The 72,089-nt window shown below is 36.7% G+C and overlaps 1 protein-coding gene and 1 pseudogene across 1 annotated transcript; one reads left to right on the forward strand and one right to left on the reverse strand.

Annotated features, from left to right (window-relative positions):
* The first annotated feature begins 31,057 nt into the window (after nucleotides 1-31,057).
* Nucleotides 31,058-41,770, forward strand: LOC130956681 (GDSL esterase/lipase At2g42990-like; annotated as a pseudogene).
* Nucleotides 41,771-42,604: 834 nt separating this feature from the next.
* Nucleotides 42,605-44,099, reverse strand: LOC130955100 (glutathione S-transferase F9-like). Its single transcript, XM_057881882.1, has 3 exons — nucleotides 43,762-44,099; nucleotides 43,568-43,616; nucleotides 42,605-43,220 (listed from the first exon to the last, which is right to left on the reverse strand). Exons 1-3 carry the CDS (start codon nucleotides 43,903-43,905, stop codon nucleotides 42,766-42,768), a joined length of 648 nt encoding a protein of 215 aa, XP_057737865.1. The 5' UTR covers nucleotides 43,906-44,099; the 3' UTR covers nucleotides 42,605-42,765.
* Between the last annotated feature and the right edge of the window lie 27,990 nt (nucleotides 44,100-72,089).

Genomic DNA, 72,089 nt, shown 5'->3' on the forward strand with positions numbered 1-72,089 from the left:
CGAGTACTCGAGCGTAGTCTGCCGTTATATCCAACGCATAACAGTTCCAAGGTCCTTTCACTCTGCGCGCTTCCGTTGCCGCGCTCTGATTTCTCTATCTCTGAGGATCTCGGTCATTCGTTCCTTACTTTTATCGTCTCATCAATTCACACCCTATTAAATCTCAAATCATGACATCAATAATATTGCCATCATCGTTGAACATAGCCATCATTCCATATCACTATAATCAATCAAAGATCATTCTCGAAACTATAACCAACACATCCTCGAATTATTGAAAAAAAAACTCGACAGTACCTCTCCTAAAAACTGGAGTCTACCACCCGTCACGGATTTCCTCAAACCAATCTAAGTACCACATCAGCATTTCAATTTAGTGGTTTTCACATTCATCTTTCGAAACCGATCATTATAAACCTCAATCTAATCCAAGGTCACCATGACCAAACATCATAGCACTCATCTCTCGAACACGACAACTTGCACTCAATCATCATCTAAATCCGACTATGCATCAATGGTAATTTCCTCATCCATTTCGGAACCATTAAGGCTCACCGTCGCAATTAACTCCAATTATCGAGAATCAGTATCTGTATAAGCTCACTAAACTTTTAAGTACTCAAAGCATGAAGCATTTTTATCATACCCCACTTTTCCTTATTATTACCATACTATGCTAACGCTTTAGCAAGCTTCCGCTATGCCACTTTGATTTCTCGTCAAGTATTAACTCCATCACTTATTTCCCTCAAGTATCCAACCACAACTTAGCATGACTGGCATTTCAAATCAACGTTTCCAAATCCATTATTAGGACCATTGCTTATCTATTTAAATCAAAGGAACTAAAAGTCATAGGTTCAATCCGTTTTACCAAAAATCTAGAAACCAACCAACTACATACATAACAAACACAACACATCATTCTCAACAGAAAATCATTTACATCACAAGCATTTATCCATTTGTATTAAGGCAAATCCTTACTCGGACCATCCGGTTTGCTTCTCAGTCTAATATTAAGCTCGACATTCCCAGTTTTACTGTACATGCGGTATTATAAAATCACACACTGCCATTTAAGCTTGATTATTGCAATTACCTCAATATTACTGTCGCAATCGGCCCGCATCCTGACTCTCTCATTGTTGGCAATTTCTTGATACATGCCCTGGTAATCCGCACTTGTAACATACGCCTAACCCCAATCGGCAAGGCCTATTCGGGTGATGACTTCCACACCTCTGACAGCTCAGAACATTAGAAGCAGCCGCTGCTCGTTTTCCCTTACCATCCCTTTGGGACTCCTCACTCGTCGCAAGGTCATTTCGCCTTTGAGGAAAACGTTGTGGGCATCCTCTTCTCTTAAACTCTTGACCCCTTGTTGGGTATTCTTGATTGTGCTCCCTGCAGTGGGACTCCCGACGGTCATTCTTCGCCTCAACAGCCTTCCTCACACATTCTTCAGCAATACGGCTCTTGTTCACAAGTTCAGAGAAGACCCTAATCTCCATCGGTCCAACGGAGCTCAGGATTTCACTTCGAAGTCCTCCTTCATACTTAATACACTTCCATTCCTCAGAGTCTCCCGGAGTTCCTTGACACATACGGGAAAACCTAAATAGCTCCTCAAATTTGTCTGTATACTCAGATACGGACATAGCACCTTGCTTCAGCTGTAGTAACTCCAATTCCTTGGCCGTCCTGGCGGAATTTGGAAAGTACTTCTTATAGAATTCCACCTGGAAGGCACCCCAGGTGATAGGATCATTCCCCTGCTGCAGGAGACGTCGAGTCCCTTGCCACCAATGCGATGCTTCCCCCGTGAGCAGATAGGTAGCAAATTCAACACGCTGCTCTTCAGGCACCAACTGCACTTGCAGTGCTCGCTCCATGGCCTGAAACCAAGTATCAGCTTCAGTCGGATTGGTGGTTCCCTTGAACTTAGGTGGATTAACCTTTAAGAAAGTTGCCAGTGTCATCGGGCCCTGAGCTTCCCTTCTGCCATTGCCATTATTGTTTATCTGTTGCCCAAGAGCCTCCGCAGTGGCTTGCATAGCAGCAGCCATATTCTCCAACGCCGCCATAAGGTTTACCGGGTTATTCGAGTTGATTTCCGGTTCCTGTGTGCTAGTACGATCTCTCTCACGTCCCCGACCGGGTCCACGAGGCGCCATCTGGTTCCTATACACACCAAACAATCGATATCAAGTTGATCAGTCTCAATATCGGAAGTATAGTGCTTCAAAGTACCAAAGGTACACTCATGGACTTCATGCTAGATGTATCAGTTAGATACCCTAACTAGCACAGGCACAGACTCAGAGTATGCATCGAAGCATAAGCAGTTCCATCCCTCAGGCTCACGAGGACGAACTGCTCTGATACCATAATGTAACACCCTAATATTCAAATCCTTATGCTCGAGTCATAAGTCAGTGATATTACGGTGGTACGACTCTCAGGTGGATTTTTAATATATAAATATAGGTAATTTTGAAAGGAGTATTAATCGAGAAGCCTGAAAAGAGTAGAAATAAAATCGCGAAGACGTATCACTCACGTTTCGACAACGAAAAGTTAAACCGCGGAGTTGAAAGCGATATACGGGCAAGGCATAAAAGAGATTAAGAGATAGATAACAGATAGATATATATATAACATAAGTAAATAGCCACTAGTCGCGACCCGCGAAGTTTAGGTCGGCTAGGGTACAGTATGAAAGTAGCTGACAACAATATATCCTAATCTCTCCCAAGGAAAACATAAAAGCCTCTATAGGCAAGTTCCAAAAGAGTTCAACACATAATATAATCTCTTCAAAACAAAGGTGGAGAGATTCTAAGCGAAACACAAAGTAGAGAAAATAAGGATCTTCGCCGGCTCTCAGACGAACCACAGCTCACTTCTGAGTACCTGGACCTGTATCTGAAAAACAAGAGATATATACGGAATGAGAACCCCGGGCCCATGGGTTCCCAGTACGGTAAAAGTGCCAAATAAATACAATGCACTGCAATAAAAACTCACTAAGCATCCTAAACTCCTTTTCTCCAAGTATCCAGCCTAGATTCTCACTAATCCATGAATAGGCATCTGTCGTAAGGGGATACTAAATCTAGTTCATATTACTCATGTTTTTCCCAATCCGCTGATTCTTTCACGAATCAGACTCAGAATCATAAGCAAAATCATTACCAGTTGCTCTGCCTCAGCAGTTCTATATCAATACCCCATACCCTCGCCTGGAGCTAGTGAAATCACATCACTGCGTCTACCCAGGGAGCCCAAATGGTCTCATTCAAAAATCATCATCATTATGCAATCGCATTATCAATTCGTCTCATCAAGAACAGCCCCAACATCCACCAACACCATCATGAGGGATCTCTCAATTGTACAAACACAAGCAATACAGTCAAGTAATACACAAATAAGGTACAAGTAGAACAAGTAGCATGTAATCAGGTAACATAGCATATATGATATAGAAATCCAAAACAAATAGGCAAACCCAAACAATTCAAACATATGCAAATGATGTATGCCTGCCCTATGGCTGATGATATCATCTGTCGGTTATATAGCCAACCCGACACGTCCTGGTAGCTAACCATGGACAGAAACACCCCTTGCGGAGCAAGTAGGTTTGAGCTACAACCCCCTTGCTACTACCCGCTCAGCCCAGAGCCAGTGGAACAACCACTACTGCGGCTACTACCCAGGCGGGTGTTTAACAGCTCAGCCTGGAGCGAGTGGATTCACCACTACTACCGCTACTACCCAGGCGTCACAATCTCTGACCTGGAGCAAGTGGGACGAACCACAACCCTTGCTACTGCCCAGGTATCTTAAGCATTAACCCGGAGCAAGCGGGACGAACCACAACCCTTGCTACTACCCAGGTATCTCAAGCATTGACCCGGAGCAAGCGGGACGAACCACAACCCTTGCTACTACCCAGGTATCTCAGACATATATTCATTCAAATCTCAATTCATATTATCAATCCTCATTGTTATCAAATCTCGAACATTAACCTGGAGCAAGTGGGACGAACTCCAACCCTTACTACTACCCAGGTATCAGAGTTACATTCATTCAAAACTCCATAATTAACTCATTTATCATAAACATCATTTTTCGTCTCATACCCGGAGCAAGTGGACTAGCCACTGCTACTACCCAGGAAAACTCGTATCTCAGATAGTGGAAGTGCAAATCACAATTATCAATAATTCAGCATAAACATGCATGAATTCTCATCCATGGATCAACATCCATATCAGCCATCCGGCTCACGGTTAAATCCATAACCAGCCAATACTCATAGCATACACAGCTATTCCGGCTCACGGTTCAATTCAGAACCAGCCAATTCATAAACAATTACGGCCCTTCGGCCAATGGCATAACAAGCACTTCCACCACCATCCTCCACATCTCACAAAATCATCAATGATCCTCATTGATTATTCATTTTCCCCTTGCTTCACTCGCAAGTTACCTCATTCACTAGCCCTTTTCTAATAGCTAGACATATCATAATGATTTAAGATATAAGTGGTGAGATCGGAGGCCTAGAAGTATGAGATTTGGCTTTCAAAACTCAAAAATCAACTTTGGGATGAAAACAGGGCCGCGCGTACGCGCACTCCACGCGCACGCGTGGATGGCCTTAAAAACTCATCGACGCGTAAGCGTCATGCACGCTAACGCGTGGATACCAAACTTGTCCATCGGCGCGCACGCGTCAACCACGCGTACGCGCGGGTGTTCTCGTGCCCCAGGCACAACACCGGCACAGTTCTGGCATAACTCTCGGGAAAATGGCTGGGCATTGGGTGCAGCACGATCGGCGCGCCCGCGCACATCACGCGCACGCGTGGATGGCGTTTTCTGGAAGATCGGCGCGTACGCGCCAAGTGCGCCCACGCGCAAGGGGTTATTCTGCTAAAAATTTTCTAAGTTAAAAGCTGCAGAATTTTCACAGATTTTTACCCCAATCTTCCAACGGACATAACTTCCTCATTTTAAATCATTTTTCAACCGTTCTTCGAACGGCATGGACATCCCGGATCCAATTTCATTTCTAAACAGATTTGGCACAAAACAAAGATCCGTAGTCCAAGTTATGTCCCGTCAAAGTATGCCCAAAAACCATGTTTTTCATATAAAACCACAAAGTGCCATTTTCAAAACAAGCCATTTTCAACTCTTTTCAAAATCAATCAAAACATGCCATTTTCATCCCTTTTCTTTGAAATCAATCAAAATACATCAATTTCAACATCAAGCCTCCTCAACTCACACATTGACACTTTACCACAATTTACAAAATCACTATCCCATCATTTTAACCCACTTCACCCAAGTGGCTCAAACTCAAACATATTGACATATCATATACTCTTCCACATGCCAATTCTCAACAATACTATTTCCAATCAACCATCATTATACATAACCAATATCATACTCACTATCACGTGGGTTCACCCCCAAATCAACCTTAATCATTTCTCAAGCATATATCACAACATACATATCTCTCACGCATTATCATACCATCAAGGCATCAATAATCATACTCACATATATGACCACATAATATATCTCAACCAAAATCAAACATACCCCATCTATACTATTTCACCCAAAGTTTACCAATTTCCACACTTCAACTCCTCAAACCTCATTATTCAATAACCAACCCAATCATTCATATATTCATTATATGAAATTCATCCAATCACTTGTGTCATCATACAATGCACACATCAACTTACCTTTCTTACCTTTTTCCGGCCTCCGGCCCAAAATATACGGCCTCCGGCCCAATTTCACAATTTAAATGCATAAATCACAATTCAGTACTCATTACCCAAAACATCAAATTTTTAATACACCAAGCATACAAGGCCACACACAATTCTCAACCCAATCATCAATACACATTACATACCAACTATGCATATTAGCATCAACCATTTACACAATCCAAACTTAATCCTAGGGGCATCTAGCCTAGGAATTCTCATCACACCACACGGTACTTAAATGAAACTTAAACCGTACCTCTTGTAGCCAAATCAATTGAGCCTCTTCTTTGGAAGTCTCCACTAACCTTAGCCCTAAGCCTCACCAAAGCTCCTCAAGCAACACCAATCTCCCAATTGTGCACCAAAACCATCATATGCACTAACATAACCAATATCACATACATACATCAACCTAGGGCTCATAAAAATGATAAATCACAAGGGTTTGAGCACTTCTTACCTCAGCCCATATGAAGTAGGGATAGAACCCACTTAGAATCCATGTTGGAGTATCCCTAAACACCCAAAATCACAAGATTTCAACGCTAACTTCCCAAAAACGTGTAACAGTGGGGAATTTCGAAAACTGGGCAGAGATGAATGGAATACTCACCACAAAACTTAGATAGAAATGTAGAGAATGAGAAGAGCGATGCGTGGCCGCAAATGGCTCGTCAATCGGAGCTCCGTAGCTCAAGTTATGGTGGTTTGAAGATCAAAGAGAGTTAGGTTTTCCCTCTTCTCTTCCCTCTTCTCAATTTCAGCGCCCCAACCCTCTTTTAGGGTAAAAATGAGCTGAAATGCTCATAACTAATGTTTATATATGTTGGGTCTTGGGCCCACTTAGGCCCAGTTCACTTATTTTTGTCCGTTGGTCCAATTTTGGACCAAAACCTTTAAGATTAGCGCTCTAAATCGCACTTCAAATATTTCTACCTCCCCTAATCATAATTCCTCCTTTCTTAATTCTATTTACTCATAATCAATTTTCTCAGCTGCAGTACCAGACAGGTCTCAGCTGATACTGCCGGTCAAAAATTCAACTGCGCACTTTTACGCAGAAAACTATGTCTTCCGACTCGGAAAAATTCACTGAATCCAAATATCATATTGAAATCATCAAATTCCAATTGCCAAATCTTCCAACCATATTCGCTCCTACTTACTCATTATTTAATTAATTTCGGTTAGACCGGGTATTACAAATAGTAACAAACAAAGCATATTTGGGAGATGAAATGAATGCATATGGTTTGAGCATGGAAAAGAGAGTACTTGTTGTGAAGAGAGAATGAATATATTAAAAAAAATATGTACTTTTTATTTATTTATTTATTTTTTAATTTGATGAATCCTGAATTGTTTCTTTAAAATTTAGTCATTGTTTAGTTACCATCCTACCTTGCCAGGTCCAATCTAGTCAGTCCATCAAGCCAAACCAGCCAATTGACCACAAGTGACGCTACTGGCCCAGGGACAACTGTTAATTAAAATGGGTTATTTGTATATCAATCAGTTAGAATCAATTTTTTATAAGGGTGGTAAAATGGCCTAAATTTATCGGTTGGTTCGTGTAATTTGTAAAAAAAAATGTGGATCTGATTGAAAAATTGAGACCGTCACACATTAAAAGTCCACTTAATCCGTACCGCTTAAACTGTGGATTTTGGCGGGACGAGGCGGATTTTCTCGTGGGGTTTAAGATTTTTTTATGTTCTAATTTAGTGTTTTGGATTATGTTTTACATTTGATTGATTATGTTTTAAACTTGTAAATGTTTAATTATATATTTTAGACAATATATATTTTACTTTGGATAATGTTAGTTTTATTTTTTTGTTTCAAAATACTTAGTTCTGTTCACATCTGACCCAAAAACATAAGTCAGGCCCAAGAGCATGCGAAAAGCCCAAAATATATTTACTGTATAACTGACCTCCTTAGAAGTCGGACGAGAACGCTACAAGAAGACAACTCCCCGCTAGAGGAGTTATAACTTTCTCTAATATCTCTCAGCTACTTCTAGAAGAGAGATCACAACAACCTTAAGATAAAGGGACGGTTATCCACCACCAAAAGTGGAACTATTCCAACGGTGGTTACTGGCTCATCTTCTATAAATACACTGACACTCTCAGATATAACTAAAGTTCAATATACTTAAACCTTCTAATAAGACTCTTGCTGCCTTAAGTATCGGAGTATTTTGTAAATACCATGTTCCACTTTCTCACTAACAGCTCGAACAACGGCTATCAAATGTGGACTAAGTCGAAATCCAGTTTCAAGTAATCTTCATAACAGTTTATAATTATGTTTATTACATATTTATAATTATAAAGATTTTAATGTTTATGAATTTAAAAATGATAATTTTTTTATATTTTTAAAAATTATAAATTCATTAAAATAGTTGTGAAAAATATATATTATTTAATACTTAAATAAACGAATAACAAGTTAACAACAAATTTCAAATGAAAACTTTATTTTCAAATAATACAATCTATAAAATAAATATAAGAATACGAAAGAAAAAGAAATCACAAGACCTGGCCCACAAAAAGCTACCTAAACCGATTCTTAGACTAGAAAAACTCAACAATAGGCTATTGATAAGGATATTATTACAATATTTAACTTGTGACTTCTAAAACTATAAACAGTAATAATAATAATACATAAATATGAGCATGTGGACCATTTTCTTTTATATATATATATATATATATATATATATATATATATATACTAAAATAGAAAAGAAACGACATGAGTAAATCAATAATAAAAAATTTTAAATGAAAAGCTTACTTTAAAATAATATTATTTATAAAATTTAAAATATAAGAAAGAAAAAAAATCTCAAGGTCTAACCTGCAGAAAGACCACCTAAATTAGTTCTCAAACTAGAAAAATTCAATAAAATAAAATAAATAAAAAATTTGTTTCTCAAGATAAGACACACGCAACAAGGTACAAGAACAAAGTTAAAAAAAAAAAAGACTACTAAAATAGGATTAACTCACCAAATATAAATTGTCATCGCTAAGATACGCTGAGATCTGAAAAAAATATAAATAACCACAAATTTTAGCAGAATTTTAAAATTGAATACAATTATGTAATGAGATACGAGTCCTAACCCTAAAATTGATTCTTTTTCCTTTTTATCACAATTCAAATTAGAACCTAAACGGCTCACTGAACTCCAACACCTCCTCACATTCGACACACAAAAACCAAAAACAAAAAACATTCAAAATCAATCATATCAAGACATAAATAACTCAAATAGTACAAATACTATATACGTGAACAAGTAGGTAAAGTCAAACAATTTTGTACATCCACAAAATTTAAATAGTTATTTTACTGACTGTAAATTTATTTGTTAGTTATAATGTCAGAATTTGATACATCTAATAGTTATTACTTATTCCAGACACATTCTCTCTATCGTGCATCCACAAAAAGAACATAATACAAAACTTTTCAAAAGTCTATCATAGCAGGAAGAGTGTTCTATCACCTTCTCATCGGAGGCTAACTGATTCAGGAGTAAGTGTTTGGCCACACTATAATAATCGGCCTAAAGGAAGTTTATTGTTTAGCCAAATAATAAACATTGAACTTTATGATTATTTTCTATTTAATTTTGCAACCACTAATCAATCCAAAGAAAGTTGGTATTTGACCAATTGATACAAAAAAATATGCAATAATAAATAGGTATAATTCTTAAATTTTCATGTGAATAATGAGTCGATTCAAAGATAGACTTGTTTGATAGAATTTTGTTGAGAATATTTGACATGTTACACTATGTGATTTCATGTGTATGTAGTTTATGCGAATATGGATCGATCCAAAAGAAATTCTATACTTGACCGAATTACATGTGTATTTGTGGTAATAAATGTGATCATTATTTAGTTTCATGTAAAAAATAAATTTGTTCAAAGATAAACTTATTGTTTACAGAATTTATTATCAATGATTAATTACTGTATTAAAAATACTATTTACAAATTAATATTTTTGTTTAAAGACAAAATATTATTGTTATGCTAGGTATTTGTGATGGGCTTTTTATAATATGAATTTTATTCATATGATATATGTAACATAGATGAACATATTGTTTTGTTTTAAGGTTAAGTTTGCTAATGTATGTATTTAAATTTTGCAATAAGGATCGAGTAAGTCTTCCTCTCTATAGATAAAGTCTCAAATGGCAAAACTAAACATTGAGAAGTGGAATTATTCAAATCGTATAAGTCTTATGATCATAAAATATGAGATTTCAAAAGACTTACAGGTGCTGTATTCGGAATAAAGGTTATTGCTGCAAAGGAATTTTCTTAAGAAATACAAAAGTACTTTGTTAAATGCCATAAGGTTAAAACAAGTATGACATTTTTGTCAAACTTATTTTAACGAGACATACTTAAAAATATAAATGAATACATTCTCTAAATATTTTGATTTATTTTGAAATTAAATGCACTAAAGCTACATCTGTCTAAGGGCATGTTCATGCATGCACATTTAGTTTTTATTTTTCTTTTAGTACAACTAAATCAATTTAACATCAGTTATTGTAAAACCCGGTTAACTAACGGCTAATTAACCCATAAATGAGAATTTATTCTAGAAAGCCTAAAATGTGATTTTTATGGCTATATGTGATAGAGGAGATTGAGACGAGAATTTTGGTACCAATTTTGTAGAATTCGGACCAAGATTGGACCGAACGGGCCAAACCGGGCCAACCGGACCCAAAGTGGGCCCTTGGCCCAACATAACTTAACCAAAACCCTAGTTTTCAGCACTCTCTCTCCTCATTTGTTACACACACAAGCTGAAATGGTGGAGAGGAAGGGAAGAACATTCTCTCAACTCCTCTCTCTCACTTGATCTTCAAATCACCATAACTTTTGATCTAGAGCTCCGATTGCCGCCCCGTTTGCGGCCACGCGTTCACCGCGGAGAGCTCTACAAAACCCATATAATCAATCTTGAGGTAAGCCACACCTTGCTGTTCGAAATCTCAGCCCCTATTTTCGAGTTTCATGGGTTAAATGTTGAGATTCTGGGTTCTTTGATGTTATAGGACCCAACTCTCTTGAAGGAGAAGGTTAATCTTGTCTCCTTGGACCTTGGAGGTGGTAAGATTCTCAACCCTAGTGTATTTTGTTGTTTTATGATGTTTGGGTTTTGAGATGTTGTGTATGGGTGTGATGGTTGTGGCTTAGGTTGTGTGTGTGTGGATATTGGAGCTTGATTGGTGATTTGAACAAGCTTGGAAAGGGCTTGGTGGTGAAAAATCTGCTCTTGGAGGTGTTGAGGCCTTGTGAGCTTGAGGATAAGTGGTTTAGAAGTGCTCCGGTGGAGCTTGGGAAAATCGGCTAAGGTATGGTTTCGGTTTCCCGTATCTAATATGTAATGTGGTAGGAAATACTTAGGCTAGAGGCCCTAAGATAGGCATTGAATGATTGATGTTGTTGAATGATTGAGATATATGATGTGGTCATATATGTGATGATGAGTATTGATGCCTTGATAGTATGATGTATGAGAAATATGCATGTTGAGATATATGCTTAATGATTGGTTATGGTTGAATTATGGGTGAACCATGTTGATGGTGAGTATGATGTTGATTGTGTACATTAAGGGTTTATTGGAATTGGTGTTGTTGAAACTTGGCATGAGGAATAGTATATGATATGTCAATATGTTTGGGTTTGAGCCACTTGGGTGAAGTGGGCTAAAATGATGAGATAGTGATTGTGTATTTTGTGGTAATGTGTCAATGTGTGAGTTGAGGAGGCTTGATGTTGAATTTGATACATTTTGAATTGATTGATTTCAAAGAAAGGGGATGAAATTGGCATGTTTTGATTGACTTTGAAAGGAGTTGAAAATGGTTTGTTTTGAGAATGGCATATTGTGGTTTTGTATGAAAATATGGTTTTTTGGGCATACTTTGACGGGACATAACTTGGACTACGGATCCTCGTTTTGTATCAAACCTGTTTAGAAATGAAATTGGATCCGGGATGTCCATACCGTTCGAAGAACGGGTGAAAAACGATTTAAAATGAGGAAGTTATGTCCGTTGGAAGATTGGGGTTCAAATCTGTAAATTCTGCAGCTTTTAACTTAGAAAATTTTTAGCAGAATGAACCCTTGCGCGTGGGCGCACCTGGCGCGTGCGCGCCGATCTTCCGAGAAGTGCCATCCACGCGTATGCGTGATGTGCGCGGGCGCGCCGATTGTGCTGCACCCAATGCCCGGTCATTTTCCCGAGAGTTATGCCAGAACCGTGCCTGTGTTGTGCCTGGGGCACGAGAACACCCGCGCGTACACGTGGTTGACGCGTGCGCGTCGATTGGCAAGTTTTTAACCCACGCGTTAGCGTGCATGACGCTTGCGCGTCTATGAAGTTTTGAGGCCACCCACGCGTGCGCGTGGAGTGCGCGTACGCGTGGCCCTGTTTTCATCCCAAAGTTGATTTTTGAGTTTTTAAAAGCCAAATCTCATACTTCTAAGCCTCCGATCTCACCATTCATGTCTTAAATCATCCTACTATGCCTAGCTATTAGTAAGGGGCTAGTGAATGTGATAACTTGCAAGTGAAGCAAGGGAAAAATGTATGATCAATGAGGATCAAGATGATTATGTGAGATGCGGAGGATGGTGGTGGAAGTGTTTGTTATGCCATGGGCCGAAAGGCTATAATTGTTAATGAAATGGCTGGTTATGGATTTAACCATGAGCCGGAATAGCTGTGTATGCTATGAATATTGGCTGGTTCTGGATTGAACCGTGAGCCGGAATGGCTGGTATGGATGTTGATCCATGGATGAGAATTCATGCATGTTGATGCTGAATTATTGATACTGTGAAATTGCACTTCCACTATCTGAGTACGAGTTTCCTTGGGTAGTAGCAGTGGCTAGCCACCACGTGCTCCAGGTTGAGACTCGAAGCTCTGTTAACCCTATGTTGTAAGTGTGGCCGGGCACTGTGAAAGGCCCGGATGAGCTCGAACCCCCATAAATATTCACCAGTGAGGGTGAAGGATATGGATCATGTTTATGATCACGTTTATAACGAGTATAACTCGAGTTTGGGGATGCACGACAGAGGGACAGTCCAATGGTTAGCGACCAGGACTTGTCGGGTTGGCTCTATAACCGACAAGATGATATCATCGGCCACTAGGGACAGGCATTCATCATATGCATACTATGTGAATTGTTTGAGATTGCCTATTTGACTGCATATTACTTGCTAATTGTCTAAATGTCTTAACTGCTACTATTTGTATATTCTTTGTTTGATATATCTGTGTTTGCTATATTATACTCCTGCTGGTGGTTGGGAGGTTTGAAGGAATTGGAAAGGGAAGTATTAGTTAGACTGAAGAATCTTTAGTCAGATGCCCTTACATGGTTTAGCTTGTTTATAAGCTTTGATATTATCTGGAGGGAGTTATAGGATTGCCTTTGGCTTTCCTCTATTATTATATATTATATATGTGGAAGCTGTTACCATGCTGGGGACCTCTGGTTCTCACCCATGCGGATTTTGTGGTTTTCAGATGCAGGACGTGAGGTTTCCCGCTGAGGCATGCTGGAGACTTCTATACTTGCGAAGATCCTTTGTTCTCGGGGCTATTTTTGGTTTATATGTTTTGTTTAGATACTTTTATCTCCATTAAATAATACAAACTGTGATGACTCCTTTTATGGGAGAATTTTGGAGAATAGGTTTTATGTATTTGTGTCCCTTTGGGTTTCCTTGGGGTTTTCCTTATTTTATCATATGTATATATTGTTATGCTCGGACCGGTTATCTTCGCAGCCGGATCTTGAGTCTTGATATTCCTGTTTTTGACACTCTCTTGTATATATATAATCTCGCGTTGGTTTATCCTTGTGCGTTACGTTATCGATCGGAGTGTTGCGCTTTTGAGTTGCGGTTTTTGTTTACCACTTTTTCTACAAAGGCTCCTAGTTATAATCAATCATTCATACTACTATACGTACTAAATTTTTATTTTAGAGGTCGTAATACCTTGCCATCTCTGAATTATGACTTAAGCATAAGGCTAAGTATGGTAGGGTGTTACATTATGGTATCAGAGCAGTTCGTTCCTGTAGAGCCTGAGGGATGGACTGACTATGCTTCTGTGCATTCTCTGTGTGTGTGTTATGTGCTATTAGTATATCTACCTGATATAATTGGCATAAACGTTCATGAGCATGCATTTGGGACTTTGAAGTACTAGACTTCCGATATTGAGACTGATCAACTTAATATCGATTGTTTGGTATGTATAGGAACCAGATGGCGCCTCGTGGACGCGGTAGAGGTAGTGCGAGAGGTCGTACGAATGCTCGTGCACCGGAGAATAACCCTCATGACCCGGTGAACTTCATGACTGCGTTGGAAAACATGGCTGCTGCTATGCAAGCCACTGCTGAGGCTCTTGGTCAACAGATGAACAACCATGGTAATGATGGAGGTGGAGTTCAGGGCCCGATGACACTGGCAAACTTTTTGAAGGTTAATCCACCTAAGTTCAAGGGAACTACTAGTCCGACTGAGGCTGATACATGGTTTCAGGCTATAGAGCGAGCTTTACAGGCACAAGTGGTACCTGAAGGACAGCGTGTCGAGTTTGCCACTTATATGCTCACCGGTGAAGCGTCGCATTGGTGGCAAGGCATCCGACGTCTTCTGCAGCAGGGTGATGACTATGTCACCTGGAATGTCTTTCAAGAAGAGTTCTATAAGAAGTACTTTCCGACTTCTGCTAGGACGGCTAAGGAACTTGAGTTGTTACAGCTGAAGCAGGGTGCTATGTCCATATCAGAGTATACTGACAAGTTTGAGGAGCTGTTCAGGTTCTCTCGAATGTGCCAAGGAACTCCGGTGGAATATGAGGAATGGAAGTGTGTTAAGTATGAAGGAGTACTCCGGAGTGATATCTTCAGTTCAGTGGGACCAATGGAGATTAGGACTTTCTCCGAGTTGGTGAACAAGTGTAGGGTTGCTGAAGAGTGTGTAAAAAGGGCAACCGCTGAGAGAGGGGGTCAAAGGGGATCATTCCCACAGAATCGAGGGAAGAGCTTTGCACCTAGGGGTTCGTCTTTCAAGAGAGGAAGCTCTTTCAGGAGGCCCAACAACAACAACTCCCAAGGAAAGAAGTTTGGGAAACAGCCTCAGAATGATCAAGCTTGCACTAGGTGCGGGAGTCACCATCCGGGAGCTCCATGCAAGGCCGGATGGGGTTTGTGCTACACTTGTGGAAAGGCAGGGCATAAAGCTGTGAATTGTCCTGAGAAGCAGAAACAAGGTGCTGGAAAGGCACAACAGACTGGTCGGGTGTTCACCACTTCAGCTGTAGGAGCTGAGGGATCCGAGACACTTATTCGAGGTAACTGTGAAATGAATGGTCAAATTTTAAATGCTTTATTTGATTCGGGAGCATCACATTCATTCATTGCATTTGAGAAAGCTCATGAGTTAGGATTGAAGGTTGTAACCTTAGGTTATGACCTAAAGGTATATAATGCTACCCATGAAGCCATGGTAACTAGGCTAGGATGTCCGGAAGTTTCCCTTAGATTCAAGCAGCGTGATTTTGTTCATGATTTAATCTGCTTGCCGATGATTGGTCTTGATCTTATTTTGGGATTGGATTGGTTATCTAAGAACCATGTTTTACTAGATTGTTCTACAAAGTCGGTGTATTTTATGCCGGAAGATACTGAAGGACCGGTAGTGGTGAATAATTATTACTTGAATTCGATGATGGTGAATTGTTCCGGAACTGAATGTCAGGGTATCATGTTGTTAACAGCGGGTGTTTCGGGAGATGATCAAAGGTTGGAACAGATTCCGGTTGTGTGTGAGTTTCCGGAAGTGTTTCCCGATGATATTGATGAGTTCCCACCTAACCGAGAGGTTGAGTTTGCTATTGAGTTGGTGCCCGGGGCGGGACCAATCTCAAGTGCTCCTTATAGGATGTCACCGTTGGAGATGAACGAGCTAAAGTCTCAGTTAGAGGATTTGTTGGGAAAGAATTTTATACGACCAAGTGTTTCTCCGTGGGGTGCTCCAGTGTTACTGGTGAAGAAGAAGGATGGGAGTATGCGGCTCTGTGTGGACTACAGGCAGTTGAACAAGGTGACAATAAAGAATAAGTACCCATTGCCGAGAATCGATGATCTCATGGATCAGTTACAAGGAGCTGGAGTTTTCTCTAAGATTGACTTGCGATCCGGTTATCACCAGATAAGGGTGAGGGGCGAGGATATCCCTAAGACCGCTTTCAGGACTCGTTATGGTCATTACGAGTACACTGTGATGTCCTTTGGGTTGACGAACGCTCCTGCGGTATTCATGGATTACATGAATAGAGTCTTCCGTCCGTTTCTGGATAAATTCGTTGTTGTCTTCATCGATGACATACTGATTTATTCCAAGACTGAAGAAGAACATGCGGAACACTTGAGGACCGTATTGCAGATTCTAAAGGAGAAGAAACTTTATGCAAAACTGTCTAAGTGTGAGTTTTGGAAGAGTGAGGTGAAGTTTTTGGGCCATGTGGTGAGTAAGAAGGGAATAGCAGTAGATCCAACTAAGGTGGAGGCGGTGATGGATTGGAAACAACCAACCACCATAACAGAGATAAGGAGTTTTCTGGGTTTAGCTGGCTATTACCGAAGATTCATCAAGGGCTTTTCACAGATAGATTTGCCAATGACGAAGTTAACCCGAAAAGACACTCCGTTTGTTTGGACTCCTGAATGCGAGGAGAGCTTTCAGACATTGAAGAAGAAGTTGACTACTGCACCTGTGTTAGTGTTACCCGAGCCGAACGAGCCTTTTGAGGTGTATTGTGATGCCTCATTGAAGGGTTTAGGATGCGTGCTGATGCAGCATCGTAATGTGGTGGCGTATGCCTCACGACAGTTGAGACCTCATGAGGTTAGTTACCCTACGCACGATTTGGAACTCGCTGCGGTCGTGTTTGCCTTGAAGGTGTGGAGGCATTATCTCTATGGGGTTAAGTTCCAAGTTTTCTCTGATCATAAGAGCTTGAAGTATCTCTTTGATCAGAAAGAGCTCAATATGAGGCAGAGGAGGTGGATGGAATTGTTGAAGGACTACGACTTTGAGTTGAATTACCATCCGGGAAAAGCGAACGTAGTGGCGGATGCGTTAAGTCGGAAGTCGTTATATGCGGCTTGGATGATGCTTCAAGAGGAGAAGTTGCTCAAGGGATTCGAGAGTCTGAATATTGGTGCTCGAGAAGTATCCGGAACCTTGTGTTTGAGCCGATTAGAAATCTCAAGTGATTTTAAGTCCGAACTCCTAAAGGCTCATCAAAATGATGAAGCATTATGGAAAGTGTTACCGGCCATTGAGCAAGGGAAACAGTGGAGAGTGTCGGAAGAAAAAGATGGGTTATGGAGATTCAAGGGTAGAATCATTGTGCCGGATGTTGGCACTTTGAGGCAAGATATTTTAAAGGAGGCACACAAAAGCGGATTCTCCATTCACCCGGGAAGTACTAAGATGTACCATGATTTAAAGGCGATGTTTTGGTGGCCGGGTATGAAGAATGATGTGGCGGAATATGTTTCAAAGTGCTTAACTTGTCAAAAGGTAAAGATTGAACATCAAAAGCCTGCCGGTATGTTGCAACCTTTAGAGATTCCACAATGGAAGTGGGAAAGTATTGCAATGGACTTTGTGTCAGGATTGCCAAGGACTAGGACTGGTTTTGATGCTATTTGGGTGATTGTGGACCGATTGACGAAGTCAGCTCACTTTTTACCCATTCGGATGACTTACACCCTTGAAGAGCTAGCACGGTTATACATAAAGGAGATTGTGAGACTTCATGGTGTACCTGCTACTATAATCTCTGATAGAGATCCTCGTTTCACTTCAAGGTTTTGGGGTGCATTTCAGAAAGCTTTTGGAACCCGATTAAGCTTGAGCACGGCTTACTATCCTCAAACAGATGGTCAATCTGAGAGGACGATCCAAACACTAGAGGATATGTTGAGAGCTTGTGTTTTGGACCAACCGGCGAGTTGGGACCGGTATATGCCATTAGTGGAGTTTGCATACAATAATAGTTATCATGCGAGCATTGGAATGGCTCCGTATGAGGCCTTGTATGGGAGGAAATGTCAATCTCCGCTATGTTGGTATGAAGCTGGAGAGAAAAGCTTATTGGGGCCAGAAATGATAGCTGAGACTACTGAACAAGTCAAGAAGATCCGTGATAGGATGCTTACGGCGCAGAGTCGTCAAAAGAGTTACGCCGATCAAAGGCGAAAGCCCTTAGAATTTGAGGAAGGAGACCATGTTTTCCTTAAGGTTACTCCGACTACTGGAGTAGGTAGGGCGATTAAGGCAAAGAAGTTGAATCCTCGATACATTGGTCCATTTCAGATCCTAGAGAGGATTGGACCGGTGGCGTATCGGATGGCTCTACCACCTCATCTTTCGAACCTGCACGACGTGTTCCACGTGTCGCAGCTTCGGAAGTACACTCCTGATGCTAGTCATGTGTTGGAACCTGAATCGGTTCAGTTAAGGGAAGATTTGACGCTTCCAGTGGCTCCAGTCAGAATTGATGATACTAGTATCAAACGGTTGCGTGGAAAAGATGTTTCACTAGTCAAAGTGGCATGGAGTCGAGGCGGTGTTGAGGAACACACTTGGGAACTTGAGTCAGAGATGCGATCGGATTATCCGCATTTATTCTCAGGTAATTGCATTTGAATTTTGTGGGCAAAATTCCCAAATTAGGTGGGTAGAATGTAAAACCCGGTTAACTAACGGCTAATTAACCCATAAATGAGAATTTATTCTAGAAAGCCTAAAATGTGATTTTTATGGCTATATGTGATAGAGGAGATTGAGACGAGAATTTTGGTACCAATTTTGTAGAATTCGGACCAAGATTGGACCGAACGGGCCAAACCGGGCCAACCGGACCCAAAGTGGGCCCTTGGCCCAACATAACTTAACCAAAACCCTAGTTTTCAGCACTCTCTCTCCTCATTTGTTACACACACAAGCTGAAATGGTGGAGAGGAAGGGAAGAACATTCTCTCAACTCCTCTCTCTCACTTGATCTTCAAATCACCATAACTTTTGATCTAGAGCTCCGATTGCCGCCCCGTTTGTGGCCACGCGTTCACCGCGGAGAGCTCTACAAAACCCATATAATCAATCTTGAGGTAAGCCACACCTTGCTGTTCGAAATCTCAGCCCCTATTTTCGAGTTTCATGGGTTAAATGTTGAGATTCTGGGTTCTTTGATGTTATAGGACCCAACTCTCTTGAAGGAGAAGGTTAATCTTGTCTCCTTGGACCTTGGAGGTGGTAAGATTCTCAACCCTAGTGTATTTTGTTGTTTTATGATGTTTGGGTTTTGAGATGTTGTGTATGGGTGTGATGGTTGTGTCTTAGGTTGTGTGTGTGTGGATATTGGAGCTTGATTGGTGATTTTGAACAAGCTTGGAAAGGGCTTGGTGGTGAAAAATCTGCTCTTGGAGGTGTTGAGGCCTTGTGAGCTTGAGGATAAGTGGTTTAGAAGTGCTCTGGTGGAGCTTGGAAAAATCGGCTAAGGTATGGTTTCGGTTTCCCGTATCTAATATGTAATGTGGTAGGAAATACTTAGGCTAGAGGCCCTAAGATAGGCATTGAATGATTGATGTTGTTGAATGATTGAGATATATGATGTGGTCATATATGTGATGATGAGTATTGATGCCTTGATAGTATGATGTATGAGAAATATGCATGTTGAGATATATGCTTAATGATTGGTTATGGTTGAATTATGGGTGAACCATGTTGATGGTGAGTATGATGTTGATTGTGTACATTAAGGGTTTATTGGAATTGGTGTTGTTGAAACTTGGCATGAGGAATAGTATATGATATGTCAATATGTTTGGGTTTGAGCCACTTGGGTGAAGTGGGCTAAAATGATGAGATAGTGATTGTGTATTTTGTGGTAATGTGTCAATGTGTGAGTTGAGGAGGCTTGATGTTGAATTTGATACATTTTGAATTGATTGATTTCAAAGAAAGGGGATGAAATTGGCATGTTTTGATTGACTTTGAAAGGAGTTGAAAATGGTTTGTTTTGAGAATGGCATATTGTGGTTTTGTATGAAAATATGGTTTTTTTGGGCATACTTTGACGGGACATAACTTGGACTACGGATCCTCGTTTTGTATCAAACCTGTTTAGAAATGAAATTGGATCCGGGATGTCCATACCGTTCGAAGAACGGGTGAAAAACGATTTAAAATGAGGAAGTTATGTCCGTTGGAAGATTGGGGTTCAAATCTGTAAATTTTGCAGCTTTTAACTTAGAAAATTTTTAGCAGAATGAACCCTTGCGCGTGGGCGCACCTGGCGCGTGCGCGCCGATCTTCCGAGAAGTGCCATCCACGCGTATGCGTGATGTGCGCGGGCGCGCCGATTGTGCTGCACCCAATGCCCGGTCATTTTCCCGAGAGTTATGCCAGAACCGTGCCTGTGTTGTGCCTGGGGCACGAGAACACCCGCGCGTACACGTGGTTGACGCGTGCGCGTCGATTGGCAAGTTTTTAACCCACGCGTTAGCGTGCATGACGCTTGCGCGTCTATGAAGTTTTGAGGCCACCCATGCGTGCGCGTGGAGTGCGCGTACGCGTGGCCCTGTTTTCATTCCAAAGTTGATTTTTGAGTTTTTAAAAGCCAAATCTCATACTTCTAAGCCTCCGATCTCACCATTCATGTCTTAAATCATCCTACTATGCCTAGCTATTAGTAAGGGGCTAGTGAATGTGATAACTTGCAAGTGAAGCAAGGGAAAAATGTATGATCAATGAGGATCAAGATGATTATGTGAGATGCGGAGGATGGTGGTGGAAGTGTTTGTTATGCCATGGGCCGAAAGGCTATAATTGTTAATGAAATGGCTGGTTATGGATTTAACCATGAGCCGGAATAGCTGTGTATGCTATGAATATTGGCTGGTTCTGGATTGAACCGTGAGCCGGAATGGCTGGTATGGATGTTGATCCATGGATGAGAATTCATGCATGTTGATGCTGAATTATTGATAATTGTGAAATTGCACTTCCACTATCTGAGTACGAGTTTCCTTGGGTAGTAGCAGTGGCTAGCCACCACGTGCTCCAGGTTGAGACTCGAAGCTCTGTTAACCCTATGTTGTAAGTGTGGCCGGGCACTGTGAAAGGCCCGGATGAGCTCGAACCCCCATAAATATTCACCAGTGAGGGTGAAGGATATGGATCATGTTTATGATCACGTTTATAACGAGTATAACTCGAGTTTGGGGATGCACGACAGAGGGACAGTCCAATGGTTAGCGACCAGGACTTGTCGGGTTGGCTCTATAACCGACAAGATGATATCATCGGCCACTAGGGACAGGCATTCATCATATGCATACTATGTGAATTGTTTGAGATTGCCTATTTAACTGCATATTACTTGCTAATTGTCTAAATGTCTTAACTGCTACTATTTGTATATTCTTTGTTTGATATATCTGTGTTTGCTATATTATACTCCTGCTGGTGGTTGGGAGGTTTGAAGGAATTGGAAAGGGAAGTATTAGTTAGACTGAAGAATCTTTAGTCAGATGCCCTTACATGGTTTAGCTTGTTTATAAGCTTTGATATTATCTGGAGGGAGTTATAGGATTGCCTTTGGCTTTCCTCTATTATTATATATATTATGTGGAAGCTGTTACCATGCTGGGGACCTCTGGTTCTCACCCATGCGGATTTTGTGGTTTTCAGATGCAGGACGTGAGGTTTCCCGCTGAGGCATGCTGGAGACTTCTATACTTGCGAAGATCCTTTGTTCTCGGGGCTATTTTTGGTTTATATGTTTTGTTTAGATACTTTTATCTCCATTAAATAATACAAACTGTGATGACTCCTTTTATGGGAGAATTTTGGAGAATAGGTTTTATGTATTTGTGTCCCTTTGGGTTTCCTTGGGGTTTTCCTTATTTTATCATATGTATATATTGTTATGCTCGGACCGGTTATCTTCGCAGCCGGATCTTGAGTCTTGATATTCCTGTTTTTGACACTCTCTTGTATATATAATCTCGCGTTGGTTTATCCTTGTGCGTTACGTTATCGATCGGAGTGTTGCGCTTTTGAGTTGCGGTTTTTGTTTACCACTTTTTCTACAAAGGCTCCTAGTTATAATCAATCATTCATACTACTATACGTACTAAATTTTTATTTTAGAGGTCGTAATACCTTGCCATCTCTGAATTATGACTTAAGCATAAGGCTAAGTATGGTAGGGTGTTACAGTTATCAAACTGTAACTGTCAAAAAATTCTTAATGTGTGCAATAAAAAAAAGGTTAAAATGAAAAAAGACTGGTCAAAACAAAAAAAACTAAAATTACTTACTTGACAAGTATCCTTTAAGTATATAGATTTTAAAATAATAAGAATAAAAAAATTGTATATGGTATGTCTCAAAAGAAACAACATAAATAAATAAAGGATTAAGTTATTTCTTTTGTAAGTACTAAAAATACTAGAAGAGAGATTGTGTTAAATATTATTTTTAGTGCATAAAAATGGACATACCTCTAATTTGTTTTGATTGAGAAATTTATTTAGTTTCAATAGTAAGACATATTTAGTGAGTAGATTTTGACTCTTTTATTCACATAAATTGTCTATAAAGAATTTTATAAAGTTGTATATTGTCAAATGATGTTACTTATCTTTTTGGGTAATGACAACTTAGTGAAAGTAGAGATAGTAAATTCTTATTATCATTACATTATTGTTAAAGAGTTATGTTATTTGAATTCGGAAAAAAATATAGTATATATGTTTTTATAATTTGGTTCCTATTCTATTTTAACAAATTTGGTTATTCTTATTAACTAGAAATAGGTAAATTCTGTTTTATTTCCAAATTTAAATATATATTTTGGTATAAGTATTTTTCTTTTGAAATAATCATAAATTTACATTAACTACTATTTTTTTAATGATATCTTAGTTCTATCTCATTTAAGTGAAGTATAACTACTTATATTTTAATTTATTATAGAATTACTCTAAAAAAGAACATTAAAAATTACAATTTAATTTTTTGATAAAATTTTAAATTTTTTACTTAATTTTGCACCATAAAAAGTACTTACTTTTTTTTATCCCAGTATTAAGATATTTTTTGAAAAAAAAAAGTTAATAGTTATTTGAGGATATTAAATTTGGGAGGGAAAGATAATCAATATATTATCTTAAAGATAAACTTAATACCTCAAGAACAAATGTTATTTGATATTTTACTAAAGAAAATTATCTCATTTTAAGTGAAATATTATGTATTGATGCTATGAGTGAAAAGTTTAAGTTTATCATTAATTATATAAAAATATTAAGCAATTGGTATTTAAAACCAAATGAACTAAACAAGTAATATGAAATATAAAGTATGCTTTATTGTAAAGCATTCTACTAAAAAATGTAGCATTGAAACGAGACTTTTCTTTCGATTTTATGAAAAGACTCATTTAAGAATATAACGATATTGATAGTATATTAGATTTTGAGTTATAGTAGATGGATATAAGGAATTTTTTTTAATAGTAACGTTGATGAGACAATTGATATCCAAAAAATTTTGAGATAATTAAATAATTTTATCTATAGACTAAAAAAATTCTATCATTAGTAATTTATATTTCATCAAATTATTATCTCATATGATTTTTTGAGTTAAACGTGGTTGACGACTACATACTAATTGAGTGGAAGTAAATATATTTTTGCTAATCTTGTGTATTAGTAACATTCTTCTTTTGTATTAGGAATTCGAATACATTGAGATAATTTTCAAAGTACTTTTGGATTATCAAAAAAGAGTTATATCGTAAGACCTTAAAAGGATTTGGCATGCAAGATTGTAAATAAGGTTATAATTCCCTTAACTCTAAGAGAAACAAGTATAGTCTTATTAGATGTCTCTAGGGGTGACAAAGCGACCCGGCTAGGCCCGTCCCACCAAAACTCACCATAAAATGGGGCGAGACGGCCCACTTTTTTTTTATTTACATTCCAAAATAATATCTTCTGTAGCTTCATATCTCTTTTCATTTTTCAGATTTTGTGTTAAATTTCTACTATCAACCTCTATAGAGACAGAGTTATCTATTACAGAATTCATAATTCAAACTCTAAATAACTTAATTACAAATTCAGTGAAATTATAAGGACTGCCAGTATAATTTAACCTATTATAAAATCATTAATTAAACATATTTACTTAAATCAGAATAACTTTGTTTACATTTTAATATTTAGCATATTTTGTTTCAATAGTTATTTGAACAAAACCCCACCCCCTAATGATGCAAAAATGACATTTCGACCCATAATAATTCATTTCATTGTACATCTAGATTATTTAGTGAATATTTCTGTTATCTCTTAACGGAATGATCTCATGTGGCTGTTAGTTGCCCTCATGTCAGATAATAATTTGATAGGGATAGATTGTCCCTTGCCTCATTAACAAAAAGTGTGTCTTTTAATACCTAAATCCCCTATCCATTTATTTAATAGGAATGTATTGCCCCTGCCTCCAACTAAAGATACCTCTGCTTCTTTGTCTGCTTATTGCACTTTCGCAGAAATTTCTATCATTGTGTTGTTGCCAACTAATAGAATCTCCATTGAACAGTTGGTGTAGATGATTGTATGCAGTTGATTAAGGAGGTTACAACTAAGTTCTCGATATATTTAGCAAATTCTTTGAACAGTTTGAGACTTGAAGGGTAGAAGACAAATGCTATTGAGATTTTATAGTAGTTTTATTGGCAAGTCCCTAATTGGGTCATTGTCCTCGACATCAATCTTGGCAACACAAGTATTGGATTCTTTAATATTTTCTTGAATACTCATACAACTAAATAAGTTTTTTGTTAAGTATAACGTTGGGTTCTAAAGTATAAGTCGAAAATTTTTTTTGCCCCCAACCTTTTTTTGTATACAAAATCGTCTCTAAAGTTTAATTTGGTTTTAAAATCGTCCTTCGGACCAAAATACCCTTCTTCTTCTTCACCAAAATACCCAATTTATATTCTTCTCCATCACAGCAACTTCTCTTCTTCTTCTTCTTCTTCTTCTTCTTCTTCTTCTTCTTCATCATAGCATCAGCAGCAACAACAATAAAATCATAAGTAGAACTAATGTAATAAACATAAAAAATAGAATTAGAAATAGAAGTAGTAACAAAATTGAAAAAATAAATTTGTATTTCAAATATCAAAAAATCAAAACACAATTCATTTCAAATAGCAGCAACAGTAGAAGAAATAAAAGAAACAACAATGAAATTAGAATAAGAATTAGAAGCAGAAGCAGAATCAGAGAAACAAAATTAGAAGCGCAAAAACAATAAAATTAGAATCAGAAATAGAAGCAGAAGAAACAGAAGCATAAGAACAATAGAATCAGAGTCAACAACATCAATGGAATCAGAATCAGAAATAATGTGATTAACAAAATCAACAAATCAATAATGTAATTAACAAAATCAACAAATCAGAAGCAGACTCAGAACCCTAGGGAGGAGCAGCGGCGAGGACGCGAAGTGGCAGCGAGGTCAGTAGCAGCGACAGTGACGGAGCACGATGGAGACAAGACACCCTTCTTCCTCTCCCTGACTGTGCGTTTTCTCTCTTCGCGACCTCCTCGACGGTGGCAAGGCGCGGAACATCACCTCATTCCTCCTCCTCCTCTCTCTAGTGCATCACCCGCTTGCGTCTCCTCTCTTTCTCGTGAGCTCTCTCTCCCTCTGGTTTTGATTCCCGACGGCGATGGTGGTTCCAAGCCTCGCCGGCACTGTCCTCCTTTTCCCCCCTCTTCCTTTCTTTCCCTTCTTCCTTTTTCCGTGATTCGCTTTCCCCCTCTTTTTATTTTATAATTTTTATATTTAGGGATAATTTGATAATAAATTTTAAGATTTAAGTAAAAAATACGATTTTAAAATTAAGTTAAACTTTAGGGATGATTTTGTATACAAAATAGGTTGGAAACAAAAAAATTTTCGATCTATATCTTAAGGACCAAATTGTACTTAACTATTTTTTTATTACTGTTAACGGGGATGCTACACATCCATGTAACTATGTAACCAAGTTGGCCCAACACCAAAAAAATCAAATACCATTAAATGAAACGTGAAATACACGCGCCCAATACAAACGAAATCGCCCAACGCTTCTTCTCCCCTACGCTTCTTCTTCTTCTTCTTCTTCTTCTTTTCACGCTCGTTTACGCACGGAGCGTCTTCTTTTTCTTCACCTTCTTCTTCATGTTTCTTCTTCTCCTCCTTTTTCGTGATCCTTCTTCTTCACGTGTTTTCTCCTTATCGTCATTCTTTTGTTGTTGTTGATGTTGTATTTTTTTGTCTTTTTCTCCTTCTCTCTCTGGTAAAGAAGCAGTAGAAGGTGAGAAAGAAGAGTTTTGAATAGTGCAGAATGAACCGAACACAATACTCATGGTGAACTAAAATCTTAGTTATGGTGAACCGAAAACAATACAATTGTATAGTACTTAGTGAACGAAATATAATCCATTATTTAAAATCAAATTCAAACAGCTTTCTGCAGAATGAACCGAACACAGTACTCATGGTGAACTGAACACAGTACTCATGGTGAACTGAACATAGTACTCATGGTGAACCGAACAAAACATAATCCATTATATAAAATCAAATTCAAATAACTCTGCCTACAATTTACATATTATCAATTCAATTCAATTCAATTCAGTACACCTCCGTCCATTTAATTTAATTCAAATTAGAAATTGTATTCCATTCAATTCGATTCAAAATTGAATAATCCAAACTTTATCAGTTTGATTCGTTTCAGAAGAGTAATCAAAATCGCTCTCCTGTTTACCAAAAAATTATGAACTCCTAAACACTGAACCCTAAACCCTAGACACTAAAACCAGAACCCTGAACACTGAACCCTGAACCCATAAATCCTAAATCCCTAAAACCCCAAAACCTAAACCCTAAATCCTATACCCTAAAACCTAAACCCTAAATCCTGAACCCTGAACTCTAAACTCTGAACCTTGAACGCTAAACCCTAAACCTTGAATCCGAACCCTGAACACTGAACCCTGAACCCTAAATGCTAAACCCTAAACCCTAAACCCTATCGTAAACCTTAAACCCTTAAAATCCTGAACCCTGAACCCTAAACCCTAAACCCTCAACCATGAACACGGTGAACTGAAATTAATACATGGGGCGAAGTGAAAATTTGAAACACACTGAATTCCTGTACACTGAACCCTGAACCCATAAACCCTAAACCCTAAACCCTAAAACCCTAAACCCTGAAACCCTATCGTCATTCTTTTGTTGTTGTTGCTACTGTATTTTTTTATTTTTTCCTCCATCTCTCTCTGGTGAAGAAGCAGTAGAAGGTGAGGAAGAAGAGTTTTGAATAGTGAAGAATGAACCGAACACAGTACTCATGGTAAACCGAACACAGTACTCATGGTGAACCGAAATCTTAGTTATGGTGAACCGAAATCTTAATTACGGCGGTGAAACTATTATATAGTGCTTAGGGAAGAAAACAGAATATATTGGTCTAATTTTTGTTAGACTCTTTTTTGCGGACCAAACCGAAAACATGAAAGTGATGAACCACCTCTTTAGTACTTACCGAACCGAAAAGTTACTCACATTTACTCAGAGTTACTCACAATTACTGACACTCACAATTACTCACAGTTACATATTATCAATTCAATTAAATTAAATTCAGATGTAGATCACCTCAGTCCATTCAATTCACTTCAAATAAATTAGAAATTTCATTCCATTAAATTCGATTCAGAATTCAATAATCCAAACCTCATCAAATTGATGCGTTTGAAAAGAATAATAAAAATCGCACTCATTCAACTGATTTGAAGTTGATTCATTCATTGTTTCAATTCAAAAGTGCAGATCGAAGAAGAAAACAAAGAAGAAGATGAACGATGAAGATAATTGTGTTGAATCAATCCAGATCCATAATGCAAAGAAGAAAAACACGAAAGAGGAGAACAACGAATTTAATTAAGAAGAAGAATGCAAAAAGGTTTACGTTGTATAAAAAAGTTTACGTTAAAAAACGTTGATAACGCAAAATAAGGATTTGTTATATAGGTTATAAGAGGCGCATGTAAAACAAAGAGGGGAGTGTGGGGTGTGAAGTGAAAGTTACATGGATGTAGAGCTTTTCTCTACTGTTAATTCCTTTTTTTGAACAAACTTATATATTATCAATGGATATGTCTATTCCTATTTTTATTTGATACAACAATTATATAAAAAAAGCTAATACAAATAACATTAATAATGAAAAAGTAGTTGATGTGACTGAAGACGTTCACCAACAATATCAACGAACTTATTTTTGCAAACCATGCATCTTGAAACAATTAGAACATGAGGGAGGATATTAGAGAGATCAAAATACATGATTATGGCAATGATTATAGTAATAATGAGCTCATAATTATCTAAAAGATTTAATTTGAAGCGAAAACAGAGGAGGACGTCGCGACATACTGAAAGCACAAGAATAGAAAGACGAGGTGATATACCACAGCGAAATAGAAAGAACATGTGACAGTGAAATAAAGGCATAAAGAACCAAGAGAAAGAGGCAACATGCTACGGTAGAACAAAAGCAGAAGAAAGAGGAGGAGGCAACCAAATGAATAGGAACTACAGTGGGGTTTTAGTATAGTTATTTTAAAGGAACAATTATACTATTTGTATAAAAAAAATTAGTTACTAAAGTTACTAATCAAATACTACATAAGAATTCATATTCAGTGTTTATAAAATTTTTTGAATGATGTTGTTGTATACAAGTTTGGTTATTTGCGCTACAGCAGGTTTATTTGTTCTATTATAATAAGTTTGATTATATTATTTTGGTGGTTAATTACTTTGTAAAAGCAAAAAAATATGAAGTAATTTAACAATATATTTTATTCTATATTTTTAAATATTAGTGACTAACTAATGACCAAAAATAATAATTTTTAATAGTTCTCTAGCATTTTTCAATAAACAATAAAATTCAAGTACTATATGAATTCCACTTTAAATTTTGTCGGTGTGTTTGGAAATTGGATGTGTAAAATTTTGGAATCAAATTGGATTTTGAATCAATTTTGGAATAAGTCATATAAAATGAGAATTAGAATGATTTAAAAATTATTTTTTATGTTTAAATAGTAAATTAGTGAGAATTAAATTGATTTGAGTTTAAAATATTGCATTTTTATCTTTTTCCCCTCAATTATATTGCATAATCCACCACCATTCTTCAATAGCTGTGGCTCATTGTCAAACTGTTGTTGAATCAATGTCCTCAGCCTAAAGGACACAACAAAAATGTAATGAGAGTACATCTCCCTGTAAATATACCTGATTTTAATGTAGGTCTTTTTTGTTTTCTTGGGTCTTTGGATTATTTGTATATAAAAAAATATTATATCAAAACAAATTTAGGAGATTTAAAAATTAAATTAATTCTATTTTTTCTAATTCTAAATAAAATAATTGATTTTCCAATTAAATTAATTCCAATTTCAAAAGATTCCAAATACTACGTACTTGATTAAGATTTTAATTTGATATTAAAAATTACATTTTGAACAATTTTCGGCAATTATAATTTCATTATTAGAGGAGTAGAAAAAAACTGAATCAGTATGTGAAAAAACAGAGACATGCTACATAAAAATCGAAAAATAACTATAGTATAAGATATGATTTTTATGAAAAAAAAATTGATTATTAAGTTATAACATGTTTGATTATTTTATTATGTTAAATTTAGTTATTTTAGTGGTTGAATATTTTTTAAAAAATATACGAAGTAATATACAAAAATATACATAAATATATAATAATTCATTTAATTGCAGATTTTTTTTGTAATTTTATACAATGATGACTAAAAATTTCTTTAACTCTACGATCTTCTAAAATTATTTTTTTATGTGAATTATTTTCTTTCGTTTATCATACAATTAAAATAAAACGTCGAATGATCTGAAAATATAAATCGACTTTTATTTATTTTTTAATTTTTTAATTTATTTATAAATTATAATTTAAATAATAGAGTATTCTCATATTCATTTAAGAAATTATGAGTTTAAATTTTTCTATCTTTATAAAAAAAACTTTTAAATTTATCAAAATTTAATGTCTGCATGCCCTATAATAAATACATTGATAAATTTAAGAAGATATTAGCTGTGTAATATAATTGCCTTAATTTATGGGTGGCCCATTCTTTCGATCTATGGTATTTGTGTTACCGCTGCCTTAACCTATCTTTTGCTAGATTGGTCCATAACGTATTAAATTCACTGTGAACCTTTAATTGTCTGTCAACTTTAAAATCAAAGCATCCATCTTTATTATTTATCTTCTTAACCTTTTGTATGTTTGATGATTCATTATTCCAATTACTCAATCTATCCAAATTTCTTACCAAAATTATTTTCTTATCATATTTCTGGAAAGTCTTATTATAATATTTAGTCATGCACGCAATTCAATAAATTTTGGTGAGTAACTAGTTTGTTTAAATTTAAGATAAATGAAGTTTGTATCATAATTTTAATTCGAAGAATAAACATAATTTCATTTTGTGAGTTGCACAATAAATTTATAGTAATATTAAATAGTTCAAAATAATAAAATAAAATTTAAACATGTCTTCGGAGTTAATACTTAAAATCGTCCCCGAAAGATACCTCGATCTCCATATTAATCCCCAAAAGATAAAGTTAATCAAAAGAGTCTCCGAAAGTTACACGAGTTAATCACGTTTGTCCTTCCGTTAACTCCGTTGGTGACCTGGCTAACTGTTGCTGATGTGTGTGGTTAGCTTCCAACGTGGAAGAGGCCCACGTGTAATGACCTGTTGCTGACAGGGTAAGTTTGAGAAAACAGCTCAAATTAGTCCGTGTTTGAAACCTAATCCTAAATTCCACGATAAATAGGTCGCCTTCATCAATCAGATGGCCATATACCTGGGTTCGTGTTCAAATTGGTGGTTTCGGGCGACGATGGAGGTCGGAAATGGAGGCCGTGGTGGCGGTGTGTCGTTGTTCTCGAACGGCAGTAATGGTTCCAGCGCCTCAATGCGAAGCAGGAGGAAACCCCATGAGGAATCATGTTTCTGTGGGTTGAAGGCTGCGATAAGAAAGTCTGGGACAGTGGAGAACCCAGATAGACTATTCCGTGCATGTCCAAGGTACCGGGTGAGTGTTGTGTAAGATTTTAAGGGTTTTTGATGTTGTTTTGTGTGTTGGGATTTTGTTTAGTTTTTTATTTTCTGATTTCTGAATTATCAGAAGGGCAGTCACTGCAACTACTTTAAATGGGTTGAGGATGATGAGTATGAAGGGATGGGCCAAGATGGAACGAAGAAAGATTATGCGGCTGAGCTGCAGGTTGATAGTGACTGTGATGAATGGAGGTTGAAGGTGGCATGGAGACTGGGAAGCTTGGAAGCTAAAGTAAAAGCATTGAAAATGTTAATAGTTTTTCTGTTTGAGGTAGTTGTGCTTAATGTGAGTGTTTGTAGTTTGTTGTGTCGTTCCAAGTAAAGCAAATTCCAAACACTTGATGGTGTAATGAGATGAATCCATTGAATGCGAATAGATGTTTCATTTGGTTGTTTTATATGAAGACAACACAAACCAATTGAAAGGTTCCAAACCAATTCGGTTGACTATTAAAGTAACATTTACTAAGGAATGGACATAATCAGTAGTGAAAGTAGTGTTAAACATTGAGTAGTCAAAGTACTAATAAATATTCAGTTGCCATAGAAGGCTAGATGTCACATTTTCTTAAGGACCAAAAGGTTTAACATAGGAAACAGACCACATCAAAATCATAAGCTTTTACATGAGGATACATAACCTAAAAAGTATCCTAGACCAAAATAAAAGGGCATAGTACAACTTGCATTGACATAGATAACCAAAATGTAGATAATGTAACTCCAATTGCCCTGTGCAAAATAACAGAAAGTATCCTCACACAAAAAACCAATTCAACCACAATACAATTCAACACTAATCAAAGTCATTTATCAGTCTTTCTTGGGGGCTTGAAGGCGGGAGTAGGAACGAAGGTCATAAAGTCGGCCAATTTTTTAGCAGTGGCTGAACTAGTCCCCTTGATTGTCTCAGCAGAGATACCGACTGGTGCGGCTACAGTAGCTTTAGGAGACGACTGAATTCTGGCTTTCCCTTTAATGACCTTTAACTTCGATGGCCTAGCAGCGAGTTGTTCCTACACAAATTAATGGTACATCTAGATTTAGATTTACCTTATTAAATGAGAGTTATGAAATAACAAATGTTCAAAATTAATCACATGTGGCAGATTACCTGTTGTGTTTCTTGGGTTGGTGGTATACTATCACACTGGCTAACATCAATTACTGTCGGAGTCTGTGTTGGTGATGGAGCTGGATTAGGTTCAGCTGGGACAGTGGTTGCTTCAGGGGCAGCCCCTTTTGCAGCAGGGGCAACCAGAGCTAGTTGCAGCTGCAGCTGCCTAGCATGCTCCTCAGCTTCGGTAGCTTTCTTCTTTGCACATCTTCGCTTGTTGTGTCCTATCTCACTGCAATACATGCATCTGATAGGGTTGTATTTCCTCTTCATCTTTGTTTTTGTCCCAGTGGGTTGTTCCTCTTTGTCTCTTCTCTTTTTCTTGGTTGGTCTTCCAGGCTTTGCCTTAAATGGTGGTGGGACGGGTGCTGGGTGTGAAATTTTTTCCCACAGATCCTGACCTTTCACTGGATTCACATTGAAGCAATAAGTCTTCCTGTACGCTTCCATCTTCAACCAGTCGTGACAATAGTCTTCAGCACGTTTGTCATTCTTATCCTGTATAGCTGAGATTGCATGCATACACGGCATCCCTTACATAGAGAAACCAGTCATTATTTTAAACTCGTGCATAAAATTAAATTATAGTAACTAAATGTTGAATTTGTTACCTGTTAGTTGCCAAAAACGACAGTTGCATGTATGCTTTCCAAGGTCAACCACCATATTGGTTGGCCAGCCATGAACTTCATACAGTTCTTCTTTTTCATCACCAGACCATTGAGGAGCCCAGTGGCTAGACAACGCTGTCATGGCTTCAAGTCTGCTCTGCTGAACAGGGGGGAGAATCCCTTCATAATTCTCTAGCTTCTTCCGATTGTCAACAATACTCTTCATGATGATTCTTCTTACTTCTTCAGCTAATGTCAGAATCGGCTTGCCCCTATCATGCTTGATTTTTGCGTTGAAGGACTCGCAAGGATTGTTGCATATGTTATCCACCTTTGGCAGTTCACTGAAGTGGGCCTTTGTCCATGCATCTTTTGGCCACTTCTCCATATATTCCCATGCTTTTTGATTAATGAGCTTCACTCTGTTCATGTTTCTGTTGAATTCAACTGTTGTCCTAGACCGAGCACATTCCCAAACCATATCCTTCAGTTCAGTACTAGACCACTGTTTTGAGAAATTGCGCCATAAATGCCAGACGCAGAATCGATGGTGTACCCTGGGAAATACTTCCTGAACAGCTGGTATTAACCCTTGCAAGTTGAAACAGACACGACAAGATAACATGTCAAATTCGTCCCTACGATAACTTCATTAAATCAAATACATCCCTCAATGTTATGTTATTAAATCAAAATAGTCCCAGTATTGTCTTATCAGAATCAATAAAGTGCTCACCTTCTGCATGTCTGAAATGAAGCACCATTTGTTCTCCCTGTAGTCTCCCAGGTCATTGTGCATTAACTCAAGGAACCACTTCCAGTTGTCCTTGTTTTCAACACTGACTATGGCATAAGCAATCACAAGTATGTGATTGTTAGCATTCTGCCCACAAGCTGTTAAAATCTGACCCCCATGTAGTGTTTTCAGAAACGCTCCATCAAGACCAATTAAGGGTCTGCAACCAGCCTTAAAACCTCTCTTGCAGGCATCAAGGCAAACATAAAAGCGATCAAACAGGGGAGGACTCTCAGGCATGGGGATAACAGACACTTGAACTGTGGAGCCGGGGTTACTTGTCAGCAACTCATTGGCATAGTCCCACACCAACCCATATTGAGCTATCTCATCACCCTCAACTATTTTCCTAGCGGCTTTCAAAGCTCTTGTAATGCATGTGCTATTCAGATAGACATTGCACTTTCTAACAAACCAGTCATAAACCTCTTGATGCTTCATGGTCGGGTGTTTTCTAAGCTTAGGAACTAGTTTACTCAGAGTCCAGGTTTGGGTTGCAGCTCTGTTTTTCCTCCTTCTAGGACAAGTGTGATTATCTACTAGTGTCTTAATTTGCCAAGAACCATCTTGCTTATTACATGCACAGTAAACTACCCAGGGACAATCTTCAGATTTGCAGACAGCCCTAACTCTAACTTTGTCATTTTTTGAAAAAAGAATATTTCTACCCCACTGGATTGTATAATCCCTAGTTGCTTGCATGAATTCAGACTTTGACTTAAATACCATACTGACCTCGAATTTCAACTCTCCAAACTTTGTTTTTTCATTGAACTGAGGGTACACAGCTGGTGCTTCTTCATCAGACTCCAACACCTTATCAGAATCCTCCGAATGCCACGAGTCAGCATCTGAGGCAGCATCACTATCATCTAAATCTGGTAACAAAGAAGTTTAACACATTAGAAACCCTAACATTTGCATAATAATTTTAGGAAACAACTAACCCTAATGGAATTAACATACCAGACTCCGAACTTTCTTCATCTTCAGACCCCTCATAGTTGGAATCATCAGTCTCTATCTCTTTATCAGCTAGTCTTTTCTTAGGGGGCTTATGCTTTTCTCTGACTTCAGACCTACTGTCCCTTTTTCCACTTCTTTTTCCCTTCCCAGAGTCACTGTCACTCTCACTGCTATATAGGTTGTCTCCTACAACCTTTGGAGGCCTATACAGTTCATCTTCAGTACTCTCATAAGAGTCATGAGAGTCAGTGTCATCTTCCTGGAGTTGAGCTTCCTTCACTTGTCTTCCAGATCTTGTGACTCTGCAGCCACTGCTAGTTTGTTTGTCCTTTGCCCCTTGTGAGTTATTGCCTGTCTCTGATGACGAATTTGATTGAGGTGGGACTGATTTGGCCTAATAACTGGTCTTCTTGGCCTGAGGAACAGGCTTCATGGGCTGAGCAGTTGTCTTCTTGGGCTGAGATGTTGTCTTCTTGGGCTGGTGGGCTGCTTTATTGGGCTGAGACATGGGCTTCACCTTTGGTTGACTGGGCTCAGATATGGGCTTCATTGTAGGATTGGGCTGTGACTTGGGCTGTGACTTGGACTGTGAGGTTGTTCTGTTGGGGTGACAGGTTTGCTTCTGGGACTGAGGATCAATTCTTGTGGGTTTCTTCACAGGTTGGGAGCTGCACTTCCCCTGTTTCAACCCTACAACTTCCACATTCACTACTTCATCCTCAATCTGGTCTACTATACAAGGCTGAGAGATACAATGCTCCAGGTAGATATTGATCACATTGTGGTTTCTCCTGCAATCCATGCACATGGCAACCAAGTCTACGTCTGTGACTAAGTTTCTCAACCCTGATGAAAGAGGAACTCCAGGATCTTTCCACCAACAATTTCCAGCTTCAATGTAACCCAACTCCCTATAATAACCCCTTACATAGAAGACGTCAAGCGTGTCTCCTTCAACCCCCATCAGCACCTCTGTATTATCAGGTTCGTATACCATATCTCCTTCAGCATTCTTCTTAAACAGTCCCTCATGGTGAAACACAAAGGTCATCGGAGGACCTTCCATCTACAAGCAGAAACAAAAAAACCTCCTTAGCCCACACAGATTGCAACTGCCTATTCTCAATCATAACATAAGAAACCCCAACCCCAAAACAAACATGCAACAACAAAAACTAACTCCCATTAACATCAAACACCCATAACACAATATCATCACAACGGCATTCAAAGCAATGCATTTTGACCTTAAACAACACTCACACAAACCCCTACCCCTAATCAGACAGAGATATACAGAACGCCACCCCTCAGACATCAGGCTACAAACTGACTTCAAAAAAAAGGAAAAAACTTTAATGCTTACCTCTAACCGTCACGCTTGCTTCTTCCACAAACAATGTTGCTAACAGCTGACGACCGCTCTTCTCAGTACCAACAGCTACTCCGCTTTGATCGTCAGCCAACGAGGACAAACGTGGATGGCGATGTTCGAATGCAAACTGAAGGGGTTAGGGCATGGCTTGACGGAGACGAAACAATTTGGAGCCAAACGTGGAGATACTCGTTATGGAAGAGGGTGAATCCACTCTGCAACGTTTTGAATCCACTATCTCCACGAAACGACGCCGATTGACATTCCCTCAAAACGGCGTCGTATTCCTTCTCTGCCAGCATGGCAGTTAACGTGCCACGTGAGCAGACGTTAGCCATGTCATCAAGCAAATTGACGGAAAGACGAACCTGATTAACTCGTGTAACTTTCGGGGACTCTTTTGATTAACTTTATCTTTCGGGAACTAATATGGAGATCGAGGTATCTTTCGGGGACGATTTTGAGTATTAACCCCATGTCTTCGTAAGTAAGAAAAATCACATGAAAAAAAAAGTAATAGATAATTTGTATTAAAATGTGTAAAAAACTAAAAATACAACAAAAATTTGAATGAAACTGGCAGAAATATAAAAGTTAAGAAAATATAAATTGTGAAATGATAAATTGTAGAATTTATAAAGATAAAAAGAAGTAAAATACAAAAATATAAATAGAACAAGAATTAAATTTGTTCTAAACACTCACATGCACTAACAATGCATCCTTCCTTTTATTAGTATAATCCAAAATTTTTCAGAGTACATGTGTTTATATAATAAAATGAAAATATGCCTTGATTCCAATTTCTTTATCCTATTTATAGACATAATACACTTATAGAAGAAATTGATTGGGGACTTCAAGTTTTCATGTTGCATGATTTTCTAAATTCTCAATCATTACTTTAGTTGTTGATTTCGTCTCAAATCTTCATCCTTATCCAAAAACTGATGTGGATTGCTCCTTAAATCTTTTGACGGACAACAAGTCTTTAGCCAAAATACTCATATCTATCTATGGACAATCTTCTCATTTCTTCGACCTTGACCAATTGTCTCAACATTCAACTAATTATCCTTAATTTCAGATAACAAATTTTCCCTTGAAGTATTTGATATTAGCATTTAAACTTATTGAAGTTCTTGAACTGATAGTAAAAAGAGATTAGATCAGAAAGAACTGAATTGAGAGAAATTGTACTTTTTTAGAATGCAAGTCATGCAAAGAAAATGAGTTATGACTTTGTTTTGTACACTAACTATCATTGACCTATTCTAATTAATTCAATTGAAGATTTTTTATTAGTAGCATCTCTCTTATCAGTCCCTCAAAATCAAGGGAGATTTGTGAATGACCTTTAAATTTGTACTTAAAGATGGAGGTTTTGTGTAGATGCCAGCTACCTAGTGAGTTCTTCCAACATGCACAATTTTTCAATTTTTGTTGATTAACTCTATTTCAAACATGATAGGATTACCTAGTGAGTTCTTCCAACAGCACTTAAGATATGCTTGAATGATTTTCAATGAGTGATTAATGATTACTCATAAATTGAATACATTTATTTATAACAAACACGATTAAGTCAAACGAGTGCGCAGTATTGCAAAGCATCTACAAAAAAAATATATCAATAATGAATAGGATTAAAGTATGGTTCAACACCAAATTGTGAGATCTTATTAGATGATGTCATCATTGGTTTTAGAATTGGTTTTGCTTTTTTCATTTCGGCACTTGGAAAAAAATCTAATTTGGTTGATTTAATCTCAAGAAAATAATTAAAAGTACTAACCTGATGAAAACCTAATGGTTGAGTCATAAAATATTTTTATTTAATTTTCTATTTAAAATGGCATTATTAAAACTTAAATTGTTAAGAATAAAATTTTTAAAGGTCTAGTCAAAGTCCTTTTTTTTTCTTCTCATCAATAACAGTGACAATATTCATTTCCATATATACTAATTAGTTTTCTAATTTTATCAACATTTATTTATAAAACAAATTATTAAAAAAAAGTAAATACTTACTTGAAAACGTAAAGAGTAGTAAGAAAAAGTATTAAACTAAAACATTTTCTTTTGGCTCTAATTTGTTTTGGTTTTTGGTGTTTTTGGTAATGGCTGTTTATGTGACAAATATCTCAAGTTTTCCACCTAGATTAAAGGTATATACAATGTTTGGTATTGAATTAGAGGTAGCCATATATGTATCTCTTCCTTTTCTTTCTTCTTTGTCTCTAATCTTTTAATGTATGGCTATAATTAATTTTGTAGTGGTTGGGATACATAAAGAAGTATATAAGGTTAACCATCTAACAAATATTATTTTAGATTTTCATTTTTTTAGCTAAATTAATTTATAATCTAATTAGTATATGCTAAAGTGACTAACTAATTACAATTAAGTCTATATCTATTGTTAATGAAAAATAATCTAAATAACAGTATTGATTATACACTGTTTTTTCAAGACTAAATCTACAATTTATAAAAGTTCTTTATTATTGGCTATTTTCTTAATGTAATTGTTAATTTGTGATAGTTAATGTTTTTTTCCTCTTATTAAAAAAGACAATAACCTCTCATTCTCAATAAATAGCATACCTGTCACAGGTACCTCTCTATCTGCAGTATTCTGCACTCAATATAGGATTTCTGTCATAAAAGCATAACCAACATTATTATCATGAAAATTTTTTTGTGTTATTCATTATTTCTGTTTCAAATTCATTTCTTTTTGCATAGCAGCAGTGCCAATAATAATAATAACTATAACAAAAACAAGGTTCCAGCAATAATAGTGTTTGGAGACTCATCAGTTGATTCTGGTAACAACAACTTCATTCCAACAATTGCAAGGAGCAACTTTGAGCCTTATGGGCGTGATTTTCCTGATGGAAACCCAACAGGGAGATTCTCAAATGGAAAAATTGTCCCTGATTTTATCTCTGAGGCCTTTGGTCTTAGGCCAATTATTCCTGCATACTTAGATTCGTCGTATAGTATTTCAGACTTTGCTAATGGTGTTTGTTTTGCGTCTGCTGGAACATACTTAGATCCGTCGTATAGTATTTCAGACTTTGCTAATGTGTTTGTTTTGCGTCTGCTGGAACTGGGTTTGACAATGCTACTTCAAATGTTGTTGTAAGTGTGTGTTATTACTTTCATTCTATATATTTTGCACTAGAAATTACTCTTAGTAAATGTATTGTTATCAAAAGAAATAAAACTACAAATTAAGAGCCAAATATAAAGAGATATAGATAGATAACGAACAAAAATAATATTTGTGAATTTTTTTAATAGATGTCACAGTAGAATCTTTTTGTATCATATGTATGGTATGAATATGTATCTGACTTTAGTCCAATTAGCAAATTATCATTTTTATATCCAAAAATTTGTATTTTAATAAAATAACTCATGACATTCTAAATTAAAGAAAGATACCCTGATTTTTTTAAAATTGAAAAATTTTGATAAAATTTTACCAAATCTCATTTAAACAACATTAATTTTTTTTTCTCTCTTAAAAATTGTATTTCTAAATGAAAAACTTATTGTTAATTACTATGTACTACAAGGAAAATCTCCTTTATAAAGCAGAGTTGAACTAATATACTTTGTGCATAATCTTTTTTTTTCATGGTTGAATTTTTTTCTAAAACCATTATTTTTAAATGAAAATTTAATTATTTTATATTATTTTACAGGATGTGATACCTCTATGAAAAGAAATTGAGTACTACAAGGAGTACCAAAGAAAATTAAGGGCACATCTTGGTGAGGAGAAAGCTAATGAAATATTCAAAGAAGCATTATATTTAGTTAGCATAGGTACAAATGATTTTCTAGAGAACTATTACACACTCCCTCAGCGTAGGTGCCAATTCAGGGAAGTTCAACAATACGAGAATTTTTTAATTGGACTAGCTGAGAATTTTTTCAAGGAAATATATCATCTTGGAGTAAGGAAAATTTCTCTGACAAGGTTGCCTCCTATGGGGTGTTTGCCATTAGAAAGAGCCATAAACATTATGGAATTTCATAGTTGCGTTGAGAAATACAATAATGTGGCTTTGGAATTTAATGGTAAATTGGGATGGTTAGTGAGTAAGCTTAACAAGGGCCTTCTCGGGCTTCAATTAGTTGATGCAAATGCATATGATATTTTATTGCAGATTGTTACACAGCCTTCTCGTTTTGGTAAGTCTACTATCAATTATTATTTATTAGAAATGTTCAAATAATATTATTGCCACAATTAATATGGTTTTAATTGATTGGTAGCTCAAGTCTCCGACCAATATGAGCAACTGGCGGTGGCAAATAATATTATTGCCACCATTAATATGGTTTGAATAATACATAATAAACGCTTAGACAAGTTTTCATTTCTTAATCTCTTTAAAATATGTATTTTTTTAGTTTTGGTCTGATCATATAATTTGTTTTGGTTCCAATTTTTTCCTTAAAAAACAAGTGTACTGTCTTATAGTATATACCTTTCCCTTAATTCATTAGAAATATAGTACAGGAAGAATTTCAAATATAGAAACTAAATTTTTAAAATCAACTTAAAAATCACATGTTTTACAGTGACTAATTTATTGAAGCCCATAAATAAAACAATTTAATTGACATATTACGGTTCAGTTGTTTTTAAATATGATTTGGGATTCTAACTGCACATAACTAAAAATAAAATAAAAAAGTTGATTATCTTTTTGTAAGGTTAAAGCATGATTTAAGAAATTGTAGTCCAAAGATATTATTAGTAACTCAGTTTACTTCTCTATATTATTAAGGTTTTCGAAAGAAAAAAAAAATACTATTTTAGTTTTTAATGTTTGAATAAAAAATTTTTAATTTGATTTCTAATGTTTTAAACATTTTATTTGAATCTCAACAAAATTTAAATGAATTAAATGTTATTCTACTAAAATAGTATTTTATCTTTTTTAAAAATAAATTTCTATTTTTCAAAACTAAAATTACTTTGTTTTGTGTTTAATAAATAAAAAATTATTTATTTATACTTATAGTTTTTAAATATTACCGCTTTTAAATATTACAGGTGCTTTTAAGAGCATTATATTTTTTAAAATTAAAAAAATTTAAATATAACATTATACATTAATAAATATCTAAATTTAATTTTATATTTATATATGTTACAATTTTTAAAAAATATATTTTTCAAAAACAAACTTTGATAAACTATTTTTCAAAACAAATTAAAGCATAGTCCGTTAATATTCAGCCATGGTGAAATGCAGTTATTTAAATGACATGAAATATTAGACTAAATTCATTTATTTATTTATTTGTTTATGTATTGGTAAGTCATGGTGAAATGCAGTTATTTAAATGAAATGAAATATCAGACCAAAATTATTTATTTATTTGTAAATATTTTAAAATATTCAGGTTTTGAGGTTGCGCAAGTGGGATGTTGTGGAACAGGGAGATTTGAGATGAGTTACTTATGCGATCCAAAAAGTCCATTTACATGCTCAGATGCAAATAAATATGTATTTTGGGATGCCTTTCACCCTTCGGAGAAAACAAGTCAGATAGTCTCTAACTATTTAATTGAAAAATATTTAGCAAAGTTCCGTTAATTTTAATACACGGACCAATATATCCTTCCAATTTCAATACTATAGGTGTATTCGACTATTCAATAATTGATCAAATTATTAATTTTGTAAACGGCGGCTACAAAATTATTTTTGTTTAATTTGCATCACTTTTTGCGATGATTTTTTCTACTCGATTAGATATTTGTCACCGATCCTACGGTGGTTAAAAACATTGTTTGTACTTAAATTTGTATGTAATTCTCAAAAGTTACAATATTTATTTTAAGAGTCACACTGTAATTCAGATCTAAATTGATAAAGAAATTAAGAGATATTTTTTCTTTTATTACAAGGTGTCATTCTATGTTAAATATGTACAATACAGAATAAATTATGTTTGGTTTTTATGATTAGTCTAATAAAAAAATATTGTTGGGCTATAAAAAGATACAATAGTAGCCACATATGTATCAGAATTATCACTTGTCAAGATCATGTTAAACTGAATTTAAAGATGATTGTAAAAGCCATAAAATCATTTATTGAAACTAACCTATCTTTAAAGGTAAAATTTATGATTGGTAAAATGTAGTCCAAATTCAATTATATGATTAAGTTATCACAAATCATGGTCATGGATGGACCCAATGGGACATATGCTGCACATGCTTTGTTTATGGATGAATTTGTTCTATTTTCGTTGTATGGAACAACAATACTATCTCCTCCTCAGTTGATACTTGTTAGATTATTCAAATTTAATGCTTACTTGAGTGAATTTCATTGTTCTATTCTAGCAAAAAATGCTTTAATTTCTTATTTTACATTCTCAACTGCTGTTGCTAAATGATAATAGAGGTGTTCAACCGAAGCTCCAACAACACAAGATATTTATTCTCATTTCTCATGTAATAACTTATTGCACACCCATCATGATAAACACACAAAAGCAATATAGAAAAACAAATTATGATCCTTATTGGTAGCATGGTAGCTTTATCTGATTATGTTCTTAACTAGATCATAGAAACAAATTAGACAGGGTACTTGTATTGATCAAGAACCTTCTTCCAAGAGGGCCTGTTGCTAATATCATCCCACCAAGCACTCACATGCTTCCTTTCTCTAACCAAATTCCCTCTCCCGGTTTGGTTCACAAGATAATGACCAAACGCCAGATGGCTAAGATCCGCAAGGCTGAAGAAATCCCCGGCTAAGTACTTGGTTTTCGACAACCTCTCCTCGTATATGTCAAGAACCTTGGCAATCTTTTCGTCGCTCTCTTGAACCGCTTTTGCATCTGAGGGAACACCCAGAATTGGGGCAAATAGAATATTCTCCACTAATTTGTAGATTGGAGGTTGGAAATTGTAGGCTTCAACTTCAACCCATTGTTCCACTAGACCCCTCTCTTCTATTGTCTTTCCTAGCAATTCAGTCCCTTGATCTCTGTACTTTTCGGCATAGTACCTGATTATTGCACGAGATTCTGCGAAATTCGTTTCAGGAAGTGCATTAGAATGAATTTAAATGAAAGATTCTACATCAGTTTCAAGATTTTTATTATTTCGATTCTCTTAACACCTATAAATACTCTTTTATGTTGTATCATTCCACACAACTTAAATAGACACAAATCCTTTTTCTATTGCTCTCTCAGCAACACATACCATTATCATCTTGCTAGATTCCACACTTTCGTCAAATTAACTATCACATTTCTTTCATCCATCCAACTAAAATTATTTTATAAAACTAAATTACTACGCATGGCACTTAAAAAAGGGAAAGAGAAAGGAAAATTGACGAAATTTGTAAGGGATTGAGTGAGCTAACCATAGAGAGTATAATCACCATCTTGAATAACAGGAAGAACTCCAAAAGGCTGCACAATTAGGAGAAGAAAAGGTACCACCGTATAATTATACATAAAAAAAATAAAAAGAAAGAAGAAATCTTGAAACCACATAAAGCAAACAGAAAGGTAAATAAGAGGTTCAGTTAGAAGAACAAAAAATCAGAAGTTGGACCTGCAACTTGAGGAACTCAGGTTCCTTATGTTCCCCCTTGAAAAGATCAACATCCACTGTTTCAAACTCAACTTGTTTCTCAATCAGACACACTAACACCCGTTTTGGGGAAGCATATGCTGGACCATACACCTTTACTACCATACTTGGTTGTTATCGAATTTTTCGGGGACAAGGTTAAGGTTTAGATTCAGAAATTCTATGTATGTTGGGTGGTGTGACTATGTAGATAACTAGATACGTTGCACAACTTTATAGTACCCTCCTGGCTCCTGTAGGCCAAAACAGTTATCAAGTCAATTTGTTGGAAATTGTTCAAGGAGAATTAGATTACGGAAACAAATTAGAATTGGATTCGGTGACTTGGGGAATACTGCCATCAATTTGTTTCATATCAAGGGCTGCTCAGGACACTGAGATACAGAAACAATGTATTTGACAGAAGAGATAAACAAAAATAATGTATCAAACATTAAATTATTGTAGTTTGTGTCTATTTTAATTAAAAAATATAAAAAAATTAATAAAAAATATATTTTATTTTTATTTTTTTATTATTTTTATTAATTTTTTATAATTATATTTTTAATTATTATATTTTTCGTCTCAAATTAAAATTAGATTCGGTCACTGGGGGGTTGTTGCCATCAATTTGTTTTATATGAAGGTTCTTTTGCCACCCTTTCCTACTTTAATTAAAGTATAATTAATAACTAATAATTAAATAGGATGTCTTTTGAATGAACGGTGAGAGATGGCCATAATAATAGTGGTTATGACACTAAGTTGATTTGATACCATTCTGATTGATTTTCAGTTTAGATTTTACCAAAATACAAGATCTCATCACTAATTTTTTATTTTTTAAAGATAAGATATTTTTTAAATTTATTGTTAATTTTTTTCAATTAAATTGATTTATCAAAAATAAAAAATTAATCATATTTATTATTTAATTATTTTATTAATAATTTTTGTCAATAATTGATGTTGTAAAATATTAGTTGACAACATATATAATACCTGACGTGTAATTGAACATTGACAAAATATATTTATAAAATTTATTTAGTTTTTTGTCCAAATTACATAAATTATATTTTCAATATGACTTAGCGACTAAATTGATAGATTTTCATAAACATATTTGGTCAACGTCTAATTTAACATATTAAGTGTCATATATGTTATCAATTAATAATTCACATTATCAATTATTGATGAAAATTATTAATGGAATAACTAAAGAACAAATATAATTAATGTATAATTTTTAAAAGACTAATTTGATTGATAAAATTTTTTAAAAACAAATTTAGAGAATATCTCATTTTTTAAAGATTAATTTAATTATTATATTTTTTAATAAAAGCAATTTCATTAACACTATGTTTGTTTGAAAAGAAAATGGAAGGAAAGAAAAACAAAGAAAGAAAAGAGGAAGGAAAATGATCATTTTTCATTGTTTGGTTATGAAGAGAAATTGGAGAGAAAAGAAAAAGGATAGAAAAAAAACTGGTAGAAGTGGAACCTACCAATTTTTTTCTCTCCAATGTTGGAAAGAAAAGAGAGAAAAAACTTATTTTCTCTCACAACTTTCAATATTACTCCTTCACTTTTTTCTTTCAATATTACTCCTTCACTTTTTTCGATGTATTTTATAATACAAGGATAAAATTATCTTTTTATAACATTTTTTTTCTTTCTTATTTTCCATTCATCTAAACACATCTAAAGAAAATAAAAATCCACTCAATTTATTTCTTTTCTTTTTTTTCCTTTCAATTTCTTTCCTTTCTATTTTTCATTCTAACCAAACATAACCTAAAAATGGACATAAATAAATAAATAAATAAATAAAGACACATGGGGTCTACACTACAATAATAGAAGTCTAGAAGCGTGGAATTTTCCAATAAAAATCCAAAACAAAGTGAGATATTAGTTTTGAGAGAAGAAACTAAAAACCTAAAAAGTTAATAAATTAATCTATCGATTATTCTATTATCTATTATTTTTTTATTATCTTAAAATCCAGATACTTTTAATCAAATTTATAATAAAACATATTAAGTATATATTTAATCCAACAATGACAGTAACTACTCTTCATTATAATAAACTTTATATGCTCACACTTGTGAAAAATTTACTATTTTTTATTTCAAAAATATTATTCATACATTAAAATTAATTATTAAAATTAGTCACCAATATATTTGTGTATGAATACATGTATGATTTAATTTGTTTTTAATGTGTATTTTTATTTTAATATATATTTTATATTAATAGCTAACTTTAATAACTGATTTTAGTGTACACATAACATAATCTTTTTTATTTATGTTTTAAGTTTATTTAAACTATAAATGTTGACATGTAAAATATTAGTTGAAAGTTCAATTGATTACTCTATACAAATTGACATTTACAAGTTAAAGCGTTTTGTCTTCAGTGTTTATATAACTCTCGGTATCTTTATTGACTATGGTGTATAAGTATAAGTATAACTAACCTCACTATTTAGAGAATCATATTTTAAGTAAAAAAGTTATATAATTCTTCTTTCACAATGGGAAAAGATAAAACTCAGATTATACAAACTGTCTTAAAAGAGTATATAGTTACAAATGAATCACTATGATAATTTTAAAGTTATCTCTTAAATTTTGATAAAAATTCTTTTGAAAATTTGTGAAATTTAATTTTTTTTTATCAATATAAAAGATGTAGTGTATTGAAAACATTCACATAAACCTCTATTTATAGGCCTTTAAACTCCCATATTCGTTGGGAATAGATGGAAAGAGCCTATTGGTCAAGAAAATACGTTTTTGACTTTTTAGTAGGGTCTTTGTGTCCTTTAAATGTATAAGCTTGATTCCAACCTTTACGATAGAAATCGATCCTCACATAGCAAAATTTAAATTTTTGGATTAGCTAACATGTGAGGATTGATCCTCAATAATAACATAGGGGTCAATTCTCTATGTGAATTGCTCGAAAATTCAAATTTCGAACTTTGGCACTTGGTTATGATTAGGTTGGGTCTTACCTTCTATAATCCATCAAGATTAGATTATGTTCATTATATATATATATAGAATGTCCCATACCTTCCATAATTCAAGAATTTTGAAAATTATTGGTTAAAAATCATTTTCACTTTGACAAAATATGCTTTTAACTTGAGAGATAAACTTAAAATTTTTTCTGAAATAAAATAAAAAAATATTTTCACATAAAAGTAATTCTGGGATTGTATTCTAGAATCTAATTTTCTTTTTTGGTGGAGGACAAGTTCGCCGTGCCCCTTTGCAAACTCAGCATATTGACCAAAGTTTGCCAAATTCTTCAGCAAACTTTACAAAAATTCTATGACGAACTTCAAAGTCTCTGTGCCTCCAATTTGGGAAGAACATACACTATGAGCAAGACTCTTAATTCTAAAGAAATCTAGTTTGGTTTGGGTGAGAAGAAAAGTTAGGAGTTAAATACTGAACAGACAACAAGTATGACTTCTTCAACACCGCCAGCGACAACGGCAACAATATTATCATCGTCTCCGTTTGAGGAATACACAAGAACAAGCCGTATTTAAAAATGACATTACATTTTTATACTTTCACATTAGTATTTTTAAGAATACGTACTCTTGAAAACTCATGAGAAAAACTGAGATGAAATTATATGTTCAAGTTATTATTTGTTCAATTGTATGTGGCATATGCATGCATGGAGTAATAGCGTAGTAGGAATGGTGCTCCCCAACTCTAAAAAAAGAAGTGATTGTGAAGTTAAAGTATTTGAAGTTCGCCAAGAAACACGACGAACCTTATGAATTTGACAAGATTGCCCCCTTCAAAAAAATTGGATTCCAAGATATAATCCTAAAATTATTTTTCTATCAAAACAAAAAATAATTTATTTAAAAAAAATCGATAAACTTGATTTACTTTTATCGAGTAAAAATTAAATTCCTACAACTAAACTTTTTCTTGTTGGACTTGTTCTTGTCACTTTATTTTCATTGCATGCATGATTGATTTTATGGTGAGTTTGTACTTGAATTTGATGTATAAATTCTCATGTAAAAATCCACTTTTACTTCCCGTAAAATAGTAAAAACTTTTTGTGTCGAATCTTCGTCGAAACATGATATCTATCAGAATTACTCATCAAACCAAATGTTATATCATAAAACATATATCATGCAATGAGTTATCCTTAATCCATATAATCAACCAAAAGATTTAGGATAAAGTCGTGCAAAAGATACATATTTATTTCTTTTCAAAACACTCGTTAAAACAAGAAACATAAGCACATATTGTCACTTATCAAAACATATAAGCATTCATATCATGCAAAGTGGTGAACATGCCTCAACTAGGATTATACCACGAACAACATCATCTCACGGATATTCAAGTGTACGCCAAGAAAAAATTTGATCGTGAGATCTTTCATTTTAAATTCTTTTTTTCAATAATCCATGGTGTTTAGGATCTCTTCAGGAGATCCAGTGATATTTAAATTATCAAATAAACAAATATAACAAACTTTAATTCAAACTTTTTATGAAAGTACATGGACATAAACAATTATTTTTATATTCATCTTTCAATAAGTATTCACTAAGGCTATTATACCACACGAGTCCAAATTGTTTTAGTTCATACGATTATTTTTAAAGTCTTATTGAATAAATCTATAAAATAATTATGTGCTTCAAGTATTTAGGGACTTTTATTTCAATTTCACTTTTTACACCTTTCAAATAATATGCCACAATAACAGTTTTTTGTTAAACATGTCTTGTTTCTTTTACTATGAGAGTCTTAAGCAAGGTTGCAAGAATCAGATCGGTCAATAAACTAATCGAGTAACTGATTCAATAGTTTAACGGGTCAAACTAATTTAATTAAATATTAAATAAAATTATTAAAAAATATTATACAATTAACCTGAACCTGAACATTTTGAACATAATTAACAAAATTAATAGTTACCATCAAGATTATGGAGATAAATCTGAACCTCAAGATTATGGACATAGGTACCATCAAAATTATGGACATCCATACAATTAACCTGAACCTCAACATTATGTTAATGTATAGAATTGCATAAAAAATTGACAAAATTAACAAGATGCCAAGATTATGGACATCCATACAATTAACCCGAACCTCAACATTATGTTAATCCATAGAATTCCATAAAAAAAAACAAAATTAACAAGATTCCATCAATAATGAACAAATTATTTCAAAAAAATTAACTTAGAAAAAGAATTAACAAAAATCAGAAAAAAATGAACAAAAATTAGAAAAATTAACTTACAAAAAGGATTAACAAGAATCAGAGAATAAAAAGTTAACAAGAATCAGAGAAATTAACTCAGAAATCAGAATCACAAAAAATAACGGAAGGAAAAAATACTGGAAGTAGTGGAGGAGTGCTAATCGGAGAAGAAAGACCACCAAGGAGAGACAAGTTCAGGGCGGCAGAAAGAGCAGAGAAAACCTAGAGTCCACGGCGGTAAGGACAGAACAGAGGCGGCAGACGACAGAAGTTTTGAACCGACCTTCCGACGACGACGATGGCAGAAGCTTTAAACTGACCTTCCGACGACGTGACAACCAAACAACGCCGATGATAGAAGCTTCAGACGACGACAGAAGCCTCAAGAAGACCACGACAAAAGGTTCGACCAGCGAGGGTGGCAAGGGAATGGGACTGAGGGAGGTGGAGTTGCTTCTACTCGTTAGGGTAAAATAGGAAATTAGGGTTGGAAAGGAGATGGACTGAATGAGGTGTTCGTAGGGGATTGGGTTAGTGGATTCGGGTTTTCTTTTTATTATTTTCCTGGCGTCAAAACGACGCTGTTTCCAGAGTAGATCATAAAAGCAGGACTTGAAAAACCTGGCCAGTTCGTCAGTTAACTGCCGGTTCCGTCGATTTTTTAACCAGATTTTTGCAAAGCAATTGAGGTCAACCGGACCGGCCAGATAACCGATTTCTAGTTAACGTGGTTGAACTAGCCGGTCTAGTCCGATTTTCAGAACCTTGATCTTAAGAGATCTAAGTATAATCAAGTCTACCACATTTATAGCAATATAATCAATGTCAAGATTCATTTCGCACAAAACTTATAACCCACTATCTTTACAATGTGAGGGATTTTGGCTATACACTTAAAAATCATTTTTATTTCAAATGTAATTTAGTTTCAACTCAATTTGTTTCTTTTCACTTCGGCAAAAAATAAGCCTTTAACATACTTTTCACATTTCTCATAGTGACATAGTCTTTTGAGATTTTTTTATTTTCAGTTGAATACCCGAACCTCTTTTAAGGTTTTACAAATAGTTATATTATGCTTTGTACGAATATTTATCTCTATAATAAGACCATCTTGATCAATAATAATTTTTCTGAGAATTTACTTTAGGAACCAACTATTTTTCTACACTTTAGGTTCCTTATTATCATTTGGGATATTAATCATGTCAAAATACTTGTACCTGATAAATAAGATTTGTAAATTTCTTTAGGACAATAATTTCGTTTGGCAATTGATGTGCAAAATCTTGTAATCAAATAACATTTTTCACTTCAACTTTATAATGTATTTCGCAAGAACAAAATAAAGACAACATATTTCTTATAAATGTCAATTTTTCTTTTATCTTCTTATATCCTCGCCCTTAGTATTATGAAATTACATCATTTGATGATGATAGCCATAAGAAAAATTAGCTAAAATAAGTGTTTAATCATTAACTCAAAGTATTGTACGAGGGACATATATATTTTCAACCTTCTTTAATTTTCTATTTTATCCATTGTGGTGAACTAATTGAAAAAATAAATTGAATTGTACATCTCTAACTTTTTTAAAAAGATTGTTTGGCTCTTAAGAAAAAGTCAATTCACTATAACAGATGTAGATATTAGTGGCGAATTTTTTGCTATTTGCGGCGTTTTTAAACCGCCGCAAAATCACTCTCCAGCAATCCCCGAACAGTCATCCTTTAGCACGCGGGGGTTAAGTATTGCGGCGGTTCCCAGAAACTGCTAGTATAACAGCCACTATTCAGATATTTCATGTCAGATTGCATGGCAGCGGGTTTTAACTGCCGCAATATGCCCAAATAGGATAACGATGCTGTTTTGCGATGGATACAAACTGCCGCTATTATGTGCTGCTATTTTATTTTTATTTTTTTTTGGCAATTACAAATCACTACTATTCGGAAAAATCGCAAATTTTTTCCGAGTCTATTTTCGTTAGTTTCAAATCGCCACTATTTGATGCTGCTAACTTTTTAAATTAAAATATATTAATTTATTTTTCTTTAAATATTTTGGGTTTTTTATTTTTTTGGGAGTTATTTTTTAATATTAAAAATCCTATTAATTTTCCATTAAAAATCTAAATTGAGGGTGAAAACTCAAGAAAATATAACTGCGAAACAAACTAATATATTTATATTAATATTAATAAAGTATATCTCTAATTAATAAAGATGCATAGTAAAATTAAAACAAATGTACACTTCAAATAAAATAAGATCAACTCTTAATATCTATCTTCCACTCTGTCCCTCCAAGGAATTTATTCGTGCATCAATGTCTAGTGGTAACTCCCTACCTTGCCGTTGAATTAGATAACATAAAGCACACGCTGAATTAGATAACATAAAGCACAATCTTTTCTACTGCTACTAAATTCTCCATTGCCTTCCTTTTCAACTTTTCAGCTGCCAACTCTGCTTGTAGTTCAAATAGTATCCTTTGGGTGTCCTCTATTTGAGCTCCATCCACTGACAGATGCGAATTCGGATGGAAGAGTTGACTTGGCGTTGTTCCAAAATCCACACCACGCACTCTACCCGAGTGCTCTTTTCGGAGAGCTTGGACAAACGAATCATCTTCTAACAATATTTTAGAGGATTCATCACGCTGCTTAATCTTCATAATTTTTCCTATAAACATAAATAAGCAAACATAAGTAATTACGGGCTAGAGCGTATTCAACACAATTTTATAATTAAAACCAACAAGAAACAACATAAAGGATCTCAACATAGTACTTATACTAATGGCCCGAGCTTCTTCATGTATCTAGGAGCCACAAATTCGTTTATGCACTAAGTTCTATAAATCTCCTCTACTAACTTTCATTCTGTAATTCAGACGGTAACAATATAGTTTACACCATCACCATATTCCACCCAAATAAAAAGAAATGTAGTATATAATAAAGTTCAAAGTGAATTTAAACGTAAATGACCTCTTCTTTCTTTTACCTTAGCAGTGTTTTTCTTGCACTTTTTCTATTATGCCATAAAAAATAAGAGTAATTACACACGAAATTTGTCCATATCAATGTAGCATACATTGTATTATTTTCTCACGAATTCAAAATATGTTACCTGTGTCTTAGGTTTATTGCGATACTCAAAGAACCATCTCCAATACTCTTTATCAATTTCCGGCGGGCGTTCTTCAATATTTTGTTCAAGCGTCTTTGTTGATTTGTAACACTCATGATCCAACCTATTCCTTATTTCCTTCCAAGACCTCCCTATACTTTTTAAAATTGTACTTTTGATACTTTCAATACTATTTTTATCAAAGTAGAATATTTCTTGCAATGAGAAGTTTAAATTGTAAGTAATTGTTAAATGAAAGAATTGATTTAATTCAACAACGCTATAAATTTTTATCTTTACACAATCATTATAAATCTTGTCCTTGTCAGGCTCCTTTCTTCAAATTTCCTCACATATAGAAAATTTATTGTAGTCAGCACCTAGCAATCCAAGAATTTCACTCAATAGACCAGCTCCATCTCCAATTGGTTGCAGTTATCTGTTGAATTTCAGTATGATCTTTCCACTATTAATAGGTTGTTCTAGAGCTTCTCTTACACTTAAAATGAGCTTTCTTCATTATGGCATCATAATCTATAAAGAATATAACTATATTTATGTGACTCTTGTGGCCAAGATGTGAGAAAATAAATATAATAACGCCTAATCATTTTGAATATATAGAAGGTTCAAAATTTGTTACCGATGACATCATTCCAAAATTTGGTATTCTTGCGTGTTTTGCACCTTTGAGCATCAAAAGCAAAAAATAAGTTTTCAATGTGTTGTTCAAATAAATCTACCTCGTTTGTCTCTGGGTCCAAGTCTTCATCGCCTATCCACCATTGGTCCATGTCTGTGTATCAGGTCTTGGTTGCTCCGGGGCGGACAGAATGTGAGAAAAGATGCTGAAGCGAACTATGACTGATATACAGACCTGCACCAATGGTGTACAAACCTCAGAGCCAGACTTTACCCATAGGCAAACGAGGTAGATTCATTTAAACAACAGACAATCTATTTTATGTTTTTGATGCTCAAAGGTGCATAGGACGCAAAAATACCAAATTTTGGAATAATAATGTTATCAGAAATGTTCCACTTTAATGAAGATAGTATTGGTGGCATTAAAAGTACAACCTTAAAAAGTATAGGGAGGTCCAGGAACGAAACAAGGAATAGGTTGTATCATGAGTGTTACAAATCAATGAATATGCTTGAACAAATTATTGAGGAACGCCCGCCGAAAATTGATAAAGAGCATTAGAAATGGTTCCTTGAATATCGCAATAAACCTGAGACACAAGTAACCTATTTTGAATTCGTGAGAAAATAATACTATTTATACTACATTGATATGGACAAATTTGGTGTGTAATCACTCTTATGTTTGATGGCATAATAAGAGAAGTGCAGAAAAAATATTGTGAATCGATCGAAACAACGATATACTCACACTAGCAGATCGAAAAGTCTGGTGAGGCCAAAGAAAGAAGAGGTCATTTACGTTTGAATTCACTTTGAACTATATTTTTTACTTTTCTTTATTTGGGTGGAATATGGTGATGATATAAACTACATTGTTACAATCAAAACTACAAAGCAAGAAAGTTAGCAAAGGAGAGTTATGGAACTTAGTACACAAAATATTTTATGGCTCCTGTATACATGAAGGGACTCGGGCAATTGGTATAAGTACTACGTTGAGATCCTTTATGTTGTTTCTTGTTGATTTTAATAATAAATATGTGTTGAATATGCTCTATCCCATTGGGCCTGGACCATAGTATTGGGTCAGGGTATGAACAGTGCCCCTACTCGAGTCCGATCTCTTGGCCATGAGTGGGATTCGAGTATTAATGGAACTTGGGTTCGTTCAAGTCAGAAACCGACGTGATTTTAAAAACCGACATGATTTCAAATTTTTCAACCGTCGTTTCTAATCAAACGTCACGTCTATTTGGGGTTTTGCATTTACACGCGGGAGTAGTTACATTGGTAACAGCGCATTTCTTTAATGAGTGCGTCATTTTACCATTGTGCCCCTAACATGCTATAAATACTTTTCCCTCTTCTTTCTTTGTTTTCTTTCTTCTCTTCCAAGTTTGTTTCCTAACTTCTCACTCTTTCTCATTCAAAGAATCCTTTTAGTCCTCCGTTCTTGGGTGCTTTGTTGCTTTCCATCGCTGTGACTACTTCTCCTTGATTCTACAGAGAAAGGTTAATTTTTCTTTACCTTCTTCTGTCATTTGTGTAGTGCTTCATTTCTGTTCAGTGTGCTTGTGCGTTTGAGGAGATTTTCATGATTTTACCACTCCTTCATTTGCAATGTGAGACGTTAGTATTTTTGCATGTTTATTAGATGTCATTGTTGCCGCTTGGTGGTTCTTTTTCTTATTTACTTTTAGAAGAAAACTGCCTTGTCTTTGGGAGCCCTGTTTTTGATGATTTTATTTTTCTTTATAGGTCTTATCGCTTTTATACCTACTTCCTTCTTTGTCGGAAAAATGTCTTCAATGTCTTTCCGTATCCCTGAAATCCTTTTGAAATGGGTAGATGATTCTGTGCTTATTAAGAAGCCTTTAGTAGATACCGATTTCATTACCGAGCTTCGCACCCATCATAGGATTTGTAGTTTGGAGGCTGACGAGCCTAAGTATGAATTAGTGGCCCCGGATCCTGAGGACTGGGTTTGTTGTGTGAGGGTTGCTGATTCTGACCCTCACTTTTTCTTTATGTACGATTGCCTTTTTACCCATCTGGGGGTTTCTTTCCCTTTCTCTGATTTTGAAATGGAAGTCTTATCCCATTGCCGAGTTGCTCCTAGCCAATTTCACCCCAACTCTTGAGGTTTTATGAGAATTTACCAACTTGTCAGCCAAGAGCTGGACTGTCCGACTTCTTTAAAGATCTTTTTCTATCTTTTTCACCTGACAAAACCGTTTAGCACTCAGAATAATAAGCAATAGTGTGTATCTTTCCGAGCTATTCAGGGACAGAAGGTTTTTTCAATCTTTGATGAATCTCTCCACGACTTTAAAAATTTTTTCTTTAAGATCCAAGCCATAGAGGGTCATCACCCTTTTTTCTTGAGCGATAACAATGAACCCCGATTTTCTCTCTTTTGGTTGGAGGCCTCCCCTGTAGAAAAATATGGTTTAGCCGATTTGGATGAGGTGGAGGAGGCTGTTGTTGAGTTTTTTCGAGAGGCTTGGGGACGTGCTCCGAATCTGGATACCAAGAAGTTCCTTCTAGGTTCTCCGAGTTTTGTGCGGACCCAGCTAGGTAGTTTTTGTTTCTTTGTAGCTATTTCTAACAAGTTCCGACTTGCAACATGCTTTCTTTAGACTTTGTAAGCTAATTAACTCTTATTCTTTCTTTCAGAAATGGTGAAAAGTGAATCAAGTGCTACCTACCAAAAGGTCCAGGATGCCAAGAGGAAAGCTCGTGCTCGAGCTGATGCTGCTAAGGTCAAAGCTTCTGGCGCTCCTCCTTCTCTTCATGACTCAGGAACCTCCTCTCGCCCAATTTTGGTAACCTCTATCTCTGCTTCTTCTCTTCCTCCTCCTGCCCCTGTCCCCCCAGTCCGACCTCCTTCTGAACCCGAGAAAAAGAAACGTAAGACCTTGGAGTCCGGTTCTATTACTGGAGAGGCCGGCTTTGATGGTCCAAAGTTCGTTTGGAAGCACATCTTCCCTCATAGCCAAATTGCTATGGATGATGCTTCCCTTCGAAACCATCTTCAGATTTTGGTTCAGGGGGGGAGTTCGGACTGTTGGGGTTTGCACTGCCCTTCTCGATATTTTAGACAAAACTCCCTTGAGCTCTTTTCAGAAGACAGTGGAGGACCTTCAGGGGAGAATTGTCTTATATCAAGAAGAGGAGAAGAGGTTGTAGGGGGAAGGACGCCTGGTCAAAGGAGGAGCTAACCCAACTTCAGGAGAGGGAGAAGAAGTTAATGGGTCAGTGTGCCATGGCTAAGGGATTGAAGGAGAAGGCGAAGCAAAATTATGTTAGGGTTTTTTCTGAAAATATTGATCTTCAAAGGTAGGTGGAGTTGAATCGGGAGGCCTATCAGGAGCTGGAGGATTCAATCGTCGAGAGCTCGAAGGAGGATTTTAGAGTGTTTAAGGAACAAGTCGGGGTTATTGCTCCCGACTTGGACCTTTCGCCTCTCCATCCTGATAAGGCGGTCATTGATAGGGCGATTGTCTCTCCTCCTTGTCCTAAGACCAATTCCGAGCTGAAGACTCGTGGGCAAAGGATTGTTGAGCCTCCTCCTCGCGAGGAGCAACAGGAGGGATTCCTGCCGAGTTCTTCTGAGGCTTCGACTTCTGCCACTGAAGAGATCGCTCCGATCCATTCGACTCCTGCAGCAGACCCGAGCTCTATTCTCCATGATGACTCTAATCTTCCTTCTCAGTGATTTCAGCTATTAGGGCCCGACTTGTGGGCACTTTTTGAACAATTTATTTTATGTGTTTGTGTGGTGTTGGTTTCTGATATTTTGATCCTTAATAGGGTCATTAAAAAAAGTATTTGTTTTATTGGTCCTTTCTGGATAAGGGCCTTTAACAAAATATTTTGATTATGTATGTTTACGGATGTTTTGACGCTTTTGTCTTTCCTGAGGTTTTTAAAACCGCTCGATTTTGCGAGAAAAAATCCTTTCATCATGTGGGCTGTTTTGTCTAAGTTAGACAATTTCATTTGCTGAAAAAACTCTTTTCGAAATTTTGAGAACTCCTTTGCTTCTATCTTTGAGGGGTTTTTTTAATCTCTTTTATGTTCCTTACATATTCGATTTTTGCTTATTGAATTGTTTTCACAACTTAGGTTATTTTTGCGATGCATTTCCCTTTTTCTCGGGTTTTCCGACTTGTGAGTCGCTTAGTGATGTTGTTCCCAAGTTATCATGATTGTCTTTTATAACCTCTTTACACCAACTTGTACCTCGTTGTTTTATCCTGCCGACCAGGTAGGTCGGTCATGGGATTTTCATGTTTTTTTGAGCTTAAATCGGTGCGTTTCGTAGAATAATGATGGTAATAACGGAATTATAAAGAGATAAAATAAAATCTTTATTGATTGATGGAGGTAACTTTTATAAAAGTTAACTTAGCTATTAAGGGATTTTAAGACTATTAACCCTTAGTCCCCACCTTGATCCCTCGTTAAAACCCCCTTTAGGAAAATCCTTTTGGGAAAAAAAGCATGAAGTCGAGAAAAAGAGTACATCAGGGAGCGGAGTTCGCTTCTACCTATAATACCTCCTCATGTTGCAAGCATGCCACGATCTTGAGAGCTCGGCACCGCTCAAGTCGGATACCTTGTAATACCCCTTTCCGAGGACTTCACTTATCTTATATGGCCCTTTCCAATTGGCAGCGAGCTTTCCTTCTCCTGACTTGTTTACGCCGATGTCATTCTTGATCAGAACCAAGTCATCTGAGGCGAAGCTTCTTCGAATGACTTTCTTATTGTATCTGTTTGTCATCATTTGCTTTAGCGCTGCTTACCTTATTTGGGCATGTTCTCGGACTTCAAGGAGTAATTCGAGTTCTTCTTTATGTGCTTGAAGATTGCATACCTCATCGTAGAACCTCACCCTTGGGCTTTGCTTGTTGACTTCAACTGGTCATGGCTTCTATGTCATAAGGAAGTTAAAAGAGTGTTTCTCCCGTGGCAGACTGAGGTGTAGTCTGATATGCCCATAACACTTGAGGAAGCTCTTCAGCCCAAGCCCCCTTTACATCTTGTAATCTTTTCTTTAGCCCGACCAGTATGACTTTATTGGCGACTTTTGCTTGCCCATTTGCTTGCGGGTGCTCAACCGAGGTGAACTGATGTTTAATTTTCATACTGGCTACCAAATTTCTAAATGTAGAGTCGGTGAACTGAGTACCATTATCCGTGATGATGGAGTGGGGAATTCCATACCTTGTAACGATATTCTTGTAGAGGAACTTCTGACTTCTCTGGACTGTGATGGTGACCAATGGTTCTGCTTTGATCCACTTCGTAAAGTAGTCTACTCCCACTATGAGGTATTTTACTTGTCCAAGCACGTGGGAAAAGGGTCCGAGTAGATCTAATCCCCATTTTGCAAAAGGTTATGGAGAAGTTATGCTGATAAGCTCTTCAGGGGGAGCGACGTGAAAGTTAGCATGCATTTGGCATGGCTGACATTTCTTCACAAAGTCAGTAGCACCTTTCTGCAAGGTCAGCCAATAGAATCCAGCTCGGATGACTTTTCTGGTTAAAGATTTTGCTCTGAGATGGTTTTCACAAATACCATTGTGTACTTCTTCCAAGACTTCCGATGTCTTTGAGGTCGGAACACACTTCAACAATGGTGTGGATATTCCTCTTCTATAGAGGATATTTTTTACCAAAGTGTAGCTCTGTGCTTCCCTCCGAATTTTTTTGGCCTCTTTTTCCTCCTTGGGTAGGATGTCAAATTTTATGTATTTGATTAAAGGGGTCATCCACCCGAGATCAAAGCCGGATACCTCCAGGACATCTTGTTTAGCCTCTGTTTTGTGACAAAGGGTTCTTGGAGAGTTTCCTAGATTAGGCTTCTATTATTCTCTTTTGGCTTTGTACTTGCTAACTTGGGCGTCTACTCTGCTATTAAGATCCCGAGTTATGTATCTGACCTCGGTCTCTGAGAATCGTCTAAGATACTTCAGAGTTCTATCTAAGTACCTTTTCATATTTGGGTCTTTAGCCTGGTACTCTCCATTGATTTGGAAAGTCACCACTTGAGAGTCACTGAAGATCACTACTTTGGTTGCACTGACTTCCTCTGCTAGCTTCAACCCAGCAATCAAGGCTTTATATTCTGTCTGGTTGTTGGAGGCCGGAAATTCAAACTTTAGGGAGACTTCTATTTGGGTTCCCTCTTGGTTGACTAGTATTATGTCTGCACCACTTCCAATTTTGTTGGAAGAACCATCCATGTACAATTCCCAAGTTGTAGAGGCCTCCTCTTGTTCTCCTGTATATTCTACCATGAAATCGGTTAGGCATTAGGCTTTAATTGCTGTTCGAGTTTCATACCTTAGAGCAAACTCAGATAGTTCTATAGCCCACTGAACCATTCTGTCCGCAATGTCTATTTTTTGAAGAATTTACTTTATGGGTTGGTTCGTTCGAACTTTTATTGTATGAGCTTGAAAATAAGGCCATAGCCTTCGAGATGCCACTATTAAGGCATACGCAAACTTCCCGAGTTTTTGGTACCTTAACTCGGGGCTTTGTAGAACTTTGCTGATGAAGTATACAGGATGCTGTTCGACCTCTTCTTCCCATATCAGTGCTGAAAATCTGGAGAAGGCTGTAAGTCAGCCGTTCAGTTGCTAGACCTTCCTTAAATAGGTTGGGCTTTTCATTTCCAGGATTGCTCTACACTTATCGGGGTTGGCTTTAATCCCCCTTTGTGTTAGAATAAACCCTAGAAATTTTCTAGCCTCCACTGCAAAGGTGCACTTTGCAGGATTCAATCTCATCCTGTGCGTCCTTATGGTGCTGAAGACTTGTGAGAGGTCGGTCAAGAGGTTTGCCTTCTTTTTGGTTTTTATTAACATGTCGTCCACATATACTTCCATTAAAATCCCAAGGTGAGGTGCAAACACCTTGTTCATCAGCCTTTGGTATGTGGCTCCTACGTTCTTTAATCCGAATGGCATGACCACGTAGCAGTAATTCTCTCTAGGCGTGATGAAAGATATTTTTTCTTGATCCGGCTTGTACATCGGGAATTGATTATATCCCGAGTATGCATCCATGAACGATAAGTATTGATATCCCGAGCTGGAATCTACTAGGGTATCAATATTGGGAAGGGATATGGGTCTTTTGGACACGCCTTGTTCAAGTCGGTGTAGTCAACGCACATCCTCCACTTGCCGTTCTGTTTCTTGACTAGCACCACATTTGCCAGCCAGGCTGGATATTTGACCTCTCTGATGAAGCCGGCTTCTAGAAGGGCTTGTATTTTCTTTTCGACCACTTGAACCCGTTCAGGACCGAGCTTCCGTCTTCTCTGATGAACAGGTTGAGATCCTGGGTATACTGACAATTTGTGTGCCATGAGCTCGAGATCTATCCCGAGCATGTCGGAGGCTTTCCAGGCAAAGAAGTCAGAATTCTCTTGTAGGAGCCTTATCAGCTTCTGCTTCAAGTCTTCTTTCAAATTGGCTCCTATGTTGGTATTTTTTCCGTTCTCTTGCCCGATCTGCACTTCTTCAGTCTTCCCTTTAGGATGTGGTTGCAATTCTTCTTTAGTTTGGATTTCCTCGAGCTCAATGGTGTTAACCTCCTTGCCTTTACCTCTCAGGTTTAGGCCTTCGTTGTAGCACTTTCTTGCCAGCTTCTGATCTCCCTTGATGGTTGCTATTCCCTCTGGTGTTAGGAATTTCATGCAAAGGTAGGGGCTGAATACTACTGGTCCAAGCCGATTTAGGGTTGTTCTACCTATTAAGGCATTATAGGCTGAGCCTACATCAACGATTATGAAGTCAATGCTTAGAGTTTTAGATTTCATCCCCTTTCCGAAAGTTGTATGCAGGGATATGAATTCTAGTGATTTTAGGGTGTGTCCCCCAGTCCATATAGGTTATCAGGGTATGTCCTTAACTCCTTTTCGTCCAATCCCAGCTTGTCAAGTGCTGGATTGAACAGGATGTCTGCCAAATTCCTCTGATCCACCAGGGTTCTGTGTAGATGGAAATTGGCGAGAATCATGGTAATTACCACCGGATCGTCATGTCCGGGGGCAATACGCTATCCATCTTCTTTGGTGAAACAGGTTGTTGGAAGGTCGGGTAATTCGCTCCCGACCTGATAAACTTCCTTCAGATGTCTTTTACGAGATGACTTTGTGAGTCCTCCACCAGCGAACCCTCCCGAGATCATATGTACATGTCGTTCCCGGGTCCGTGGTGGTGGGTCTCTCCGATCTTCTTCATCTCATTTTCTCTTTCCATGATGGTCCGACCTTTCCATCAGATATCTATCAAGCCAACTTTTCCTGGCTAGCTTTTCTATCACATTTTTCAATTTGTAACAATCATTTGTTGAGTGCCCATATAACTTGTGATATTCACAGTATTCGCTACGACTTCCGCCCTTTTTTTCTTGATGGGCCGAGGAGAAGGTAGCTTTTCAGTGTGACAAATTTTTCTATAGATGTCGACTAGGAAAACTTGCAGAGGAGTATAAGAGTGATATCTCCTGGGCCTTTCAGGCCCAAATTTTTCTTTTTTCTTGGGCTCTCTCTCTTTCTCCTTTGATGGATGAGAGTCCCCAGGTTTCCAGCTTGGTTCTCGTAGCCTGACATTTTCCTCCATGTTGATGTACTTTTTAGTTCTTTCTTGTACATCACTCAAAGAAGTCGGATGCCTTTTCGAGATGGACTAAGAGAAGGGACCTTCTCGGAGTTCATTTACTAGGCCCATGATTACTGCTTCTGTAGGCAGATCCTAGAATTTCAAGCATGCCTTGTTGAATCTCTCCAGGGGTTCTCTGACCTCCTATTTTACTCCTAAGAGACTAGGCGCATGCTTGACTTTGTCCTTCTAGATTGAAAATCGCATAAGAAACTTACGCAAGAGGTCGTCGAAACTGGTGACCGACCTTGGAGGGAGGCTATCGAACCACTTCATCGCTGCCTTTGTCAAGGTCATTGGAAAGGCTTTGCAGTGGGTAGCATCAGAGGCGTCGGCTAGGTACATCCGACTTTTGAAGTTGCTCAGATGATGCTTTGGGTCGGTGATCCCATCGTACAAATCCATGTTAGGGCTTTTGAAGTTCCTTGAAACTTTTGCCCGTATGATGTCTTCACTGAACGTATCTTCTCCCCCCCAATGGGGTATCTTTTCGGTCAGTGCGAGAGCCCTTACCTCGGAGATTGGATTCCAATTTTAAGAGCTTTTCTTCAATCTCTTTTCGCCGCTCAACCTCTCTCCTTAGGTTTCTCTTTGCTTCTCGCTGTCGCTCTAGTTCTTGTTCCAGCTGTTCCAGCCGTCCTTGGTGGCTGTGGAGCAATCCCATGAGATTGGCAGCATGAGGTTGCCCCTCTTTCTCTAATTCGTGTGCCCAAGAGGAGATTCCCCTTGGGTCTTTCACACATGAGGGACCCTCTCGGTGCTGGCTATTGGTGAACGAAATTGTAAATCACACTTTTCACAACTCGTACCACTAACCAGCAAGTGCACTGGGTCGTCCAAGTAATACCTTACGTGAGTAAGGGTCGAATCCCATGGAAATTGTTGGCTTGAAGCAAGCTATGGTTATCTTGTAACTCTTAGTCAGGATAATAATAATTCTCAGTTTTGATTGGTAGTAAATAAAAAGCATGGATTAAATAATACTTGTTATGCAATAATGGAGAATATGTTGGAGTTTTGGAGATGCTTTGTCTTCTGAATCTCTGCTTTCCCCCTGTCTTCTTCTTCACGCACACAAGGTTCCTCCTATGGCAAGCTGTGTGTTGGTGGATAACCGTTGTCAATGGCTACCATCTGTCCTCTCAGCGAAAATGGTCCAGGTGCACTGTCACCGCACGACTAATCATCTGTCGGTTCTCATTCATGCTGGAATAGGATCCGTTGATCCTTTTGCGTCTGTCACTACGCCCAACCCTTGTGAGTTTGAAGCTCGTCACAGTCATTCAATCCCTGAATCCTACTTGGAATACCACAGACAAGGTTTAGACTTTCCGGATTCTCAAGAATGCTGCCAATGGATTCTAGCTTATACCACGAAGATTCTGATTAAGGAATCCAAGAGATACTCATTCAATCGAAGGTAGAACGGAGGTGGTTGTCAGGCACGTGTTCATAGGTTGAGAATGGTGATGAGTTTCACGGATCATCACCTTCTTCATATTGAAGTGCGAATGAATATCTTAGATAGAAACAAGCGTGTTTGAATAGAAAACAGAAATAATTGCATTAATTCATCGAGACACAGCAGAGCTTCTCACCCCCAACACTGGAGTTTAGAGACTTATGCTGTCAAAGAGTACAAAGTTCAAATCTAAAAATATCATGAGGTACAGAATAAATTTCTAAAAGTTATTGAAATACTAGACTAGTAACCTAGGTTTACAGAAAATGAGTAAACTAAGATAGATAGTACAGAAATTCACTTTCGAGGCCCACTTGGTGTGTGTTGGGACTGAGACTTGAGCTTTTCACATGCTTGGGCTGTTTTTGGAGTTAAACGCCAGGTTGTAACCTGTTTTGGGCGTTTAACTCCAACTTGTAACTTGTTTCTGGCATTTAACGCCAGAATGGAACATGGAACTGGCGTTAAACGCCAGTTTACGTCGTTTATCTTCGAGCAAAGTATGAACTATTATATATTGCTGGAAAGTCCTGGATGTCTACTTTCCAATGCAATTGAAAGCGCGCCAATTAGACTTCTGGAACTTTAGAAAATCCATTTCGAGTGCAGGGAGGTCAGAATCCAACAATATCAGCAGTCCTTTTTTAGCCTGAATCAGATTTTTGCTCAGATCCCTCAATTTCAGCCAGAAAATACTTAAAATCACAGAAAATCACACAAAATCATAGTAAAGTCCAAAAATATGAATTTTTCATGAAAACTAATAAAAACATACTAAAAAGTAGCTAAAACCTACTAAAAATTACCTAAAAACAATGTCAAAAAGTATATAAATTATCCGCTCATCACAACACCAAACTTAAATTGTTGCTTGTCCCCAAGAAAATGAAAATCAAATAGAATAAAAAGAAGATAATATACTATAAATTCCAAAATATTAATGAAGCTTAGTTCTAATTAGATGAGCGGGACTAGTAGCTTTTTGCTTCTGAACAGTTTTGGCATCTTACTTTATCCTTTGAAGTTTAGAATGATTGGCATCTATAGGAACTTAGAATTCAGATAGTGTTATTGATTCTCCTAGTTTAGTATGTTGATTCTTGAACACAGCTACTTTATGAGTCTTGGCTGTGGCCCTAAGCACTTCGTTTTCCAGTATTACCACCAGATACATAAATGCCACAGACACATAACTGGGTGAACCTTTTCAGATTGTGACTTAGCTTTACTAAAGTCCCCAACTAGAGGTGTCCAGAGTTCTTAAGCACACTCTTTTGCTTTGGATCACGACTTTAACCACTCAGTCTCAAGCTTTTCACTTGGACCTGCATGCCACAAGCACATGGTTAGGGACAGCTTGATTTAGCCGCTTAGGCCTGGATTTATTTCCTTGAGCCCTCCTATCCATTGATGCTTAAAGCCTTGGATCCTTTTTATCCTTGCCTTTTGGTTTTAAGGGCTATTGGCTTTTTCTGCTTGCTTTTTCTTTTTCTTTTATATTTTTTTTCGCCATTTTTTTCGCAAGCTTTTGTTATTCACTGCTTTTTCTTACTTCAAGAATCAATTTTATGATTTTTCAGATTATCAATAACATTTCTCTTGTTCATCATTCTTTCAAGAGCCAACAATTTTAACATTCATAAAATTCAATATAAAAAATATGCACTGTTCAAGCATTCATTCAGAAAACAAAAAGTATTGTCACCACATCAATATAATTAAACTAATTTCAAGGATGAATTTGAAACTCATGTACTTCTTGTTCTTTTATTTTTAGAACATTTTTCATTTAAGAGAGGTGAAAGATTTATGGAGTTATTCATAGCTTTAAGACATAGACACTAGAAAATAATGATCATGTAGTAAAGACACAAAACATAGACAAACATAAAGTATGAAAATTGAAAAAAAAAACAGAAAAATAAGAACAAGGAAGTTAAGGAATGAGTCCACCTTAGTGATGGCGGCTTGTTCTTCCTCTTGAAGATCTAATAGTGCTCCTCTATGTCTCTCTTCCTTGCCTTTGTTGCTCTTCCCTTAAAGCTCTTTGATCTGCAATCAAATGCTATACCACTGAACTATGGACCCTTGAGATGAACCTCTCCATCTCTCATGACTCAGATGTGGAAGCAACTGCCTTCCCTTTCCTCTTTCTAGAGGTTTCTCTGGCCTTAGGTGCCATAAATGGTTATGGAAAAACAAAAAGCAACACTTTTTTCACACCAAACTTAAAAGGTTTGCTCGTCCTTGAGCAAAAGAAGAAAGAAGGGAGTAGAAGGAGAAGTGGAGGAGATGGAAGTGTGTGAATGGGTGGGTTTGGGAGGGGAATGGTTTGAATTTGAATGGTGATGTAGGTGGGGATCTTGTGGGGTCCACAGATCCTTAGGTGTCAAGGATTTCTCATCCCTGCACCATTTAGGCGTGTAGAACGCTCTCTTAGTGCAATTCTGGCATTTAACGCCAGATTGCTACTTGTTACTGGAGTTAAACGCCAGCTTACAGCCTGTTTCTGGCGTTTAACGCCAGCTTGATGCTTCTTTCTGGCGTTAAATGCCAGTTTGATGCTTCTTACTGGCGTTTAAACGCCAGTAAGCTTATCCTCCAGGGTGTGCTATTTTTTAATGCAATTTTTATTTTGTTTTAATTTTTGCAGTTATTTTTGTGACTTCACATGATCATCAACCTAAAGAAAACACAAAATAACAATGGAATTTTAACATAGATAGATAAAATTGGGTTGCCTCCCAATAAGCGCTTCTTTATCGTCTTTAGCTGGACTATTACTGAGCTTTAATCCAGTCTCAGTCTTGAGCATTCTTGCTCAACATTGCCTTCAAGATAATGCTTGACTCTTTGCCCATTAATAATGACATTTTTGTTAGAGTCACTATCATGAAGCTCTACATATCCATATGGTGACACACCTGTAATCACATACGGTCCTCTCCACCGGGATTTTAATTTTCCAGGGAATAATCTGAGCCTAGAGTTAAACAGCAGAACTTTCTGCCCTGGCTCAAAGACTCTGGATGACAGCTTCTTATCATGCCATCGTTTTGCTTTCTCTTTGTAAATTTTTACATTTTCAAAAGCATTGAGTCTGAATTCCTCTAGCTCATTTAACTGGAGCAATCGTTTTTCTCCAACTAACTTGGCATCAAGGTTTAGGAATCTGGTTGTCCAGTAGGCCTTGTGTTCCAGTTCCACTGGCAAGTGACAGGCTTTTCTATACACAAGCTGGTATGGAGAGGTCCCTATAGGAGTCTTGAATGCTGTTCTGTATGCCCACAGAGCATCATCCAAACTTCTTGCCCAATCCCTTCTATGGTTAATCACAGTCTGTTCCAGGATTCTTTTAAGTTCTCTATTAGAGACTTCAGCTTGCCCATTTGTCTGTGGATGATATGGAGTTGCCACCCTATGGCTAACTCCATATCGAACCATAGCAGAGTAAAGCTGTTTATTGCAGAAATGAGCGCCCCCATCACTGATTAGTACTCTAGGGACACCAAATCTGCTGAAGATATATTTCTGGAGGAATTTCAGCACTGTCTTAGTATCGTTAGTGGGTGTTGCAATAGCCTTCACCCATTTGTCTGTAGATGATATGGACGTGCCACCCTGTGGCTAACTCCATATCCAACCATAGCAGAGTAAAGCTGTTTATTGCAGAAATGAGTGCCCCCATCACTGATTAGTACTCTAGGGACACCAAATCTGCTGAAGATATGTTTCTAGAGGAATTTCAGCACTGTCTTAGTATCGTTAGTGGGTGTTGCAATAGCCTTCACCCATTTGGATACATAATCCACTGCCACCAAAATATAAGCGTTTAAGTATGATGGTGGGAAAGGCCCCATGAAGTCAATACTCCATACAGTAGATTACCAGATCTTTGGCAACTATCACAATTACGTACAAACTCTTGGGAGTCTTTATAGAGAGTAGGCCAATAGAAGCCACATTGGAGGACTCTTGTGGCTAGTCGCTCACTTCCAAAATGTCCCCCATACTGTGATCCATGGCAATGCCAGAGGATCTTTTGTGCTTCTTCTTTAGGCACACATCTACGGATTATTCCGTCTGCATATCTTTTGAAGAGATATGATTCATCCCACAGATAGTACTTTGCATCCGAGATCAATTTCTTTGATTGCTACCTACTATACTCTTTGGGTATGAATCTCACAGCCTTGTAGTTTGCAATGTCTGCAAACCATGGTACTTCCTGAATGGCAAAGAGTTGCTCATCTGGAAAGGTTTCAGAGATCTTAGTAAGAGGGAGGGACGCCCCTTCTACAGGTTTTATTCAGGACAGGTAATCTGCTACTTAGTTCTCTGTCCATTTTCTGTCTCTTATTTCTATATCAAACTCTTGCAGAAGCAACACCCATCTTATAAGTCTGAGTTTTGAATCCTGCTTTGTGAGTAGATATTTAAGAGCAGCATGGTCAGTGTACACAATCACTTTTGATCCTACTAAATAAGATCTGAACTTGTCAATGGTGTAAACCACTGCAAGTAACTCTTTTCTGTGGTTGTGTAGTTCTTCTGTGCATCATTTAAAACACGACTGGCATAATAAATGATGTATAAAAGCTTGTCATGCCTTTATCTCAACACTGCACTAATGGCATGGTCACTGGCATCACACATTAGTTCAAATGGTAATGTCCAGTCTGGTGCAGAGATGACTGGTGCTGTGACCAGCTTAGCTTTCAGAGTCTCAAACACCTGCAGACACTCCTTATCAAAGATAAATAACGTGTCAGCAGCTAGCAGATTACTCAGAGGTTTTGCAATTTTTGAAAATCTTTTATAAACCTCCTATAGAATCCTACATGCCCGAGAAAGCTTCTGATTGCCTTAACATTGACAGGTGGTGGTAATTTTTCAATTACCTCTACCTTAACTTGATCCACCTCTATTCCCTTGTTTGAAATTTTGTGCCCAAGGATAATTTCTTCAGTCACCATAAAGTGACATTTCTCCCAGTTTAAAACCAGGTTAGTCTCTTGGCACCTCTAGTACAAGTGCTAGATGGTCAATACAGGAGCTGAATGAGTCTCCAAATACTGAAAAGTCATCCATAAAGACTTCCAGAAATTTTTCCACCATATCAGAGAAAATATAGAGCATGCACCTTTGAAAGGTTGTAGGTGCATTGCATAGACCAAATGTCATCCTTTTGTATGCAAATACTCTAGATGGATATGTGAATGCTGTTTTCTCTTGATCTTGGGGATCTACTGCAATTTGATTATAACCTGAATATCCATCCAGAAAGCAGTAGTAATCATGACCTGCTAGTCTTTCTAGCATCTGGTCTATGAATGGTAAAGGAAAATGATCCTTTCTGGTAGCTGTATTGAGCCTTCTGTAATCAATACACATACGCCACCCTGTAACTGTTCTTGTAGGAACCAGTTCATTTTTTTCATTATGAACCACTGTCATGCCACCCTTCTTAAGGATGACTTGGACAGGGCTCACCCAGTGGCTATCAGAAATAGGATAAATAATCCCAGCCTCTAGTAATTTAGTGACCTCCTTCTGCACCACCTCCTTCATGGCTGGATTTAGCTGCCTCTGTGGTTGAACTACTGGCTTAGCGTCATCGTCCAATAGGATCTTGTGCATGCATCTGGCTGGGCTAATGCCCTTAAGATCATTGATGGACCACCCAAGTGCTGTCTTGTGTGTCCTCAGCACTTGAATTAGTGCTTCCTCTTCCTGTGGCTCTAAGGTAGAGCTTATGATTACAGAAAAAGTGTCACCTTCTCCCAGAAATGCATATTTCAGGGATGGTGGTAATGGTTTGAGCTCGGGTTTAGGAGGTTTCTCCTCTTCCTGAGGGATTTTCAGAGGTTCTATTATTCTCTCTGGTTCCTCCAGATCAGGCTGAACATCTTTAAAGATATCCTCTAGCTCTGATTCTAGACTCTCAGTCATATTGACCTCTTCCACCAGAGAGTCAATAATATCAATGCTCATGCAGTCGTTTGGGGTGTCTGGATGCTGCATAGCTTTGACAACATTCAACTTAAACTCGTCCTCATTGACTCTCAGGGTTAATTCCCCTTTTTGGACGTCAATGAGGGTTCGTCCAGTTGCTAGGAAAGGTCTTCCTAGAATGAGAGTTACACTCTTGTGCTCCTCCATTTCCAGCACCACAAAGTCAGTGGGAAAGGCAAATGGCCCAACCTTGATAATCATGTCTTCAATCATGCCTGATGGGTATTTAATGGAGCCATCAGCAAGTTGGAGACATATCCGGGTTGGTTTGACTTCTTCAGTCAAACCAAGCTTTTTGATAGTGGATGTAGGTATTAGGTTGATACTTGCTCCAAGATCACATAGAGCTTTCTTGGTACAAGTACCCTCTAATGTGCATGGTATCATGAAGCTTCCAGGATCTTTAAGCTTCTCTGGTAAGCTTTTCAGAATGACTGCACTGCATTCTTCAGTGAGGTAAACTTTTTCAGTTTCTCTCCAATCCTTCTTATGACTTAAGATCTCTTTCATGAACTTAGCATAGGAGGGTATTTGCTCAAGTACCTCTGCAAACGGAATCTTTATTTCAAGAATCCTGAGATAGTCTACAAAGCGGGCAAATTGCTTATCCTGTTCCGCTTAGTGGAGTTTCTGAGGATAATGCATTTTGGCTTTGTATTCCTCAACCTTAGTTGCTGTAGGTTTATTTCCTACAGATGTGGTTGGAGAAGCCTTTTTAGAGGGGTTGCTATCAGCACTTGTATGTGTCTAATCCCTCACTGGCGTTTGAATGCCAGGGTTGGATGCTGGATTGGCGTTGGACGCCAACTCCTTACCTGTTTATGGCGTTTGAACGCCAGAACTGAGCTTCCCTTGGGCGTTTAACGCCAACTCCTTGCCTGTTTGTGGCGTTTGAACGCCAGAACTGAGCATGGGTTGGGCGTTTAACGCCAGCTCTCCACTATTTTCTGGCGTTTGAGTGCCAGAATTATTCCTCTCTGGGCTCTTACTGTCCTCAGAGAAATTTTGGGTAGCAGTTTGTTCATTTCTTGGCTTCCTACTACCTTGAAGTGAGGTATTTAATGTTTTCCCACTTCTTAATTGAACTGTTTGGCACTCTTCTGTTATTTGTTTTGATAACTGCTGTTCTGTTTGCTTCAACTGTACTTCCATATTCATATTAGCCATTCTTGTATCTTGTAGTATCTCCTTGAATTCGGCTAGCTATTTTGTTAGAAAATCTAATTGCTGATTGAATTCAGTAACTTGTTCTGTAGGACTGAGTTCAGCAGTTACTGTTTTAGCCTCTTCTTTCATGGAAGACTCACTACTTAGGTACATATGCTGATTTCTGGCAACTGTATCAATGAGCTCTTGAGCTTATTTAATTATCTTTCTCATGTATAGATCTACCAGCTGAGTAGTCCAAAGACATCTGAGCTTTCTCTGTAAGCCCATAATAGAAGATGTCTAACTGCACCCACTCTGAAAACATTTCAGATGGACATTTTCTTAGCATCTCTCTGTATCTCTCCCAGACATCATAAAGAGATTCATTATCTCCTTGTTTAAAGCCTTGGATGTTCAGCCTTAGCTGTGTCATCTGTTTTGGAGGGAAATATTGATTCCAGAATTTTTCTGACAGCTGTTTCCATGTCCTTATGCTAGCCTTAGGTTAGTTATTTAACCACCTCTTAGCTTGGTCTTTTACAGCAAATGAAAACAGTAATAATCTGTAGACATCCTGATCTACTTCCTTATCATGTACTGTGTCAGTAATTTGTAAAAACTGTGCCAGAAACTCTGTAGGTTCTTCCTGTGGAAGACCGAAATACTAGCAACTTTGCTGCACCATGATAATGAGCTGAGGATTTAACTCAAAACTACTGACTCCGATGAAGGGTATACAGATATTACTCCCATATGAAGCAGTAGTAGGGTTAGCATATGACCCCAGAGTCCATCTGGACTGTTCATTTCCACTTAGGTCCATGATGGAGTAAGGGAGATGATGTAGATAAAAATTTTATTATATTTATTAAAAAAAATTTCGAAAAAAATAAAATAAAATAAATAGAAAAAAACTAAATTAAATAAAAAAGATTTGAAAAAAATTTATGAGGATTTTCGAAAAAGTGAGGAGAGAGAAAGTGGTTAGGATTTTTTGAAAAAGATATGATTTTAAAAATCTTAAAAGGATATAATTTGAAAAAATTTGACCAAGTCAACCCAAGGAATTCGAAAATTATAAGAAATTAAAGGAAAAGATATTTTTTATTTTTGAATTTTATTATGAAAGAGAAAAACACACAAAAGACACAAGACTTAAAATTTTTAGATCCAATGCTCCTTGTTTTCGAAAATTTTGGAGGGAAAACACCAAGGCACACCAAACTTAAAAATTTTAAGATCAAAACACAAAGAAGACTCAAGAACACTTTGAAGACTCACAAGAACAACAAGAACAAAAGAAGAACACCAAACTTAAAATTTTTAGAAAACCAAAATAAAATTTTTGAAAACTAAAGGAAAATTAACAAGAGAACACCAAACTTAAAGTTTGGAACAAGATTTATTCAAAGAAAAATTATTTTTGAAAAAGTTTTGAAAGGAAGATACCCAATTACCAAGAACACAAGCACAACGTTCTAGCCAACTGAGCTATAAATTTAACGTGTTTTAAAAAGGTATTTTTAAAGGAAAACAAAAACATGCAATTGACACTAAACTTAAGATATGAAACTAAAATCAAACAAAAGACTCCAAGAAAAATTTAAAACTAATAAAGAAAAAATAATATTTTTGAAAGATTTTTTTAAAAAAGGAATAATAGAAGATGCAATCCTAATGACTCTAAATCAAAAAGACAAATTTTTTCTAATCTAAGTAACAAGATAAACCGTCAGTTGTTCAAACTCAAACAATCCTCGGTAACGGCGCCAAAAACTTGGTGCACGAAATTGTAAATCACACTTTTCACAACTCGTACCACTAACCAGCAAGTGCACTGGGTCGTCCAAGTAATACCTTACGTGAGTAAGGGTCGAATCCCACGGAGATTGTTGGCTTGAAGTAAGCTATGGTTATCTTGTA

Source organism: Arachis stenosperma, chromosome 10, assembly GCF_014773155.1.
Source record: "Arachis stenosperma cultivar V10309 chromosome 10, arast.V10309.gnm1.PFL2, whole genome shotgun sequence".
NCBI lineage: Eukaryota > Viridiplantae > Streptophyta > Magnoliopsida > Fabales > Fabaceae > Arachis > Arachis stenosperma.

Bases quoted from the DNA above. Each gene is read 5' to 3' on its own strand.
- LOC130955100 (XM_057881882.1), bottom strand. From the start codon at position 43,905: ATGGTAGTAAAGGTGTATGGTCCAGCATATGCTTCCCCAAAACGGGTG. The intron at 43,617-43,761 runs GTCCAACTTCTG...CTAATTGTGCAG, and splicing joins CTGAGTTCCTCAAGTTGCAG to CCTTTTGGAGTTCTTCCTGT. The intron at 43,221-43,567 runs GTTAGCTCACTC...CGAATTTCGCAG, and splicing joins TGGTGATTATACTCTCTATG to AATCTCGTGCAATAATCAGG.